This window comes from Dipteris shenzhenensis, chromosome 6, assembly GCF_047967505.1.
Source record: "Dipteris shenzhenensis isolate YYH24624 ecotype China chromosome 6, Dip_SZ_1.0, whole genome shotgun sequence".
In the NCBI taxonomy this organism is placed as follows: Eukaryota; Viridiplantae; Streptophyta; class Polypodiopsida; order Gleicheniales; family Dipteridaceae; genus Dipteris; species Dipteris shenzhenensis.
In genome coordinates, this window is record NC_141601.1 from 54,038,544 (window position 1) to 54,110,632 (window position 72,089).

The window sequence follows — 72,089 nt, forward strand, 5'->3', positions numbered from 1 at the left end:
GTGCTACCACTCTATGCATGTTTTTGGTCTCATGTTCAAGTTGGAATGTGTACTACAACTTGAAGACAAATTTTGCCAGATTCTGTTGAGCAATGCATAAGTTATGGGTCATGCAAGATACCTGTATACATAAAATTCCCTAAACCTCATCAAAAATGGCTACACCAAAGCAAACAATGACCCCAACATAGCACATGTGAAGCACCTCATCCTCCCTCAAATTTTTCTATCTAAGAGCTCATAAGCTATGGCTTTTTTCAACCATTGGATGTATACTAGATCCAATGGACCACATAATATCATTTATGAACATGGAGGAGCACCACTCCAAGTGGAAGATTTTTTGCATGGGTGCCAAAGATGTGATCTAAAGATGAAAACTTCTTCTCCATCATTTGATCTAATTTCCATTCAAGGGCACACATGAGGTGCCTACTCACGGCGGTGAGATCAAGTTCTCTACCAAGGGCTCACAAGCCATGCCTTTTCTAACCATAGGATGTAGTATATATCTCATGGGCCACAAAACAAGTAGTTATGGACATGGAGGCAACTGCTGAGACAGGTGTCTTTAGGGCATTCATTTTCAAGGTGGACATATGCTAGAAATGTGAGTCCCGCATAAATGCTCTCACAACTAACCTTGATTAGAACTTATGTGTGTGTGTTTAGATTTAATAGTCCCATCAATAAATGAGCCATACAAATATTCTATTATTTGGATAAAATGTTATACATGGGACAAGGACAAAAAAATTTAAGATATCTAAGTTCGGAATTGCAAAAATTTGGGAGTTTGCAAAAATTCCAACAAAATTGAGGATTTATAATAATATTGAGTTTGAAATAGGTGTCCAATCCATGAGGTAGACCAAGTTTCGAGGTCAAGGTCCACTTACTTGTCACCATCCCAACAAAACAATGTGTTAGAACATAATAGTTTTGTGTGGGAAGACAGGTAATGCATGTAAACCCCAACTTGTTATCACTTATGCCATGGAGCAAGACACCTATCAAGATTTGGAAATGATTAAAATGGGTTATCAAAACATTAATAATTAGGGAATGAGTTCAATTCTCCTTCTTTATAAAAGCAAACAAGGGGGGCATTCCACACTCTTGTAAATGAAAAGAAAATTATCGTAGATTATTGGAACTTATTGTACATGGGGGGTATTCCGTACCTACAGTGAGAAGCAATGAGGGGGTGGTCCACACCATCATGAGCTAATTGAATTAAAAGAGTTAAATGGGGGGGTAGTCCCCACCCTTCTTTGAAGGAACCAAAATTATTTTAAGAAAATGAAAAAATAAAATTTCATCAATAGCACAAAAAGAGAAAGAAATAAGCCTGGTGTAGTTAATTAGTGGGCCACAACATAATGTAGAGTATAACTCAATTGCCTATATATAAATAAAAAGGAAAAAAGGTTGGACATACTACCCTAAAAAGAATTCTTAAAATTACTAATAATGCAAGAAGACCTTAGTCTTAGTCCTATTTAATGTTTTTTTCCTTTTATTTTTTAAATAAATAAGCAACAAATCCATGCATGGAAGATTGTTATGTTAAAAAATTACCATTACGTCATTTACTTATTGTAGGTATTTAAAAGACACATTAAAACAAAAAAGCAAGTAAATTTATTTTAACTAAAACAAAATTAAAAGAGTATAAAGAAAAAATCAAGGGAAAATGTATTATTATGCAAAATTGGGGATACAACCATAAATGAGTACCAAATAAATGGAAAAGAAAAACGTCAAAGTTCATGCTACTAAAAGAATGAATTTGAAAGAGTGGAATTAAAAGTAACTCAAACTTTTGTATATGTGTGTGTGTGTGTGTGTGTGTGTGTGTGTGTGTGTGTGTGTGTGTGTGTGTGTGTATGTATGTATATATGTATATATGTGTGTGTATATATATATATATATACACACACACACACACATGTATATATATGTATATATGTAAATATGTATACATATATATACATATATACATATATATATATATATATATATACATACATATATATGTATGTATATGTATATATATATATATATACACATATATACAGAGGCTATTTTAAGCAATGAATACAAGAGAATCCATAAGAAATTTGGATCTGCTGTAAACTAGAAGTTTATGGATTAATCAACAGGCTATGACTTTTTGGTTTACAAAATTTGCATCCGACATAACATGTGAGAGTTATTGGCTGTGCAAAATAGCAAGAAGTTGCTACTGACAGAATTCTGCAAAAAAGTGAGTAGGATGCTATTTTCAGCAATGAATACAAGAGAATCCATAAGGAATTTGGATCTACTATAACTAGAAGTTTGTGGAGCAATCAATTGGCTATGACTTTTCTCTTTAATGTGTGTGTGTGTGTGTGTGTGTGTCTTTAAATTTAAAAAGTCTCATCATTGACTGAGTCATACAATTAAATCCATCCATAGGATAATTTGTTAAAAATAAGACCATGATAATCAAGACTTATATAGTGTGACAAGGATCATAAAAGACACAATAGAAATATCCAAAAATATTTTTAGCATCATGTAGGAAGATAAGTAATGCTTGTGTTTCCCACCTTGTTATCGCTTATACCAAAGAAACTTTAGAACAAAAAGATTCTAAATGTACACCAAAAAACATCAAAATGAATGCCATAAGTAAATAATTATTTCTCGCATTTCGCTTTTCGATATAAAAATGGTCTAGTACTATTTTTTTGTCCAATAGTTTGCATTTCCCTTCGTGCATCCTCCAACTTTTGAGAAATGTAGGCCATTTTGGTAGGGTCTGTGATTGCAGACATCATAGCGGTCCTACGGAATTTGTTTGAGCTCTTCCACGTACTTTCCTATCAAATTCAACTTCCAACTAAATCAAGGGGTTGTCCATCACAAGGGTAAACAAGATAAACAAAGGGGGTTAATTCATGATCAAGACTAAGAGACCACAAGATAAGTAAGAGGGGGGATAAAAAAGTAAATGAAATCAATGATGGGGAGTCATCCACAACCATGTGAAGGAAGGAAACAGTTAAACAATTTCCCTTTGCAACTAAGTGCAGTCCTTAAGCAAAATTAAAGGGGGTTAATTGTGTCAATGTAAAAAAACAAACTTAGGGGGGTACTTCGCTCCCATAAATGAGAGACTATTTTTAGAACTGGGTGGTATTCCGCACCCAAAAAACATTTAACACCATTGATACCCAATCATTATAAACATCAAAAGTATATTTTAAAACTTTTTGAATCAGGGGGGTATTCCACACCCATGTGCTATAAAAATGTATTAACCAATGCAATTAGTAATAGAAAGAGCATTAGTTTAAAAAAATTGAACAAAAACTTACAAGGGATCAATATCGCATAATTAAGGGCCACTCTAAGTATGTGCACAATTGTGTGTGTGGTGTTGCAAATTATTTCATGAATTAAAAGCTCATGTTTTAATAAAAAACATGCTAGAGGAGAACTAAAACAAATAGGGGAGGAAATGATAAACCAATTAACTTTTGAATAAAGAATAGTTTATTAGCACAAGGGAAAGGGAGGACAGGGTAAAAAATAAAAGGTTTAAAATAGAACAATAAATAAGCTTGGATACTTATAAAAAGGAAAACAAGAAGGTAGGTAGATAATTAAACTGTTAAAAAGCATGTATATAGCTTAAATAACTATCATACTTAAAAGAAAAGAAAATACATAATAATGGACACATTAAAAGAAACAGAAGGTACAATTAACTTGGCTAAATCAGAAATAAATGAGTACTAATTATAAGAATGCAATTAAGCCAATAAATTGAGAAGATTTACATATATAAGTTGAAATTAATCAAATATATTACGTAAAAGAAAATCACAAACCAATAGCTGTGCAGACACAACCACGACAAACAAGTTTGTAAGTCAGTATATAAATATCGATATATAATTACAGTAGGCAACCTAGAAGGAAGTTTTCCTTTTCTAAGCCCTAGTTAAGCCATGTGTTGTGATTATAAGAGTTGATGTTTATGAAGATCCAAGGGTTTGAAACATGCTTTCTAGCAAAGCAACCTTCTGTGAGCTCTCCTTAAGCCACATGTACAATTTTAGGCCCTTGATTTTAGATTGATCTAAAGGACTAAAACATGCCTTCCAAATTTGACCCAAAAGCATACTTTTTATTCATTCTTCCCGTAAATCTATTATATAAGGAGGAAAATGGAGGACTACCTCAACGGGAGCAAATTGAAAAGATACCCCTCACACTGGCGACCCTTCAAGCCATCCATAGAGAAAAAGAGCTCAAGGCCGAGGTAGTCTGGATGAAATGCCAGGCCATCGAAGAACCCAAGGCATATAATGCCAAAATCAGACAATATAGGTAGCTGGCCTTGCTAAAGGCAACACTCGAACACCCATGCCTAGCTAATGAGGGTTTGAGCTTACACATCCAAGCACTTGTGGACCCAAGAGCCGCGGACCCGGGAGCGAGCCACAATTTCACCTCCCACGATGTATTGGAGAAGCTATAGGTACCCCTAAACCTCACTGTGGCTTCAATACATGCTATCAACGGTCAACTGTTAAGTACATTAGGATATGTGGACTCGAGACAATTTGCTAGGCAATAGAGATCCGCTTTTACATTCTCCCCACATAAGCGACTGATGAGCAAATGATATTGGGAAGGACTTGGTGTTGCATCGTGAATTGCCAAATCGACTGGAGGGCCAAAACAACATCCCTCATGAATGGGGGAAGGACTCTGATAATTTTGCTTTGTGAACCTTGTCCTGCACCCCCTACAATACCACCATCGGCCAGGGGCAATGAAGTTCTAAGTGAAGGTGAATCTAAAGCCCTAGCCACCTCTAACACTCTGGATCCCACCCTCAAAAGAAAGTCCGATCTAGGAAGGAACATGGACACAACCGCAGCGGCGGTCGGGTAACATTGCAAGTTACTCCGCCGAATTGCATGTTTTTTTTCTTGAGTAATTGTTGGACAAAGCTCACGACCGTGCTACTGAAACTCCAATTGGATAATATATATAGTGAGGATTCAGGTCCAATTTGGAGTTACTTCTTGCTTACCTTAACCTAGTTTTTTGGTGAACTACATATATGATATATGCATGCTGCACAGAATTCACAGCAGCAAACACAAAATATTAGTGGACCTGCAATGTCCTCTAGCAGTGGTTCACATACTTTGCCATGGACAGGCAGACTGAGATCAGGAGAATCTCCTCAAAGCAATGCAGATAGTGGCATGCACGTATCACGAAAAGGAAAAGAGAAGGTAGATCAGCCCATTTTTGATGTGAATGTAGGTCACTCTCATGTGGATGGTGAATCCAGTGGCTCAAAATAGAGCATTGATGATGAGTTGGGTATTCCTTCTATTGTTACACCTGGAGTAAGGAAGACCAGGGATGTTTTGAGAGCACCTAAAAGTGAGCCTGATTTGTGCAGGTCTACCAGAGCTAGGTATCTTGTAGATAGGCTGAAATATGATGGATTTACAGCCATTCACTATGCCTATATGGTCAAAGTGATACAGGAAACAAAACCCACTTCTTTTGAGCAAGCCATGGGAAAAGAAAAATGGGAGAAAGCCATGGATGAAGAAATGGATGCCTTGGAAGAAAATGCTACATGGGAATTGGTGCCTTTGCCTAAAGACAAGAGTGCAACTGGTTGTAAGTGGGTTTATAAGGTGAAGCATAATGCAGATGGTCCTGTGAACAGATACAAGGCAAGATTAGTTGTCAAGGGGTATGCACAAACATATGGCATTGATTATGAAGAAACATTCAATCCGGTTGCAAGGATGGCAACTGTAAGAGCAGTCATTGCTATGGCTGCATCAAAGGGATGGTCTTTACATCAGATGGATGTAAAGAATGCCTTCTTGCATGGTGATTTGCAAGAAGAGGTCTTTATGGAGTAGCCACCAGGTTATGTTCATGCTGTTCATCCTGAGTTTGTTTGCAGGTTGAAGAAAGCCTTGTATGCACCTAGATCATGGTCTGACAAGATAGGATAGTATCTTGTCACTATTGGCTTTTAGATTTCCAAGGCAGATTTCTCACTTTATGTGAGAAAAACAGAGAAAGGTATTATGCTGCTTGTCATTTATGTTGATGATTTGATCATCACAGGTGATAGTGATGAAGATATCCTTCATGTGAAAATGCTATTGAAGCAGAAGTTTGAGATGAAGGATTTGGGAGAGCTGCGTTATTTCTTGGGCATTGAGTTGATTAGATCACCAAGTGGGATACAACTCTTGCAGAGGCAATATGGATTGGACATGTTGTCTAAATATGGGATGACAGGTTGTAAGCCTATTTCAGTTCCTTTGGAGCAGAATGTGAAGCTGAGCGCAGATGCAGGTGAGCTTCTGGAAGACCCTACTATGTACATATGCATAGTAGGAAGTTTGATTTATATGACTATTACCAGGCCAGATTTGAGCTATGCTATTGGATTGGTAAGTCAGTTTATGCAGGCTACAGGAAACCGCATTTGGATGCGGCTAGATGCATACTCAGCTATGTGAAGTCCACATTGCAGTATGGACTATTTTATGAGGCTGGGGTTTAGATACAGTTGCATGGATACACTGATGCTGATTGGGCTGGTAGTATTTCTGATAGACGATCTACCAGTGGAGATGTGTTCTCTTTTGGGAGTGCTGCAGTCACTTGGAGCAGCAAAAAACAGCCTACAGTTGCTTTGTCGAGCAGAGAGGCCGAGTATTGGGGTGCAGCAATGGCTGCATGTGAGGTAGCTTGGTTGCATAAGCTACTCTATGATATGCATCAGTCTACAAATGGGCAGTTGTCATTTATTATGACAACATGAGCAGTATACACTTGGCAAATATCATGCTAGAACAAAGCACATTGAGGTGCATTATCACTATGTGCAGGAGAAGGTTTTATTAGGTCTTATTGAACTAGTTTATGTTAGCACAGAGGATCAGGTAGCTGACATATTCACGAAGGCATTGGGTGTAGAGAAGTTGCGTAAGTTCAGAGACCTGCTTGGTGTGCAGGAATTGGGATTGAGCTCGAGGGGGAGTGTTGAGATATCGAGCTCCACTCGTGATATGCTAGGGTGACCATTGTGCATTTATATCACTGACTTGTTAGCTGCAGATGCGGTTGGTACACCGCCCATGAATAATAGCTGGATGACAGCTATCCTTATGTACTCTAGTTCGTGGCTCAGTTAGTATGCCACCTTAGTTAGCTGAGTTTAGTTTGAGACCCACATATAGGGTTCTTCTATTTCTTTGTACAAGAGTTCTTTTGGCTTTCACAACTAAGAAGAGGAAAACTGTTTTCAGCCTCCACCTTTGTGTGTATTCCCCCATTATGTATGTGAGAAAGCCACAAGTGAGACTCCTTCCTTCTCTCCCACTATCTTCACAAGAGGGAGGAAGGAGGAGGAAGGAGAAGGAGATGGGAGGAGGACAAGGAAGGAGGAGGAGGAGGAGGGAGGATGAGGAGGAGGGGGGAGGAGGAGATGGAGGAGAAGGATGAGGGAGGAGGAGGAGGAGAAGGGAGGAAGAGGGAGGAAGGAGGAGGAGGGAGTACAAGGGTAGAGAGTGCAAGGGTAAGGGCATGCTAGAACATAATAGTGTAAGAGAGCATGGACGCAATGGAGATCAATCGCATGAACACAATAGTGAGCTTGAATACTGAACCCCAAAGACTGGTAGCTTCATTCTATTGAGAGATATTTATACATGTTTACACAATCCATATAGGTACCTCCGTGGTGGGACCTCTTTTGTAGGAGACCTTTTGGACAGGAGTCCCTCACTTTTGGGGGGGACTTTTTGAGTCTCTACACAAAGTGGGGAGACCTTTTGGGTCTCTACACAAAGTGGAGGGACCTCCGAAAGTGTAGGCTTTTAGTCTTTCTCTCTCTAGATTTAGTATTTCTCTCTCTAGATCTTGATTTTGCAAGTATGATTGGATCTTTTCTAGAGAGGATTTTGGCTATCATCCCTTAAGATTTATCATACCATCTTTTAAGCTCAAGATATTACAAGCGGAGCTTTGCCGCCGCTACTCTACACACACAATGCTCTCATAGTTGTTGTTCTAGACTACACTTCTGGCCCTTGTTGCCACAGGGCTAACAACTCCCCTAGACCGATTTGATACCCCTCCTCGGGTTATGGTTGGGTCTGCAGATGATGTTGTGATGTGGTTGTCTTTACCCAATGAGTATGGTAAAGATGGCGATGGTGATAGATGGAGCGAGCTTCTCGTCGATCTTTTCCTTGTAATCCACAAACACCGTAGATTGCTTGCTTAGTTTTTAAGAAGCCAGTGTCAACCATTTCTTCAAACAAACACACATAATGCCCTTGAGGATATATGTCTCTTTGAAAGAGGCGACTTGTTGCTTGAGCATCTATCTGTTGATTTGGATTGAAGCTGAGGTTGGGCAAATGGTCGTCAATGGGTGAGGGACACCTCCAAGATGACTGGTAAGGCTTCACTGTACCTTGCACTTTCCTTGAGTGTTTTGTCATAACTACTTTGCATAATTGATGCATGTCTGTCCAAGGCTCTAATGAGTGTTTCCTGGCTTGTCCATTTGGTTTTAGAGTTTCTATTGATTAATGGCCAATTGCGATGAGCATCTGCATTATCTACATCATGATGATTGGCATCCCACCAGTAGCAACGGGGCACTGCATCAAATGTGGGATGCATGCAAAAGGAAGATGGAGCCTGTATGTATTCAAGGAGGTACTTTTCATTGAGCAGCTTTGGTCTACACCAAGCAGGCTATGGCTCCAATTTCATGCTAATGTCTGGAGTGATTTGTGCTTGGCGGATACTCATTGAAATTTTGGAGAGGTTTCATCCTCCTCTTAATTGCATGTTTGGGTATTGCCTCCAAAAATCACATATGGGATTACCAGGCATGGGAATCCTATATGTATCTTGTTGCAACTCCCTTATGGATGAGAAAAAAAATTAGGTGTAACTGAAGGGGATTTTAGGGTTCAAAAGGGAAACAGGGATGTGAGAGCTAACTAAGAGTTCCAAGGTTCAGAGTGGGTTGCAGGGTTTAGGAGGAGTCCAAGGTTGAGGAGTGGAGAGCTAGTCTCCTTCGCGGATTCGAGAGGTAAGGGTTGAGAAGGAGGGAGGAGGAGGAGGAGGGAGGAGGAGGAGAAGGGAGGAGGAGGAGGAGAGGAGAAGGAGGGAGGAAGGAGGAGGAGGAGGAGGGAGGAGGAGGAGAAGGGAGGAGGAGAAGGAGGCGGGAAGAAGGAGGAGGAGGGGGGAGGAGGAGGAGGGAGGAGGAGATGGAGGAGGAGGAGGGAGGAAGAGGTAGGAAGGAGGAGGAGTAGGGAGTACGAGGGTAGAGAGTGCAAGGGTAAGGGCATGCTAGAACATGATAGTGTAAGAGAACATGGACGCAATGGAGATCAATCAGATGAACAGAATAGTGAGCTTGAACACTGAACCCCAAAGAGTCAGAGCTTCATTCCATTGAGAGATATTTATACATGTTGGTCTCTACACAATCCGTAGGTACCTCCGTGGTGGGACCTCTTTTGTAGGCCTTTTGAGCAGGAGTCCCTCCACTTTTGGGGGAACTTTTGGGTCTCTACACAAAGTGGAGGGACCTTCGAAAGTATAGGCTTTTAGTATTTCTCTCTCTAGATTTAGTCTTTCTCTCTCTAGATCCTGATTTTGCAAGTATGATTGGATCTTTTTTAGAGAGGATTTTGGCTATCCTCATCCCATAAGATTTATCATACCATCTTTTAGGCTCAAGATATTACAAGCGAAGCTTTGCCATCGCTACTTTACACACACAATGCTCTCATAGTTGTTGTCCTAGACTACACTTCTAGCCCTTGTTGCCACAGGGTTAACAGTATGGTTTCGTGGCCACACATAGGAAGAGATTGGCAGGTCACTCTACTACAACTTCATTGCGTGCCTTGCTATTGTCATCTATCATGGTGGCACATATCTGTGTCGATGGCTTCATTGATGGAGTGCAGTAATAGTGCTTGTGTAGCTGGGTGTGGGCTACCTATGGCTTTGTGAAAGCGCCACCCATGAAGGCATCTATTGTTCATTGGTCATTGTGGTGCTATTGGCTAGCCTTTTATTTGCAACCCTTACCTTGGAGTTGTTGCTATGTGTGCATCTATTTTGCGGGTCGCTTAGCTAGCCTAGTCATGGTCGCTTGGGTTGCTGTGCGTTATGCTACTAGTTGCCAATTTGTTGGCATGTCTTTTGCTTTGTGCTTGACCAATTGGGTCATTTGAGCCTTGGTTGTGTTGTAGGAATTGTTGGCTCAGCTTGGCAGTTGGGCTTTGAAAGTTAGGTCATTGCTAAGAGTCACCTCTGATGCCAGTGCAAGTCGCTTGTATGAAATGCTATGCTTAGAGGGGTGCTTGATTGTTGAAGTAGACAAGTTGATTGGATAAAGTTGCCATAGGAGTCACCACCTTAATTCTTTAGAGTTGCATGGGTGTCGTTGTGTTGCTCTATTGCTTACTGATTGTAGTCCATGGTTTAGTTGGTGTCCTAAGTATCTTGCCAATAGATCAAAAGAATAGGCCATAAGCTCATGTTAAGGCATAAAAAACCCTTCGATTATGCATCCTTGTGGGGATACCTTGAGGTGTGAGTAGTTGTAACCAAGCCCTGTGTGGATATGCCATTTGGGAACCACATCGCACGCAAAATCTACTCTTGTTCCACAGATCTGTGGATAACTCATTGTTGGAATACAATCAATCAGACATTCAGATGCAGTCTCTCTTTTCACATATGTCTTTTCCTTGTTTTCTCTGAGGATTCATGTCTACATCTGCAGTATTGTTGAGTATGCTCTTGCTACATCTGGATTCCACATAGTCTATTTTCCTTGTAGTGTTTTCTATGTATTTCATGTAGAGGCACTACACTGCGACCACAAAACTCATCGCAATCCTTCATGTGAAGTGTTTCTGGGGAATCATGTTGAACCATCAGTAGCACACAACATGTGATTTCACAGAACACATAACCCATTCCTTTTGAGGTCCTATCCAAACTTCAATGCCTATGGTGTCAGAGCCATCGTGCACAGTTGGCAAAGCTTCATCTAGTGCAAATAGATCCTCTCCATTTCGGATATGGGGAAGTTACTTTGATGCACAAACTCAAGCGCGTCATTCATGCTATCCGCAATAACACTTGATCCTTTTCATTTATGTTAGGGTTTGATTACTTGCCGGAAGAAGTGAAGAATGAAGTGATTCTTGAATTTGACCCTAAGGTGAATGAATTGTGGGAACACAATCTCCCAATAAGAATTGATTCCATACTTGAGTTCAAAGATCTTCAATTTGAAGTGAAGAGATCATCAATTCTAGGAGCAGGTTATGGCTTGTTAATACATAGAGTTGTAGAAGCAAGAAAAGAGGTTTTGGTGTACAATGGTCCAAAGTATGGTTATGATGCTTGGCTTACTCTATGCACTCAATTTCCAAGGTTTAAGAGCTATAAACTCCTTGAAGATCCAAAAGTAAATAGGCAATGCACCATGGGAGATGTGTTGTATGGGAATGTAGTTGGATACATCAATAGCTCTATCAATTGTTATGATAGGGCAAATGTTATATATGTATATGACCCTAATGTACAACCTTAGATTGAGGATAAAGGAGCATCTAATGTTTTGGATACAGTAACAAGTACTGACATGTTTCGGTACATTGTTGTACAATCCCTTAGGGATATCCATGCAGGAGAAGAGTTGTATTGTGAGTACAAGTTTTAAAATATTTTATTTGCATAGTAATCCCAAAGATATTGGAATTTATACTTTAAGATTGAATATCAAGGGTGTTTCTTTACACCACCTTTCTCTTGAGAGAATTTACAAAGTTTGCATGCACATTGCTTGGATTCACAATCATGCATAAATATTGTATAAACATATTTGGATTCATAATGCACTAAAATTATTAATTAAACACAAATATATATGAATTTCACCATTCATTTCCTTCAAAATCAAACAAAATGCCTTCAATTTTTGGGAATTGGGATTTTTCCAAAATTACTAATACAGTGTTACATTGTCTAATGCTTTCCACTTTTAAGGTTCTCAAATCAGGTTCAACAGGCAGTTAATCGATTTTTCCCATGATTGAACAAAAGCTTTGTGCCTTTGAGCTCCCTGTGGACATTGTATTTAGAATATTTATTGATTTTATTAAGAGGTGTGTGTCTTTGAATAGCTTCATAGTCCCCATGTAGACCCATGCTTGGGAGAAGAGATTTGAACCTTGCACACATGATGTCGCTCTCTCTTTCGTATTCGTGTTCTATACGTAAACAATGTGCAAATAAAGAAACTTATCAATGATTCGCATCTCGACATGCAATACATAAAAATATATTCTTTGTAAAGGGAAGTTTAAAATTGAATCCCATTTTTCATCAATTTCATCTTTGTTGGGTGCAGCATCCTAGCAGCTCATACACTATTGCTCCAGTACATCCATTTGTTAGCATCATCATCTACCATATCACCCATTACATCTTTACTATTTCCAAAGTATTAATATTTTTATATTTGATTCCCTTCCCCTTTCCCTCTCTTTTGTCATGTACTTGTGCTAGTACTCATTTGAACTTGTTGTGTATGTTGCATTTGCACTCAATTCCAATCAAAAGATAGACTTGAGCTGTTTAAGGTCTCCTGGCCTGTGCCAAAGGATCTAAATCTTTCAACTCAAAGCAACTCTCCTTTGGTTTGGGCATCTATGACACTTGAAATCTGAGATCTATCAAAGACCCATTTCAAGTACAATGTGTCTCTTAGGAATTCAAATGTGTATCTTAGGAATTCAAATGCATTAAGCCACTAGATGTGGCTTTCTGATTGAACATTAAAATCTTCTCCAACTTTGTTATTTTTGGCATGTTCAAAGGATTTGTTCACCAAAGTAGTATTCACCTCTCCAACTTGTGGCCTTTCACAACCTCACACTCATATTTAACAATATTATCTTTTCACAATCTAAAGAATTACAAGATTTAATTTATTAGAAAAGACCTTTAAGAAATTGCAGCTCAAGTAAACAAGAGAAATTTCACTTACCCCATGCTTTCATGTTATAATACTCTACTATTACACCTTGGACCTTGCATACATCCAAAAAGACATTGTCACACTCCATTTATTCAAAGATGCTTGGTTGCCCGCTTGGTAGCTTGTCCACTTTCCTTTTGGTGTCTCAGCTTTTTGTCTTGTTTGTGCCTTTCAGCATCATGCTTTTTTATATGTGTATAAATCCACTTGATAAATCCTGTACAAAAATTAAAAAAAAATTCTTTGCATTTCTAACATGTACTGGGTCTTGGCAACAATGGATTCTTTACACCTTGACCTTGAAGTGGATTTACAAAGACATGATATACAAATAAGTACCCTTGTCTACTAATGTGAGCAACATAACATGTATGGCCAACTTCTTATGGGTCTATAATGGTTCCTAAATTAGTTGCAACCTCTTGCAATATTACATGTCGCAATGCATGCAAATGGGGATCCCTAAGAATGAAAAAGAATTCTCTCTTCTTAACTATACTCTTTACTGCTTAAAGTTTGTCAGATGTTTTTTTCCAAACACAACCTCCTTCATAAACTTCTTGCAAAATTCATGATGATACCATTAGAAAAATACACAATTACATGATTGTATGTAATCCTTCTCAATTACAAAATAGTCCAAAGATACATATTGTGTAGCTTGCACCCTATGCTTTGTTGCTCCACCACCATATGCCAAGCTCTCCCTTGATTGCATAGCCTTGATCCTATGCTTGTAACCAAGAGGGGTTCTTTTTATTTTCTCTAATCTCCTAGTTAATTTAGCAAGTTGTTGCTAGAGGAACCAAGTCTCTTCAACAACTTTGTCTTGTCATCAAGTAATATTGTGATTGCCTCTTGTGACCTTTCTTTTGCAATTTTCAGAATTAGCAAGTGTTTTTGTTCTTGGGTTAGTTGTTCATGGAGATTATGCATGGTATCTTTAAGCCTTATACATTTTGGGAATGGGAACCACCTAGGGGTGTAAAGAGGGGTTCATCTAGCAATAGGGATGTACGATAGTGTCGTTTGGGAGACAGATTGGTCCTACATAAAGAGACTTCAAGTTTTGCTTCTCGCTCAAATGGCCACAACAAACCATCAATCCCACATCAGATCATAGTAGCAAACTTTAGGGGCAACTTGATGCAATCTTCTAGGTTCTACCCATCTAGCAAAGTTTAGGGCTACCCATCTACAACTTGATGCAGTCTTCTAGGTTCTCACTTATCTCCATAGGGTCAAGGACACTGGTACCATGACATTCGAATGACGTAGACTACCAAGGCTAGCCCTGACTTCATTTTTGGCATTGGACGTGAAGGGAGATCAGAGGAGCTACTATGCTTGGATACACAAACGGTTTGCAAGCTTGGGACTACAGATGGACAGATTGCCACCTTTCAGTATAGCCTTGAGGCTCCATCCATTCGACTCGCCTATTATGGGTCATCAAGAGGATCTCATATAGCTCCACACTTGTTGAGCTTTCAATGAAATGCAACTTCTACAGAGATGGCTGCCTATGGATTTCGTCGGAGGGGTTCATCGAACCACTAGGCTACACCCAAATTCATATTCTGCATGCACTGAGGATCTTGATCGATCAATTCAAAGAATGTTCACACAATCCACAGGTTGAGACATGTGAGCAGAGGGCATCCCACGTTGGAGACGGATTTGCACTTTAGGTGATATTCAGAAGACCAAGACAGAGGATCACTATACATTCAGATACTATGAGATCCATGAACAACACCGCTACCCTTTCAAAAGCTCTTTTGGCCCACTCAGAAGTTCCTGGCACATCCAAATCAAGAGTGTATACCGACTAAGCACGATCACAAATTTTTCCTCAATCTAGGGACAAGAGAGGACCAGACGTAGCAAAAAGCCAACTGGAGTGAGGATAGCACTTGTACAAGCCAAACGCCAACAACAATCTCACTGACTTTCTTCCTCGCCATTGACCCACACTCGATCTAGAGCCACTATCAGTTGAGCTCTTCTTGTCTCTCCTCACTCGTCCGATGGAGTTGGTCCCGCAGACAACATACACAGGTCTAGCCACTCGAATGGATGGCTGACCGAATGGTAGCAACCAAGGGATTCTCCTTGGTTAATTTTATCCCTTTTGGATTTCTCTCGCAACAATATGCGGCCAAGGGATTCTCCTGGGTGTGTTTTCCCCCTTTTGGGTTTCTCTCACAATGATAGGCAACCAAGGGTTTCTCTCTCTGGGCACAGTGATCAAGCCGACAATTGCGAGCCACACCAACTAGCCCAAACCTTTAGAAAACCAAAAAAAAAAAGTCAGAGAACTTTCGCGAATGTCGAATGGTGGATCAAGGCTATGATGGAGAGGAGGTTTCTTTTATACATTTTTGTGTGACCTCACCGTGCAGAATTTTGAGATTTACTGTGGCAAAAGCATTATGCCTTTACTGTGCTATAAAGCCAGAACACCATGCAGTAAAATATATAACGTGTAGGAATTATATATACTATGCATTAATTTTTAGATATACCAATGTTTTTGCTATACCACAATATTTACCAATGAACCAGTTGCCTTCACTTGGTTTCAAAAATGCAACTTTTTCGTTTTAAACGTTTTTGTCTCAAATTTGAACAATGAAATCGTCATTGTATAATTTTAAAAATCCTTTAAAAGACCTTGCATGTTTCTTTCATCCACTTAATGAGCAACCTTGAGCTCTCCTTCCATTAAAAGAGCAGCAGCGGGAGTGAGGAAAAGCGAGAGAAGAACCAATCTCCTTGTAGCTTTTATTCTTTACTTTTAAAAGTAAACAGAAATCAATAATTCAATGAAATCAATCCTCATGGAACAGACTTTCACTGCTTACATGGCTATTAGCATGACTATTTGAGCCCTATTTTGACAATTTTCCCTCGGATTTTCTAAGGTCACCCTTGCATCTTCTATGCTGGGAGTTCATGACCAATTCGCAGCTGCAGACTCTTAAGAGTGTTCATAAATCCCTCAAACTTGGACAAAGAGCATTAAGACTCCCCTTGTAATACCCTCCTATTGCCATTGTTGGGGGCAGAAAATGTAGGCTGGGAACAAAAGTTCCTTCATCTCTTCCATGATTCAAGTGCAAGGTTATTTCAAACTTCAAACATGTCGATCATTCACGACTCCGTAAACTAAGAACAATCTTCAAGCTTCTCTTCATGTTTAGCATTCATGGGCTTCTTCACAAGTTCTCTCATGTTTTTAACTGTCCCAAAATTTTATCATTTCCTGCTCACAAGGAGAGGTCAAATTATAAACAAATGCATTACGTCCAAAAGACTTTAGCTCAACCACATCCAAACTCGTTATAAATCCAAAATTCTACTGGGACTGTGTCATTAGGATAACCAATAACCACCCTAAAAATCCAATTAATGTTGCCTATCTGTCTTTGCCGAGTCTCAAGATTGCCAAGAGACAGCCATGTAATGCAACATATACAATGAGCAATGCTCACTCCATGCATATTAGTTGCAAATGGGGACGTAAGAGATCTATGACAATATTGCAAGCAGAAATAATGAGAGAACAGGTACGGACACCATTATTTATTCATGATTCCCACCAGTTTTTCTATTTGGAAGTCTGCCTGCATCATTTTCAGAAAGATCAACCACGAGACAGGTCAAATATAAATAATCGAGAACACATTGACCTCAGTCAAACATAAGAAGCGCCCAATTTCCCCTACTCACAGGTACCACACAAATTTGAAAGGTGTAAGGAGGGTTGTTATATATTTGGACAGAGAACAACGGTTCATGGCAAGGTATCTACCTTGACACAAGAGGTTGATTTTTATAATCGAAATCTTGATCTTAGATGATTTTGCATGTCAATTGCTCATTGTAATGTGTTCAACCAATACTTGTCTATCTGATTTGAAAATTACATATTTTTACTGCTTGAAGATCTCATAATCGTACAAATTCTGCTTCAAGCCAGCTATTTTGTACCCACTATTTCAGAAGGGTATACAATATCACACTTGCAACTATGGAATGCAGCCAATGAGCAGCATACCCAAGGTCCAGCGAGAATCCAATGCAGAGGTTTCTTTGTCAAGATAAGGAATAGGATACCTTCGTCATACCCTTTTTAACTCGAACTTGCGACACCTACCAATACCATTAGAATACATGAAAGGAACCACTGGGCGTTACAAAAAGCTTAAACAAACTACAGATTCTGTCATGCATAATGTAAACCACATATAATAGCATCCCTATGCACATCAGCACAAATAAGTCGGATTACATGTAATCAGAAGTCTTAACAACTGGTGACTCTCTTCTTTATTTCAGTCAGCTTCTGGTAAAAGGACCAAAAGTGCTTTTAAGTATTAAAAGAGCCAAAACAGGGAGGATTATAAAACTTCACTAACCTTGATATGCCCTATAACAGATATATCTGCAACATGAGTGCCTCCACAAGGACAACCAGGGTTTTCCCCTAGAGAGACGATTCGAGGGCTGCTATCCTATTAAAGCACATAAAACAGAGTCAATAATAAGTGGCAATACCTGACTGCATAACCCACGCAAAGACCTCTTCTCAAAGGGCTGAATGTTAATGGCAAGAAACTTAAGCAAATGCATCTAAAACTCTTTATGCAAATTCTAAACTAAAACAGAGAAACAAAAGCCAACAGATCAATGCAAAGAATCTGTAGAAAAGGATGCACAAAGCAAAAATGTGATGAGGTTTGGCAGTCTGAAATATTTGATTTAGTAAATCTCTATCATCTAACATGTTATATGGAAACCTGCATCCATGCAGAGTTCTGCGTTGTGATAATAATTATCTTAGAATCTACTACACAAAGAAAGAAACACTGTGCATGTATGCATATAGTGAGGTTTTCCACCTGTATCAACAAAGACAGACATTAGCCTTTGCTTGCGCCAATGACCCTGGTATAATTTTATTTTGCTAGCCCTTCAACTATAGTTAACAAGAATTATCAAATTAATTTCTGCTGTGCTCTGGGACCTAGCACCTAAAACACGACGACTAGGAAGGCTACTAGGGTTTGCTAGTCTTAGTACTTGAGCACAAATCTATAACTCACATGATCCTTCATGGTCACCCATCATGTCAATGCTTGGTGACATAAAACTATCTCAAAGTAGTCCACTGATATAAAACTGGCTGAGTAATGAGGAATTCCAAAACCAGATAAGGGCTATGGGTAGTGCCTTCTTTCTAGAAATGGGTCCCTGATTAGTATCAGACCATCTTGGGGTTACCGAGATGGGCACATCCTACATCCCATAGTCACATGAAAACCCATTTCATCCTGTCAAAACCTTGAAACGACCAAACAAACGAAACGTTTCAAAATAGGATGAAACAGTCAATGAAAACTCTGTTTCGCCCAAATCAAAATAGACATTTTGGCCCCGTTCTTTCTAGAATCCATATGCTTTTAAGTTTTAACTTCATCTATATTAAATGGTCTAAAGTTGAAACTTGAGACATTTCGCCCAAATCAAAATACACCTTTTTGCCCTGTTTTTCTAAAATTCATATGCTTTTAAGTCTTCACTCCATAAATATTAAATGGTCTAAAGTTGAAACTTGAGAAAGGAGAATGAAAAATAAATTTGAAGAATGTGTTGTGTTTTGAATTTCCATTTTAGGTTTCTTGACTTGTATTTATCTTTTTCCCTCTAAACTTGAATATAATATATCTCATGTGCCCCTATCCCTGTATATATTCAAGGCAATTTCAAAACCTATCCGAACGTGAGAAAGGAGATTGAAAGCTTGAATTTAAATAAATTTGAAGAATGTGTTTGTGTTTTGAATTTCTTTTTAGGTCTCTTGACTTGTATCACTCTTCATTCACTCTAAACTTGAATATAACATATCTTATTTGCCCCTATCCTTGTATATACTAAGTACCAAATCGAAACCTATCCGTTTCGTCCGAAAAGACGAAACGTATCAAAACGACGAGACGACAAAATAGACTAGACGAAACATTTCTTGTGACTATGATACATCCACAAAAGAGATGGGCACTATGTGTACCAAGTGATTCACAAAAGATATAGAAATAGAACATTTTTTTGGTTCAACCAAGTGCTTTCTATAGCAAAAATTGAACAGAATTGGAAGAGGTAAGAACTCAAGACTTGCTGTCCAAAAAAAACAGAAAAACTGAAGGACCTTCCTTGTCCTAGTGGCTGCAAGAACCTTGAGGGTTGCCGCCCCCCTTTCCCTCTGCACACAATGCTTGTCCAGGTATCCTTCGTGTTGATGCTGATGTAGATCAGCTCCTCGAGAGTCCTAGGGTGGCTGGCATATATCTAGTGATCTTAGCTGATCCTGATTCCTACACCACTTCCATACTCATCTTCTTCTCAAGAGAACCCACTTGGCTCTCATACCATGTGAGAAGTATCACTGTGCACACCTGCACATACAGCAGAAGAAAATATTGACTAAGAAATGATCACACACTTGCGCGTGCGTGAGAGAGAGAGAGAGAGAGAGAGAGAGAAGACAATGTGGATGGAGATGGAGAGGCACAAGACACAAAATGGAGGTCAATGAAAGTGGGCAGCCCTACGTCACTCCAATCGTGCTCTCGACGCAGTCCGATAGACCACCTAGAGCACATACTCTGCCTCTGACTCACTCATATAAGCTCACCACACCCCAAATCAGCGTCTCTTAGATCTGCATCTCTTGTAGTCTCCTGTTCATGCGGGATCGCGGGGCATTTTCAAAGGCCTTCTGAAAGTCTACAAAACATGTGCACACTTTCTGGTGTCTGGATCTCGCCTCCTCAATGATAGCTCTCAAAGTGAATATGTGATCTAAGGTAGAATGCTACCTCCAGAATCCTACCTGTCCTAGTGCCCGTTGCCCCCGAGTTTCTGTATGACTGTTGAGCTCCCTCTCTAGAACTGAGGCATAGATCTTGGCCAAAGTATGACCAATCATGAGGATGCAGTAGTTCCCAATCTTCATAGGGTCCCCGGCTTTGTGTATCGGTACAATAGTGGTGGTGCTCCAAGCGGGTGGGAAACCATGACAGACAGCTTGGTTGAACATGTGTGCTAGGACCGGAGCTAAAACCTCATGTCCATGCGCAAAGTGCTCAGTCTATAGACCCTCATGATCCCGTGCTTTCCGGTTGTGTAGTCAACGGAGTGCAGACTGCACATTCTATGTGGTAAACAAGTGACAAGTGGTGGGCTTGGGCATAGAGGACATGTCCAGTGGTGTCTGCATCTGGGCATCATAGAGGGAACATGCATACGTGTGCCACACGTCTGGGTCAGTGATGGGGATAGGTGGCTTTCCCTTCGATAGAAACCCCCATCCAGTGGTTGGGTTTCCTCCTCAAAACGATCTGACAATCTCATTCATCCTGTGTGTGAGAAAGGCCCGCCTCTTCCGACGTGTCAGTGGTCGAAAGATCCTCTGTGTCTCAGATGATGTCAAATGTCATAAGGTCTGCTCCCGTATGAGATGGGCTCTCGCCTCTCTACACTCAGTGTCAAAGGATGTTGAGGCATCTTCCCATCTCGGACTCACATGGATCGGGTCGTAGGAAAGGATCTAGTGGAAGTGTCCTGTACCACTGAGACAAGGGCGTCCGAGGTGTGTGCGAGGTCTATATCATCATCGAGTAGGGCCGGGAGCACCTTGGCTAAGTGCTTCACGTACACTGGGTCGAGGGCACGGTCAAAGTGGATTTGGACACATGTAGGCACGAGGGGGCTCTCCTAGTGGCTGGCATAGTAGCAGAGATATGGAAGGCCAGGTATGAGTGGTCGGCTCCGAGTGGGGACGGGGGTACAATGAGATCGTGTATCCGTGAGACAAAAGCTAGTGGGCCCAGTAGGTAGTCCACTGTACTTGACCCACCCCCATGTGGGAAACAAGTGAGTCCTCTAGATAATGGCCATCTCTAAAGACCATTATAGATGATCAAGTCAAGGACTGCCCCCAGCTGAAGTAGATGTCGTCCATATCATGTCACATGTGGGGCATCTACAGAGTGTCTCAGTATCCCTAGCTCAGCTGCATCTAGCTCTGGGACTATGTGGGAATCTCTGTCATCTGTGAAGTCAAGCAGACTCACCTGTCTATCTCCTGTCTGTGCATTGAATTCCCCTAGTAGGAGGGTGACTCCCTGCCTTAAGAACTCCGTGATGTCATCATGGATTGTCCCCATATGGGCTGTATCCCTCTACGGCAACCTCTCGTGAGGATGATATGTCTGGAGGAAAGTAGCATATCGCCATAAAGATAGGTCGGGCATCCGATAGCTGAACTCGTATCCACATGTGTCGTGCATGCTCCTCTTGTCATACCACAGAGATGAGTAGTCTCAGGCGTGATTAGAAAAGGACAGCTATCCCCCAGAGCCTTGTACTCCGTTATCTCTCCTCAACTCCCTCCTATGAGCTGACTCCCATGTGTATCCTATCACTTTGGGCAGCCCTCTCTCTGGGCTCTCGTGCATCTCAGTGTATAAGATCATATCCCAATCACTATATGTTTCCGAACCATAATGTACCATTACAATTTCATACTGCTATTTTCAGTCCCAGTGTGTGTGTCACCAAGCTGTAAATATTCTGAAGTCAAAGCATAAGTTGGCCATTTATTGAGTTCTTCATTTATTTTAATTATGTTCAAAGAGTTATTTTCATTTGGTCAAAGTCTTGACTTTGGTCAAAGAAACTTAACCTCGATCAAGTAAGCCTAACCTCGATTAGGGAGACTCGACTTCGGCCAAGATGGTTAACCACGCTTAACCAAGGAACCAAAGCGCTGACTTCAGTCAGAGAGTGTTGACTTCGGTCAACCTCATTAACCAAGGTGCGCCAACTTCGGTTGGAGAGACTTGGCCATAATTAAGGCACTCTGATTGATGGTCAAGCCCCTTAATTACCACCAAGAGGGTTGACCTCAATCAACCAAGAATTGTATTCTATAGAAAAGGCAAACTAGATGCTCAAGTACATCATGCAACAACAAAGGCTGTGACATATCCCCATTGTGGGTAAGCAAAATATGTTTTCCTCTAGTTTATGTTGTGATGTATGAGGCAAGAGGACTGAAAGAGAATCTATTGCGTGCTATGGTTTTGCAGCATTTTTTGAGCAAGATGAGATGGCAATGGCTTGCGATTCGGGGGCAATACATTTCCTTGGTGAAGCCTCGATGCTTCAACACGATGGTTTGTGACACATGTGTAGAAGGCACCAAATGGACCGAGCAGTAAGTGACAGCATCCATTTGCCTTCTCCTTCAGAGAATGTTCTAGAGGACATTGGCATGCAAACTGAGTGTGATTGGTAGGAGAATTACAGGAAGAGGGCATAAGGGAAGGCAAGAGGGCAAGGCATATGCATCTTGCAAATGCATCATGCAAATGCAAGGGCATATGCATCATGTATATGCAAGGGCATATGCATATGCTTATGCATAATAAACATTTGCATATGCATATGCTTAGGCAAGGGCAAGATTATCAGTGATAGGATAGGGGAATATATGCGTATCCATATGCATTTGCATATTGTCATCTTGCCCTTTATCTCATACCCCTTTCACCCCTCCCTTTCATGTACAGATGCTGTACCAACAGTTCTTATTTGCGACTGTGGTAAGGATTTCAAGAAAGCTTTCCATAAACGGTTTATTCCCAAGCAGTTTTGGGACCACGTCCTCCTTGGTTGGGAAAGTATGCATATGGAAGCACAAGATACAGTTAAGTCTTACGATCAGAAATTTTGGGACTCATATTTACGGGTTTCACCTTCCAAGGAAATTTCTGACAAGACTCAACTCAAGAAGTATCAGGCAGGACTCACTCCAAAGATATAGGCCCAAGTGAACACTAAGGATATCAAATATATTTCAGACCTTATGCATTCAGCCAATGTGGCTAATCTTATATAAATGCAAGATCCTACTACTATGCCTTCACTACAGGCAGGGAATTACCCCCTGAGAGACTTGAAGATCATGGCATAGAGCTCATTCCTGGCAGTGAGCCACCTAATAGGCCCCCATGCAAAGTTAGTGCAATTCGACGAGAGGAGATTATGGCTCAGGTGTAGGACTTGTTGTCCAAGGGGATGATTCAGCCCAGTTCTTCTCCTTTTCGCTCCCTTGTACTGCTTGTACAGAAGAAAGATGGTTCATTCCATATGTGCGTCGATTATCGCGCGCTAAACAAAATGACCATCAAGAATGGATTTCCTATTCTACGCATTGATGATGTGCTGGATCAGTTAAATGGGGCTTTAGTTTTCAGCAGAAGAATGGCCAGAGCTAAAGACTGTGCATGAAGTCCATAGTTTCCTAGGCATGTGTTCTTACCACAGAAGATTTATCAGGCATTTTGCGGACATAGCCGCTCCAGTCCACGATCTTACTAAGAAAAATGCAGCTTTCAAATGAGGAATTTCACAAAAGACAACATTCACCACATTCAAAGAGAGGCTGACCGCAGAACAAATCTTGATAGTTCCATATTTGTATCAGCCATTCGATGTGGATTGTGATGCTTGTGGGGAATGTGTTGGGGCTGCATTGCATCAGAATGGTCATGTAAGTGGCCTATGAGAGCAGGAGACTCCCGGATGCAGAGAGATATCTAGGAATCTATGAGAAAGAGTTGCTGGCAGTATTTCATGCCATCCATACTTGGAAGCATTATCTTTTGGGTACAGATTTTACAATTAAAACAGATCACCAAAGTCTAAGATACTTTTTGGCTTAGATAAAACTCTCCGAGAAGCATATGAAATGGGCAAACATGCTGTCAATGTATCATTTTCAGATTGTCCATACTCTGGGAGTTAGGAACAAAGTGGCACATGCCTTGTCTCGAAGACCCCAGGTGAACAATGTGACTATTGCTTATCATCGAGATCTAAAAGACATGAGGGAGCAATATGCTAATGATGCAGATTTTGGTGAGATTTTACAGCAAGTGCAAGAGGGGCAGTCTACCAGTCACTACTCCCTAAAAGATGGGTATCTAATGAAAGATGACTGCCTATGCATCAGCCCGGAGATGAAGAAAAAGATTCTGGAGGAATGCCATGCACCTCCCTATGCTGGGCATAGAGGAATTACGGCAACTCAAGCACTAGAGAGGTATTTCTTTTGGCCAGGGATGCAGAAAGATATACATCAATTTGTCATAGAATGCCTTGCTTGTCAGAAAGTAAAATATGATAGACGGAAGGCACCTGGTCTACTTATGCCTCTTCCCGTGCCTCAAGCACCGTGGGACAGTATTGCAATGGACTTCGTTTTTTATTTGCCAAGATCAAAGTTAGGGAATGATGGGATCTGGACTATATCATTGATAGATTCTATTCTGGAGAGCTTTATTTGATAATATGGGGACGAATCTCAATTTTTTTTCTTCCTTTCATCCCCAAACAGATGGTCAAAGTGAGGTAGCAATTCTACAACGTTGGATATGCTGAAATGCTACGTGGGTGACCAAGGTTCAGACTGAGAAAAGTACCTACCATTGGTGGAGTTTGCTTACAATAATACAGTTCACAGCTCCACAGGGAAAGCCCCTTTTGACGTCATCTATGGGAAGGTGATTCTGCCACCTATCCTAAGGACCAAATATGAAATATTTGCAGCATATCAGTTTGTTAGAGACCTCCAGACAGCTTTCAGCCAAGTCCGGACAGCAATTGAAAGGTCTCCAGAAAAGCATAAGAGAGCTGTAGATAAGCCTAGGAGACAATTAGATCTCAAGGAAGTTGGGGCTGTTGTGCGCTTTGTGACCATGTCCTTCCATTCCAATATCTTAGCTTCCCCTTTGCTGATTTGTTGCGTAAGTTCAGCATGTGTGCCTTGCATTGTTTCTTGCATGGCTGCAATCACCTTCTTGAGAGTGGCATTCTCAGTTTTCAACTCTTCCATTGCTTTGCCGGTGCCTTCCGGGGGTCACTTTCATATCCCTCATTTGCTGTACTTCAACCTTCAACCCATTTACTCTATCTTGGAGCTTGCTTTTTTCAGTTATCCATTCAGCCTTTTCCTTTTCCCATTCCTCTTTTTTGGTCTTCTCTTTTCTCCACTCTTGCATTTTCCCTCCATGTTTTTTAACCTCAGCTAGTGTCTTGAGTACACGTGCCTTCTCCGCAAGAAGGGCTACATTTGTAGACTCTAAATCGTCAATTTTGTCGATCAATGCAAGACATATCTTCTGGAGGCTAGTGAGGACACTAGATGTAGTATTTGGAATTGTTCCTGCTGTGTACGCTGTCATGGCATTTTCAAGCTCGTCTCCCCCAAATATCCTCGACACATGCTCGTGTAGGCATTGTGCAAAATCCGTATTTTGTCCCTGTTTGTTGAAGAATTGTAAAAGAGCAGAAATGAAGGAATTCCTCACATATTTACGGTCCCGAATGAACTTCATGCATGCTGATAACTCTTCCCTTTTCCTTCTTTGTCTTTTCAGTATTGCATTTTCTGTTGGGATCACTTCTTCTGTACTTTCTTGATCTGAAATTGTCTTTTCTTGATCCTTTGCAGGCCAAGAGCTCGTTTGAACAGAAATAGGGTGCTAGAGTCGAGGTATAGGGGCTAGAAATAGCCTCTTGAGCTGATGATGGGCCTAGAGCATCCCAACCCAGCTACCCGGGATGGTAGACTAGGTATGGGGGGGCCTAGGTGCCCTTGTAGCTTACGCAAATGGCGCAGCAGGTGGCGGGGGTACGAGAGAGAGAGAGAGAGAGAGAGAGTTTATTAAAAGTCTTCGAAAGGCTGAAGGACGTATGAGACAAAAGAACTCGATACAATGGGTTGAAAGGGTGGAGACTCTCGGCAAGCGTCAACACCCATGACATACAAAAAAACCACAATCATAAAGGTACCAATACACAAAGAGAAATATTTGAGCTCATGGAGAAGATGGAGGCTCATGGAGAAGATGGAGGCCGGTAGCACTGTGATGATCATCTGGAAGCTGATGGAGAGGTCAAGCCTACGAGAGGGTCGGCGGTGTATAAGGCCACCGTGGCATAAAGCATGTGATAGAGGGCTCATGGCTATTGGTATGTGTGGTCCGTTGTGGTCTCCTAGCTATGTCCTTGCAAGACGGACAACTGCGACTATCACTTCTATCGACCATGCTCTGATCAAGTGAGCATATAAGGAAGGTCCCCTAGTCTAATCTATGTGTCAACCCTTTGGCAAGTCTACCTTGTCTCTCGCTCTCGTCCGCGGAGCCTCCGTCTCCTTGAGCTTTGCTGGTCAATGCTGTCTAGCTAGAAAAACTCAGTGATCATGCTCAAAGTGCAGCCTAGCTGTACGCAATAATTTCACCTTTGTGTTCTGAGCAAATGCTCGCAGTGTTGGACAGCCTCATGGATGAAAGTCGACAAGTAGCTATGTTCTAGGTAGGACAAGAGACTAGACAGGGATCCGAAATTGTCCTTGCACAGGTAGTGATAGCGATCTTGGATCTCATAGTATACGGGGCATTGACGCATGGTTTTTTTATTCTCAATTTTGTACTAGGCAGTGGAAAATCACAAGAATCTAGGAGGTAATTCGACAAATATTGAAGAGATAGGTGATTTTGAAAGGTGCTAGAGTGTGCTATCGTGTTTGGGAAGGGCTAAGAATGGAAAAGGAAAAGAAGGATAGGCGCTCACCTCTATTGGAGGCATGGAGGCAAGATAAAGCAGGCAGATATGGAAAAAGCAAGTAGTGTCTTCCAAAAAAATAGCAGTTACTATTTTCATCATAGCTTTTGATTCCAAACTCCGATTGAGGAGCTCTTTTTTTTGTTGGAAAGCTGTAATTGAGATCTACAACTTTCTAGAAGAAGTCGAGATCTGAATCCATAGTACATTAGGTCGAAAAACTGATTTATGCAGTGCTACCGAGCTTTTCGTGGAAGGCATCTGTTTTCGGAAAAGCTGGCGCCAAACTATTGTTGGAGGAGCCTTCCGAGTGAAGTATACCCTGTGTGGAGTAGAAGCCAAGCTATTGGCTGTTCCTAGCCCCCTATGCATTTATAAACTAAGCCTTGGGACTGCCCTTGTACTCATGACGTCGCCTAGCCTTGATCCGTCGTGCTCATGTTCCCTCCTAGCCTTGTATCACTCAATTTTGAGCATGTTTTGCTGCTCCACCCTTGTATTTCCTTGCTTCTATGCATATTATATCAATCTCATGCTACTTCTCCACGCGCTCTCTTCTATTCTTTTGTAGATGACGCATAGATCTTGCATCCCCTTGCTTCTTTTTTGAGCCCCAACACCAAGGTGTCTCTCCTTTCTATGGGAGTTTCTTTGTCATTCAACGCACAGAAGGTGGTCACGTTCTCTAGGCAGATCTGACCATCCTCCCCTTCTTCTCCCAAAAACAATGGGATACTGATGAGGAAGATTTTGAAGAAGCCACAAAAAAGAAGAGAGCAGTTATGTATGTTGGAAGATTTTATTGCCCTTTACGAAAGTATGTGGGCATGTACTTGTGTGCCATAATGCACACACACTAAGGGAAATTCGTGCAGCACCTCAACTATAGCTCAAAAGACTCTCGCCATACATGAGCCAAATCTCCCGCATAATATGTGACACTAATCAACTCCATAAAACAACCACCACAACAAAAAGAACACTTGCTCCTTGAATCGACACAACCTTTTCAAAGGACAACCCAACTCTTCTTCTCACACAACAAGAGAGAACCTCACACCTCTGCCTACACCGATGGAAAGCACGAGCATGCATCAACGCCCAACCACCGTGTGACACAAACACAACTTTCATGGAGCTCATGTGCATGACTCAACATAAACATACAACTACTCGGAATGATCTTGATTTGTTGGAAGCCACCTTCAAGACACGGTATTACAGAAGCAGAGGAAGCTGGAGGATAATATGGAGTATAAGGCCGAGTTCATCAAATTGTGGAAGAGGTGGTTGTGAGCTTTGGCTAACCCTAGAGATGCAGTGGATTTTCTAAAGGACACATTCATAGCAGGATTGCATCCCTTGTTGAAAGAAAAAGTAGAAGAATTCAAACCAAAGAGCTTCGAGCAGGCGGAGGATAGGGCATTGTTGGAAAAGTCACCTACCCATCTGTAAACCCGTATATGGGGAGAGCATGGGGGGGTAGACTTGGGGATTATGTGGCTGACACATGGACAGCACATAGGCTGCCATGTGGGCAGCACACAAGACAAGTATCTGGCAGTCTTGGAGGTCCCTAGGTGGACAAAGGCTGTACAGAACTGCCACGTAGCAGACAGGAGCATCATAGGGCAAGTAGGTACAGGTCTAGGGGCCGGAAGGTTTTATGCCAACAGCAAGGGAGCCTGCAGGGATTGTAGGGATAGCAGCGCCTGTGTACGGGCTGCTGAAGACAGCAGTACGTACATGTACAGATGGCTGGAGCTGTTTGTACGGAGCTGTACCAGAGGTTGCAGCGGCTGGACAGGGCCTGAAAAGGGGTGGAACAGCAGGGCGGAGATGGCGGCTGTTTTGCAGAGGATTTGAGGCCAGGCATGGGCTTGGAACGACCCTGACTAGGGTCAAAGGAAGCCTGGGCCAGTGGCTGCCTGCCACATGGCCAGGCAGGCCCAGAGTCGGCTGGTCAAACCCAGCTAACCTTGGGTTGGCTAGAGCCAACCAGGTCGTCCCCTACAGACCCTTGGGTCAGCCTGTTTGGTCGGCTATTTTGCGGGGGCTACCAGGCCCTATAAAAGAAGCCCATTGGGGGCTCACTCATCCAGTGGAGAAACATCTGAGAGCAGTTTGGAGCAGCAGAACAGCAAGCCTTGGGGGATCTGCTACAGACATAGCTCAGAGGGAGTCTTCACTCTTGGCTTTCTTCCAGGGCAGCAAGGTGTACGGATCAAAGGAGCATTCACTGCCTCCCAGGTGGCTGGACAATGTCAGGCAGGAGGCATTGCCTCATGTAGCTCAATCCTATGAATGCTCTGTCCATGTATGTAGGCTAGGGAGACCTCGTCAAAGTGGAAGGCATAGCCTCCCTCTGTCAGCCAGCCTCCCATGCCCCAAGTGCAGTCCTAATGGATCCTCTACATCCAAGCCACAATCCGTAGGGATCCCAAACAAATCCTCTGAGCACTAGGGCAGCTCCATAAGCAATGCAGGATCGTCTCTAGAACTCTGTCCATGCAGCGGTGGCATCGACCATCCACCCACATCTGCTCCAACCATGGGCCTGTGGGTAAAACCCCATGCGCATGTAACAGGGAGAAAGCCTCACTCACTCTCTCTCCTACTCACTACTATCTGAACTGAAAGAATGATGCACTCAAAATACAAGTGGAACCATGGAGTGAGTGTGAGAATCAAAGGGGGAGAATATAGCAGGCCTCCAAAGAGCGAGAGTAAGTACTGAACAACGTCTGGCCCAGAGGGCTGGGACTGAATACAACTGTAAAGAAACAAGTATGGTATGAAGGGAGAACCCTCACTACAAAAGAGAGAGCTAAAGACTGCTGTACCGGACTGAACCGGATAACGACTAACTGAAGGAGGGCTGGAAGAGGCTGCTGGGCTGCTACAGACTCTCCTGCCCTGATCCTAATCCCTAGAGCTGCTGCTGCTGAGGCTAGAACACTACAAGACTTGGAATAAGAATGAGGCCAATGGGCTGGCCTTATATAGGCTTCTAGGGAAGATTCACCAACCTGGTTGGCTGGTCAATGCTGACCATTGACCACGTCAATCAAAAGTCAATGCGACGCCTTTTTGACCAAAAAGTAAAACATGTGCTTTTCTTACCTAGGCTGTGTCCATGCACCTGCGAACAAGAGTAGCGACCGGCTCAACTCCCACCTTCTGCGCCCACTACATCATAAAAGAAAAGTCAGCCTAGAGCACCTCTGGAAACTGCTGAACATCCAATGCTGCTGTGTCGGATGAATCTTCACATCAGGTGGCAACCAGATCACACCTATTGCTAACCCTAAGCCCGGTCTCTCTAAAGTGAACCCCAGCTGGAAGAAGGCCGATGAGCCATGCGCGAGCCAAAAGTCCAACCCGTACGGCCCCATCCACTCGTCCATCATGCGAGACAGCTGCTCCTCTATCATGTCATCGAGCATCTCCGACATCCACTTCTCCTCTCTTGTGGAGGCAAACTCTATGCCCCAAAAGGGATGGGTGTGGGATCCGACCACACTGAATGATCCCCTTTGCGGGGTTGCAGAATCAGAGCTGTCAACTCGAGAGGCATGGGGTAGGAATCTGGAATATGAAGGTGGTTCCATTGCCCCAAACGCTAGAACTCCCTTGGCAGGGAAGTCCAGATCGAAGCTTCGGTTCTGGAACCTGCGACGGGGATCTGCTGCTCCCTGCTTCTTGCCGTGAGGCAAGGGTCCTCTGAGGGGAGACTCCCGCCTGTTGCTCCGGGAGTGGGGATGAGCTAGAGGCCGGTGCCTTGCCCTTGCCCAAAGGCTGCGAGGCACAGGAGCCACGGGAGGATGAGGGAGTGGATGGCCATTCTGTAGGAAGTGGAGCAGAGGGGATAACAAGAGTGACAACCTCGAAGGGGGCGAGAGGTGAAGGAGGGGGGGAGTGGAGGGGGGAGTAGAGGGGGGATCCGGAGGACGACGGGAGGAGGGAGACAGGGAGAAGGATCCGGAGGGGTAGAGGACAAGGGCACGGAGGCTTCACCGAAGATGAGGGAGGCGTCTACTGCTGTGTCGAGGCTTGGTGGGCTGAAGAGCCTCCTCCATCTCCTGAGAGCGTCCCTTTAAGGGAGCCTCTACCATCAACACATCCGGTACCTGCTGCATCTGGCTACCCGGATGCACAGTGCTCGAGGGGTCTACTGCAAAAGCGGAAACCCCCTCTGTCTACTGGGGGGTCCGACCTGTAGATGAGTCCGTGGACTGCTCCTCCTAGGGGGAGAGAGCTGATTCTCACTCCACCCGCTCTCTTACCATGCGGTCTGGCTCATCGTTTCCAATTCTTCTAGGTCCGTTTGCCCATGGTGTCTATGACTCCTACTGCTGCTGTCTAGAAGATCTATGTGCCCTTCCCTCCTCAATCTCTCTCTGTTGACTCTGCCTACCTTTTTTTTTGGGGGGGGGAGTTGTGTCTATCCTCTAGGGCAGTCTAGGACTAGGTGCCCCAGCTGTCGACAGCGTAGGCAATGCCCTAGAAGCCCAGAGGTCTCCAACCTCTGCCGAAGTGTGCCCCCATCCAGGTCTCGAAACTAGTCTGAGATTGGGAACCCCATCGTCTACTACTACTAAAGCCGTTGTAGCCACTGGGGACTCCAACACTGTGCCGAAAAACCCCCTATGGAAGGAAGGATGGACCTATACTCCATGGGGAGCCCGGGGAAGCAAAGCGGCACCAAGAAGCGGATGACATGATGTGTCATGTCCATATCCTTCACCATAAAGCCATGGTACCAAGGAATAAGGTAGACCAAGTGTGGACCCAAGAAAATCGGACTCTGCTCCACGAGGGCCTGTGAGGTGGCTGGAAAGCTAAGTTGAGAGAGAAATACTCCCCTCCCATAGATAGTGACTTCTTGAATGTGGTCACCCTCTAGCGCTAAGCTTGCCTGAAGCCACTCCCAAATCTGCCTCCTCGAGGGTGTCATACCGATGATCCGTCTTACCACTGCTCTATCGAAGTGGGTGCCAAACCTGCTGCTTGTCTGAGGGGGAGAGACAAATCTTCACATCTTTGGGAGTCAAGGATGCTGCCGTGAGAGCTCCTCTGGCCAGACCAAGTGGTCACCGTTAAGACTCTGCTCCCCAAAAAACAAACACTAACACTCTACTGCACACGAAGAGGAAGGAAAAACCAAGGAGAGAGAGCTTGCCAATGAGCTACAAGCTGCGTTGGCTGCAAGTGCAGGCCAAAAAGAAAAGGCCTGGCGAACCCCTCTCTCGATCTTGAAGTGCTCGACCCCAAACAGCCGCCACTTGCAAATGGAAAGAACCTGCTGCGCACTTTCTCCACCCAAGATCGCTCACGGGGCTGCCACAGCGTCAAATAGCCTCCAGAGGACCGCTCCTGATCACATACCAGTCTGGACAGGCGAAGGGGGGCTGAGAGCCGCCCTCTCCTATCAAAATGGCCACCAAGTGAGTGTGGGGAGCTGATAGCTCCTCCACACCACCGCCTACTGCTGGCTGGCCAGCATGCAGCAAGTGTGCTGCTCAGGGCTTGGAGGTACGCGCGGGCTGAGCGGCCCAGTCCAGAGACCCAATGCGGGAAACCAATGAGGGCTGACAGGAAACCTATGTGGCTAATACATCCAATCAGGGAGGGCACAAGGCAGCTCCCAAGAAGTGCATAAAGCAACTTTGAGTCATTACAAGGTACCTACATACTAGTCTGAAAAACAAGACAATAAATGGCCAAACATCACTTTAAGACTGAGGGTCTTTTGGTTTTGATTGAAACTCCTTGATGAGGGCCACAGCTTCATGATATACTGCCCATTTTCCATCCTTCTGACTTTGGCTAATTCAGTCGTGTGAGTTCTTCGGTTATCCAATCTTGGTCCCTTTCATCTTGTAGGATTGGCATAGACGCTTCCGTGTGCTGAGTGTAATTACGGCATGCCCTTCAAAGTGGTGAATATTAGTTGTGGAATTTCTTCCATCTTCGTCATCCTCTGGCCATTCAATGTTGCCCTGATTTGTGCTAGAGAATCGCTGAACCAGCCTTCAAGAAGTCCTCCTATTCTGATATCCATTGCATTGTTGTGTGTGGCTTTGCTCTCTTTAAGCTCAGCCTGAAAGTCAGTTTTACTTAACTTTTTTCTCATCTCTACAATCACTTCTTCATTGTTTGCCCTTCCGTGTTAACAAGATCCTTGATTGTAGAGACCGATTAGGGGGTGGAGGAGAAGCCTTCCAGATCTGCATTATCTCAATTTTTACCGCTTGCTTCCTGGGCGTTTCAAGGACCTGGATTCATGCTACCAAAGCTGCCATCTGCAACGTTATTTCTCACACTTCTTGCTGTAGATAGAAAATCTGCTCTTGGAGCCCAAAAATGGGCCACCATTGGTGGGGAAGGTGTCACGGCAGCAACTGTAGAGTATAGGATTTTGCCGGCTGGGTTGAGGCTCCGGTTGCTCCAACTTGGCCATGTGTCTGATTCTCTTGACTGTGACCAGTTTGTAGGTGCGTTGCTGCAACCAACCTCCTTGATGCATCAATAGGAACCCCCCCCGGCTGGCCAGCTGGTGGGGTGGAGAGAGATATGGGCCTGGGAACCTCCTCCGTCTAGGCTATGAGGCCTCTTGAACTAGCACTGTGATCATGGCCTCTGCTGTCTCTATCCTCAGGACCTCATCCTCCTTGTGGCAGGAGGCAGCAATGAATGTCTGTAAAATATCTGTTTGTGAGATATACCCGACTTAAAATAGGTGGCAGGCAGCCTTTATATCTCGTCATATCTGAGATGAAAACCACCAAGCATACTCTGGTATCTTACAAAAAAGATAGGTCATTCCGCCGATCATGTAGTAGGAAATACACCTATAGTTCTCCATCTGGATCTCCAGCACCTCACTTAAGAGACAGATTCTCCAGTCTGGAGGGATAATCATCCCATGTCCCAACCATGTGATGAACACTGACCCAACCCAAAGCAATCCCCAGTGCATGTCGTGAGTGGATTTGATGAATGAAAGACTCTCATATCATGGTAGGTTCAGGAGCGGAGGAGATTGCCTGCAGCAAAAGACTCCCTCACAAATGCAATGATGAAAGATGAGCTTAGATATTTAGTTGACTGCTCTTCATTTAGTGTTGTATTGCCCCCCTTATATATTCTCCCACGATGCAGAATAGATATATATATATATATACCTTCATAAAGATAAGAATATATTCAATTGAAAGGATCTAAAGTAAATACCTTCGTAAGACCAGAATATATTCAGCAAAGGGCACCTAGTACCATTTTAGTGTGTCTTTCCAAAAAAAGGGCTGGTACACCAGCACTTGTAGATCATCCTGAGTTGAGAATTAAAAGCACAAGGGTTTGAGACGAAAGCAAAGAAGGTTTTGCACGCTTTTGAGACAGTTGAAAAGCTGACCTTGGAGATGTAAGCAGGAAGCTGCCCGCCACATATTACTGCAGCTTCTTCATATGGAACTACCACAGCCTTCACCTGGCCCAATCATACCGCAATTGAGTAACTCCACAGAATGACAATTACAGATCTAACTCGCACACACTTTAGAATTCAAATGTGTTACTTATTATAAGGATTCCATATTTAGGCACAACAATAGTAATTCAATCTAAAGAATATGAAGCTTTGTGCAAGCATGCATGCACACAAAGCCTAGTTAACACATATAAAATTCTGGGATCAATGCAGATATTTCATGATATTTTATTTCAGAAAAGGACATGCAAGAACCTTGGTTGGGAAAAGTAAAATACTTATTTGGGCCCAATGCATGCATATTACATGTTTAAAAAGCATGATCCTTCCACATGTTTCTAGACCATAACAAGGGGGGAGAAAAAATATTTCCCCAAGCCGTTGGTGCTTTATAAAGTCCTAGTCACTTTTGTGACAAACACATAGACTTGCCATATGCAGCATTTTTTATACAGGTAAATCCAGCTGAGCACATTAGTTGAAAGGTAGTTCTACTTGATGGAGATCTTTAGTGATATATAAAATACTTGCCAAATGACAAAACAGGAGACCATTTGCAGGTTGGAAGAACGGAAGCCTGCCAAAGAATGCTTGCTGTCTAGACGAGAATGTCAAAGACAGTTTTGTCTATCTTTTCGTATTGGCACAATTCGTAACCAGAACTGCTTTTCTAGCTTTCTTGCACTCAGCATCAAGCCATTTGTTGCACAGGAATTGCCATTCTCCTGCTCCTCTTCCGGTAATCTAAAAGCATGCCGTCACACTGCTCATGATATCTCCATGAAACTTCCTATTTCTTGCTTCTTGATTGACATGGTTGGCATATTCTTCCCTTTTGCTGTGGCCAATTTAATGACTGTTGCAAACACTATTGTCCCTCTTGAACCAATTCTTACCCCATGGCCGAGCTCAACCTTCAAAAGTCCAAAGGTTGGATTCCAGTTTAATACTTATGAGCTCCCATGCCTTCAATCTTATCATCCCACTTTCTTGCGCTACCACATGATTTAATCACATCTCACACCTTGCTAGGTCACAGCTAAGCTCAGTAATATGTTTGACTCTGAATCAACAAGTCCATGACAAGATGCAAAGATCGCTCAAGCATCCACCAAGTATCAATAGAACGATGAAAATGTATCTTTAAAAGATCTTCAACTTTCAGCAATCACACATTCAACCATAGAAAACTTGCTGAAATATCCAAATTTTATTGCTGAAATATCCAAATTTTAAACCAATTTTTGTGTAGCTTTGAAGTTTCATGAAAGCCCTAAGAAATCTAGATTTACTGCAGCTACATGTAAGACTTCTCTTTACTTCAAAGCCATTTTACCAACCTTCCATGAGCTTTGGAGAAAGCTACTAAGTGAGCTGCTGCTCCGATAGATTCAAGTTGAATTTTGAATGATTTAGAGGCAGTTATACCAATCATCAAGTCTTTTAACTCCTCAAAGAGTGTAATCCAATGTTGATTGAGACTTTTGACTTTACTGCGCTTTATATTGAAATAAGTTTGGAAGATCGGAAGTACAAGTAGCAAAGCTTGTTTCACAAGTTTTCGACTACAGATCTAAAAAGTACAGATGCAAAGGCTGAAATCTAAAACCCAAGACCTTGATTTGAAAAGAAAAGTGCACAATGGTTGTGGATGCTAAAGATGTCATTTCTTGCTTTAACTTCTTCTTCATCGTTTGTTTATATTGACTTAATACACCTTTTAGAGGATCGTGCTGCCCTTGTCACCCGCTCACTACACGAGTCTGCCCTTCACGCTTTCCCACACACCACCCGCCCACCACTCCTTGGTTCACCTAGCGGGGATGTACGGCAGTCCATGTTGGGGACCAGACTTGTCGGATACAGAGTGGGCCCATGTGGAGCGGCTACAGGTTCTCATGTTATCATGGATGATTCATGGTAACTCACCAGATCATTCAGGCTGAGTTTGGGTCACCCCCTTTACAGCTAGATGCTGCATTTCAAGTCATCACATATCTATACTGAGTCAGAAATATCGGGATTACACCTCTGGGCGTAGCAGGCTACCATGGATAGCTCTATCCTCTTCTATGGCACTTGCAGTAGGAGGGGCCCAGAGATGTTGGTATGCACGTACAGAGAGATGGTTTGAGCGACTGGGGCTCCACATGGATAGACTACCTCCCTTCCAGTACAGCATGGACGCTCCGTTTTCTCCCCTCCTAACACAGGAGGTCAACCAGGTTATTCGTGATGATCTCTTACAGCTACACACATTTCGGACCTGGTTGGGACCGAGTGAACTCCCAGTGAAGCTTAGCTTCTACAGAGATCACTTCTTACATATCACAGCAGAGGGTTTCATTGACCCACCAGAATACACGCAGATTCACCTTCTTGGGCAGTTCCGGGTCTCTTCACACAGACTTCGTGTCGAGAGCGCAGCTTCTATAGGAACCACTGCTTATGGATCTCAAAGGAGGCTTCATTGACCCATTAAGATATACACGGATCCACCTCCCCCACTCCTTCAAGATATCAATCAAGCGGTTTGGTGTCTCATCACACCGACTCGCATTGAGAGTGGGCGGGCTAAGGGCATACCTAGAGAGGGTCCCATCTATACCTTATGTGATCGGCAAGAGATTGAGTCAAAGGAGCACTTTGCTTCAAATGCCATGTATGCTATGAGATCCAAGGTCAATATCATTGTCTCTTCACAAATTTCAAACACCTATCCAGTTTCTTGTCTTACCCAGATCAAAGATGGTAGGCGACTTTCATTCATTAGCCCGTCCGACACCACCTACTCAAGACACATAGGCGAGATCAAGATGCAAAACTAAACTCCACTCAAAGCATGATCATTGGGTTTTTTCAGCTAGATAGCACTTTCCAAGCATGCCTAGAGGAGACAGTGGAGCTGACGACTAGACTCGCCAGCAAGTTGACGCGTAGAGCCTTCCCTCCATGTTCACCAAATCGGAGGCACAACCAATGGGGGTGACAATGGCACTTGTCCGCCCACAGGGCCAAAGCTAGGAGACAACAGTGGACCACACACATTGATCATCGAGAGCGCCCTATCACAGGTTTTATGTCACAAGGGGCTTTTATAGGAAGGAGAAGAGGTCAGGTAGGGGGGCTCAATGGGTTGGCCAATTCGTCCCCTCCCAGTCGACTATTTTTGGAAGGGCCTTGTGCCATATAAAAGGGGGCCTTAGGGCCTCCATTAGGATCATCTGGTAAGGCTAAGGGAGAGATCTCTAATATTCCGTAAATCAATATACCCACACTCAATTGGCAAAAGAAGTAGCCTCAAGCTTCCACATCACATTGCGATATTAGAAACCACTTCTAGTTGCACACTAGGACATGCTTTGGTTCCCTGTCTTGCGTAGAATACCTAGACAATTGGAGCATTCGGCTCCCTTTCAAGTATAATGGAGACTTGCACATCAATGTGCAATATTAGGCAATTGAAGGCATAAATTGCTTTGATTTGGTTAACACTAACAAAAAGATGCCAAGGTGACACCTTACGTTTTAATAGTCTATAAGGCTTGAGCCCCCGGTCTATGCCAACTCCCTAAGCAATTAACAAGGAATTATGCCTATGACCTAAAGACCATAATCCACACACCTATTCAAACATTACAATATAAAATTAGTTCCTTAGAAAAAGCATCCCCTTTCTTTTTTTTAAAGATCTTTTTTTTTCATATTTTCATTGACATACATATCTCTGAGTTGTCCTTTGTGTTGGAATGCTCACCTCCCCATCTGTAAGCCCCCATATGAGGAGAGAATGGGGGAGGTGGACCTAGAGATATATAGACTGCCACATGGGAAGAGAATGGGGCTGCCACATGGCCAGCGTGGACAGCACAAATGCATTAGAAAGAGACCTTGTGCAGGAGAGATGGCGGGGGCCTGTAGCCCTGGATCTGGCCTGGCCAGACAGAACTTCAGACCAGGCATACGGCCTGCAACAGGGCCCTGTGAAGGGCACGATGACATCAGCAGAGTACGGCCCCACTGTACGGGGCTGTACGGAGGCTTACTGGATAGAGGACAGGGCTGCTGGTGTCCTCGCTGAAGGCGGGATCTGCAGTGGCCAAAGGCGCCTGCATGGCAGGGTCTTTGGGCCTTGTATGGAGGCTGCAACAGGCCTGACAACAGGCGGTATCAGCAGGGTCGATAGGCGCCTGCATAGGAGACTTGGAGCCGCAGGTACAAGGCCTACGACAGGCCTGGAACGGGGCCAGCAGGTGGACAGAGTGCCTAGGACCATGTCGGGCTGCCATGTGGCCAGGCGGGTCTGAAGAACAGCCCCCAACCAGGTCGGTTTACAGACTGGGAGGCGGCAGTCTGGTCGGCCCAAATACCCTACCAGGTCGGTTGGTTCAAGGGCCTTGTGCCCTATAAAAGGAGAGGCCCCTTGGCCTCATTTGATATCTTCAGGAGCAGCAAAAGACAAGCAGTCAGGAGCAGCAGGAGACCTACTCTTGGAGCCCATTCCCGGAGGACCAGGAGAGAAGGAAGAGCTGCAGACTGAGCTTGGAGGGCTGCCTACCTAGGCTAACACTCAGGGCAGCAAGGTTGAGAAGAAAACTCTGGACAGAGAGTCTACATACGCTTGAGGTGGAGCACGCGGGCTCAGAGATCTAGAAGTGCTTGACATCTAGTAGAACCTTTTGGTATTGTATCCTATCCTACTTGTGGACAGACGGAAATATAAAGTGTTGCTTCTATATTTGTCTCTTAGCATTGTCTATTTACTGGCTTGCACATTTATGCACATTAAGTTAAAGAAGTTTGTGATTCCACACCCCACACCACACTGTGTGAGCTCCTGGGCAATACTATCAGTCTTCCGCTGTGCGTACCCTCTGTTGGGTCATTTCTAACATGGTATCAGAGCCCAAGTAGGAGGCTCACAGGTGTGGGAGCTTGAAGGCAGGACCTTGCTGAAGGACGACCCTGATTCAAAAGCTCTTGGGAATCGACTTCCACGACTAGAGGACAGTGCCCTTGCGAGAAGGAGGGTGACTCAGGTTCAATCAAGTGCATTCAAAGTTCTGGTGTACTGAAGATTGAGTTTGGTTGACTTTGCTGTGTGGTTAAGCAACAGAGATGTCAACTTCTACAGCCTCTTCAGCCCCTGCTCTCCCTTCCTCCTCCCCCAATTTCTTTCATTCACTATCCCTAACTTTGGAGAGTCTGGGAAACTGGACGGGACCAACTACCCGATCTGGAAGGTGAAGATCCGGAGTCATTTAGTGGCTCCGAAGCTATGGAAATTGACAACAGGAGTGGAGGTGAAGCCAGAGGACAAGGTGGACAGATAGGGGAAGATACTCATGGCAGTAGACAAAGATCCAGATGGCCGAGACGTCAGTAGTAGAGGCGTGGGTCACTCTGAAGGATCTGTACGAGACAGACAACACCTCCCGGATTTTGCTTCTTCAGCATTAGCTCTACAATCTTGATATGGAAGAGGGATGATGACGGTCACGGGTTGACCCAGAGAAATACACAAAGCTTGTTGCGAGCCACCCCTACGCAAGTGTTTCGAAATTTACCTCAAATTTTCCAACGTCGACTTAACCCAATTCATGCAAAATCTGTGCAAACCAAGATTTTTTTCATGAGGGATTTAGGGTTTATTTACCCAAGGGCTTATGATGAAAGGATTGCACCTGTGGCAATCATTCCTAGAAAGGATGGCTGTGTGCGGGTTCTTGTGGACTATCATGAGCTAAACGCTAAAATAAAGAATGATAACTTCTTATTGTCAAGAAGATCTCTTCTAGATATTGGAATTAAGCATCCAACTACCCAGTGGGGTAGTGTACGACATAGAAAGAGAAACAAATTCCTAGACGGATGGAGTTGATGCCTCAACTCACCGTGACTACTCCAGTCACATCAACTACAACAGCAGAGCTAACACCAGCAGACCCTGTATTAGTGAGAGCATTGGAGATCCGAGATGCAGAGGCCTTGGCTATCATTGTGGGTACCACGGTGGATGCTGTGCTTCCTCACATACAGATGGTGAACACTTATTTCGAGGCTTGGACAACATTATGGGACATGTATGAGCTCAATAACGAGGCGAGAATCTTGGACCTCGAGACAAAGTTGTATGGCATGAGCATGGATGAAGGGGCATCAGTACAAGAACACATCACCAAGATCAAGGTGGTGCGGGATCAGCTGGCGGCAGTTGGTCAAAGGACAAGCTCAACCAGTATGGAAAGGCCATTGCTAGGAATGCTCCCTCGAAGCTATAGTAGTTATGTTACTACGATGATTGCAAGGCAGAGGGCGACGCCAGTGACTTTTGAGGAGCTGGTTTCATTGCTACTGCAACAAGAAGCTCGGGGAAAGAAGTAATGATAAAGCCCAAGTAGTTTAGGACAGGAGCAAAGGCAAGGGCAAGGGTAAGCCTGACAAAGGCAAGCCCAAGAAAGACAAATCCGAAGACGGAGCAGACTCTTCAGATGAAGAGAACCAGAAGAAGAGAAAGAAAGAGAAGAGATGCTTCTATTGTGATGAGGCAAGGCATTTTGTGAAGGACAGCAAAAAGAAAAAGGCTGATTAGAAGAAGACTAGGGCCACGTCAGAGTCAGAGGAGTCATCTCACTTGGTGATCAAAGATGAAATTTTCTTGGTAGCATCTCCCAATATTAGGTATACGGACCCCGGTGTTATTGTCAAGATGTTCGACATTGAGAGATGGTCAGAAGAGTCGTCAGAATCTTTTGTGAAGGTGATGGATAGTGATGAGCGCTTGGAGCCATCTGAGTGCTTGGCTGGTGTTGTTGACACAAAGTGGGGATTCTTCAACAGGACCTGAGGACTTAGGGTCAAACGGAGGTTGTGAGTTAGAAGGGGACAACACAGAACCACACATGGAGCTTTACATTTTACAATCCATATAATCTAGATTTATGCCTGGGATATAATTTCTCAGGTATGCTATTTGGTTGCAGACCTAGCCAGGAGGAGGCTGGAGTGCTTGAGCTCGAAGGCGGGTTCGTGACTATCAGGTGCTACCAAGGATGGACTTGTGTACCGGACTGGTATGCTGAAGTAGAACCGGACCTAGTGGAGCAAGAGCCACTAGATGAAAAGCCAAGAAACTATGACGACACCAAAGTGATCCAGAGGAGCTACTGGAGCATCTTCATCGATGGATTGGGATCGGGCCAATGTGGGTTGGTGAGAAGGGGTGTTGGATTAGGGTTGGTCATCTCCCCACCTATGCACCCCCAAATGAGGAGTGCATCGGGGGGGTGGACCATAGGATAATAGAAAGGTTCATGGGACTGCCACATGGGCAGCACATGGGCTGCCACATGGGCAGCAAAGACAGAGAGGAAGTACCTCACAGATCAGGGCCAACATGGTGGGAAGAAATGGTACGGCAGTGCCACATGGCTGTTTATGGATGGAGAGGACAGGACTGCGCAGGGAAACCAGTAAGCAAAGATTGCACAAGGTGATGATGTCAGCCAGGGCATGGGATCAGTACGGACAGGTGTACAGACTGTTTGGAGCTGTTCCCGAGGTTCCAAGAGCCCGCCGCCGCAGGAGGCGGAACAGTATCAAGAAGAGGCATAGAAGCATCGCGGCAGTTATGGGCCATATAGGCCTGTTTGGGGGTCAGTTTAGGGCTGGTCAAGCCTGGACCAGTGGCAGCCTGCCACATGGCCAGGCTGGGCCAGCCAGCCCTCAAAAGGAGTGCCACCACAAGGGGGTTTGATAGGCAAGAGAAGAAATTGGGTAGGGGGGCTGATTGGGTCAGCCAATTCTCGCCCCCTACCAGTCGGCTATTTTGGAAGGGCCTTGTGCCCTATAAAAGGGGGCCTTGGGGCCTCCATTAGGATCACTTTGAGCAACCATTCAAGGAGCAGAAAGGAGCAGCAGTGGACCTTCCTTGACTGTCTCAAGCTCAGGCCAAACAAGGTGGGTGATAAAGGGCATCCTTGTTTGACCCCAATCGTAGTCAGAATCTCATTTGTCCATCCAACGCCTGTCCGAACCTTGCTTGAGACTCTCATAAAGTGCCATAACTGCCCAGATGACCTCCTGATCATAACCCAAGTCATGCACGCGCCTGATGAGGCAAGCTCTGGGAACGGTGCCAAAGGCTTTGCGGAAATCCACAAAGCAACAATAAACCCTCTGTCTCCGTGCTCTCGCCTCCTCAATGATACATCTGAGCGTGAGAATGTGATCCATGATCCCATGTGTTAGAAATGACCCAACAGATAGTACGCACAACGGAAGACTGATAGTATTGCCCAGGAGCTCACACAGTGTGGTGTGGGGTGTGGAATCACAAACTTCTTAAACTTATGTGCATAGATGTGCAATCCAGTAAATAGACAATGCTCAGAGACAAATATAGAAGCAACACTTTATATTTCCATCCGTCCACAAAGTAGGACAGGATACAATACCAAAAGGTTCTCCTACTGCATGTCAAGCACTTCTAGATCTCTGAGACCCCGTGCTTCACCTCAAGCATATGTAGACTCTCTGTCCACAGTGTTCTTCTCAACCTTGTTGCCCTGAGTGTCAGCCTAGGTAGGCAGCCCTCCAAGCTCAGTCTGCAGCTCTTCCTTCTCTCCAGGTCCTCCGCGAATAGGCTCCAAGAGTAGGTCTCCTGCTGCTCCTGATGACTGCTTGTCTCTTGCTGCTCCAGAAGATGTGAAATGAGGCCAAGGGGCCTTTCCTTTTATAGGCCCCCAAGTGGGCTGGCAAAAACCGACCAGCCTGCCCACTCTGGCCAACCAGTCTGTGGCTATTAGGGCTCACAAACCGGGGCCTTTTTGACCCACTCTTCTAGGGCCTTGGCCCTCCAATCAAGGCAAGGGCCCAGCCCTATATAAAGGCAGGTCCCTGCCTCATAGCAGCCTCCTTTGCTGCTCCACCAGGCCTCATCCAGCCCCGTACAGCCTTGTACCCTGCTCCGTACACTTGCTGATGTCAGTGCCACCTGTCCCAGGTCTGCACAGCCTTGTACCCTGCTCCGTACGCTTGCTGATGTCAGCACCACCTGTGCGCCTCTATTCGGGGCCTGTTCCAGCCCGTACAGACAGTCCTTGAAGCGCCTCTGCCAGGCTGCTGTGCTGCCCACATGACAGCTAATGTACTGCCCATGTGGCAGCCCCCTCCCTTACCTTTTCTTTTGGGCACATGCCCTAGGTCTCCCTCCCCCATGCTCTCCTCATATGGGGGCTTACAGATGGGGAGGTGACCTTTCCAACACCCCCTCTCACCGACACATCTCGGCCCAATGCCAACACGTCGATGACGATGCTCCAGTAACTCCCTGGTCGTAGTCCTCTGGAACATTTCAGTGTCGAAATCTTTTCTTGGCTTTTCATCCAGTGGCTCTTGCTCCACCAGGTCTAGTTCCGCTTCCGCACACCATCCTGGTACACAGGTCCATCTTTGGTAGCACCTCCTGGCACCACCATCTTCAGTCACGTGCCCACCTTCGAACTACGATCTTCCAGTTGTCCCCCTCATAATGAGTGAACAACCTGGAGTCTTCCAGGTACCATGCTCTGAGGGTCTGTCTCAACCCGTCCTTACTGTGGCAAGGTCTACAGCCAATGAATATCTCCAAATAACCTGGACCATGAACTCTCACTGAGCTCTCAAGCAGGTACTCTTCTGGCTTCAATACTCTTTGTCCATCACCTTCCAGCAATCTGCATCCGAGATTTGAAGAAGCACCCACACTTCCCCATCTGCCTTCAAAGAAGGCCAATTCCTTCCAATCTCGCATTACCTAAGACAAATGAAGAGCAAAGTCTCTCCACAGCATGCTATAAAGGCTCAAATGCAAAACATCAAGTACATACCAAACCGTCATACTGCCTGTGTGCTTGCTCTGAAAGCAAACCCTGCACCTCGACGAGGTACCCACCAATAGCCTGTGTAATCCTGTACTGTCCCCTTCTGAGGTACAGCATCCATCTAAACATGAGACCCCAGGGCACTCCATGGAATCCACTCTCGTGTCAGAGTCAACAGCAGCGCTCCTGGAAGGTACCAAGCACTCCATGCTGTCCTTCACCTTCACAAACGCATCTGACTCCTCGTCGACTCACATCTCAATGTGAGACATCCATATTGTGGTTTCTAGGTCAACATATCTGACGTCGGTAACACATGGAGATGTCACCGAGAACAACTCTTCGATTACCACATTTGCTTTAGCCTTTGTATCTCCCTCTGAATCTGAGTCGGTCTCCTTTCTTTTGTTTTTCTGTTCCGCCTTCTTTTTGCAGTCCTTCGTAAAATGTCTAGGCGTGTCGCAATAGAAACACTTCTTCTTCTGCTTTCTCTTAGAAGTGTCTTCGTCATCAGAGTCGTCTTTCTTGGATTTGCCACCGTTAGGCTTGCCCTGTCCTTTGCCAACGTAATCCTTCACCAACAGCGCCTTGTCGTCCTTGTCGTTGTTGTAGAGCTTCTCCCTAGCTTCCTCCTGTAGCAAGTAATGGACCCAACTCCTCAAAAGTCAGAGGTTTGGTCTGGGTAGCCTCCTCAGTACCAGAGTGGATATGTACCAAATCTCCCTCTTCCATATCAAGATTGTAGAGCTGACTTCCATATCAGGTAGTTTGTCCCATCCAGTTTCTCGGACTCTCCTAAGTTAGGGATAGTGAATGAAAGAAAACTGGGGGAGGAGGAAGGGAGAGCAGGGGCTGAAGAGGCTGTAGAGATCGACATCTCTACTGCTTAATCACACAGCAAAGTCAACCAAACTCAATCTTCAGTAGACCAAAACTCTAAACGCACCTAACTGAACCTGAGTCACCCTCCTTCTCGCAAGGACACTGTCCTCCAGTCGTGGAAGTCAATTCCCAAGAGCTTCTGAATCAAGGTCGTCCTTCAGCAAGATCCCTGCCTTTAGGCTCCCACACCTGTGAGCCTCCTACTTGGGCTCTGATACCATGTTAGAAATGACCCAACAAAGGGTACACACAACAGAAGACTGATAGTATTGCCCAGGAGCTCACACAGTGTGGTGTGGGGTGTGGAATCACAAACTTCTTAAACTTATGTGCATAGATGTGCAAGCCAGTCAATAGACAATGCTCAGAGACAAATATAGAAGCAACACTTCGGTGTAAAGTCTTACACTCATCATTGTACCAATTGTTGCAAGCGGCGGTCCCCAATGGTGGTGGGCAGGTAGAGCGAGTAGTGTGAGGAAAGGCATGAAGTGAGGTGCTCGGAGTATGCAACCTTGGATATAGGCAGTAATAGGCCTAGCTAACATGTGCTGAGCGCATGTTTCAAAGATGGAGACAATTAAGTATCGCCTAGGGAACTGATAGAGTTGGAAGATTTGACCTATAGTCCATATGCACCTCCAAAGGTTCTAGACACAAGACAAAAGCAACTCAAGAATAGAATAATTACTTGCACGGATAGATAGACCTGATGAAGATTCAACTTGGAAGAGAGTTGTTTCCCCAGCTTTATTTCCGAGGACATATATATTTGGAGGAAGAAAGAATGTTACATCCTACCTAACCCAAGTTAGTGACTCACCTATGGGTAAGTGAGACCTAGGAGGTCGAATGAGTTGGTTAAGTTCAAATCAATGTTGCAACCTCTGTAATACTTGAATTGATTGTCACATCCCTAGCTAACCCAGGTTAGTGAGAGACTACCTATGTGTCAAGGGAGAAGTAATGAGTGGGTGCAACCTTTGTAATACTTGAAACATTCAGACTTTCCAAAAAAGTGTTTCTGGCAACAAATCTACGAAAGGAGACAAAGGCCTTGCAAATGTTCACCGCACCGCCCATCGAGACTAGCCGGTTAGCCTCGGCCTCTAAAGCAGATCGTTTCGAAGCCAAGTCCTCGGCTGGAATAATACCCTTATACTCCACAAAGGGCCTGGTCAATAAATTTAGTAACCACGTATTAATTATGACGTAATTAGTGGTGTGCGAATGAAAATGAGATGTAACTCGAGTGAAAACTCTACCCGTCGGGAAAATGGTGTCCTTTTCCAGCCTCGAATGATGCTAAACCCACATTGCGCATGCAGATGTCCAGTAGATGACCTGCTGAGTGTAGCCTGAAGAAGCACCCACTCCTTCAAGTCAATTCAACTGGAAGAAAGCATAGAATTCCCTGTCAAGCGCACATTTTGTCGTTGCAAGGCATCAATTCAGTTCGTGGCACCTAGCATTGAGCTTTCTCCGATCTTCGTCAACAAGAAGACGGATCTTTTGCCCTTCGTGAAATGCGTAAGTCCCATCCGTATTCTCGTTGAAGACCCCGTAATGGTACACCTGGCAACATGGTCTATAAGACCACCAAACATCGAGAACAAGATTGTCCCCGCTCCAACCTAATCAACATAATGAATCTACTTACTAGCCCGTCCTTCAATCGAACATCGTCCACGCGAAACTTGAGCTGATCGTTTAAGTCCGAGATCCACCCGTGGTCCGCAGGTTGGCCTCCACCTTGAGGATAAAAGATGGTGCGATCCAATATCAACGCTATTCTGTCGTTCTCCTGAAAGGCAAGGTTGGCAACTTTGTGTGATTCGAAAGCCAAAGTAAACTGTCGGGAGATGATGCAAGGTGAAACCAAATTGCAATGGCAGGGCCGTTACCACGAAGGATGCAAGGAAGGTTGCTTGGGATTGCAACTGCCACATATCATCGAAGTAAGCCAAGGCAGTGGGGGGGAGAGTGATAGTCATGGAGGAGGAGGAAGGATTCAAGGAGCTGAAGTTCAAGTTCAAAAGAGTGCGAGGAGGTGGTAATGCGTGGGATTGGCCCAAAGTTGAACCGGAAGAAGGCAGGAAAGCTGAGCCTCGACGGAACTTGGAATACAACACTTGATTTTTCTAACCAATCCCTCTAGGCCACAAGGCACTCCCCTCCTCACGCACAAGCAAAATGAGAATAGAAAGGCGTGAATTTGAGAATGTGCAAAATGTGAATAGAATGGAGTGAATCGAAGCATGAGCATGGGTTGAGTGTCCAAACTTGATTGGGATGACACCTTTTTCAAAACACAAACAAGAGTGCGTATATGCACAAAAGCACTGCTTCGGCTTATGAGGCTCTATCAATTAAGTATTATCCTCACTGATAGCTCTCTATATTTCAAAGTTCCTTTTTTGTCATGGAGCACATAACTACAATCTTAAACTGAAACTTGGATCCTACCATTTAATGAAACTATCATAAAGAGAAAAAAAAAGAACGAAAAAAAATATAAACATGAGACACGACACAAGGTCCATCAAGACTCGATCGTCCCTGCAAATGTCAAGGGTAATGTTTTATTATTGCCTTGGTAATGTGCAAAGATTTGCGCCTTTTGAGAATTGAAGCCCAACAAATACATGAATAAGACTGCGCTCACAAGAGCTCATAACTCAGCCTTGGTTGCAACCTAAATAATGTTGCGTCATGGACTACAAGCATATGAAATGTCATCCTTCAATCTTGCATCCCATGTGGCATCTCTACTACTGATTTTGAATCTTATTTGCATTAAGAACATGCATCAAAAGAGAGAAATGTTGTAAGAATTCAGGCTAAAGCAACATCGATAATATTAGAGTCCAATAGTAAGTACTTTATTGTATCGAATAAACAATCATCGGGGCTGTGTTGATAATGCAGGACAGCGTCAATTGAGTGTTGGTTTTCAACACTAGGTGCGAGATTTGGGTTTGTAGTTGCTACGAGAATTACAACATCATCATCAGATTGAGTTGTCGTTTCAACAATTGGCTCAAAGCGGTAAGGGTGTATAGAACTGTCATCATACAAGATCCATAATGGGGTCGATACGTTTTCATTGCCACACTGGTTGCAGATGACCACACTTGAATTAGTCTTAAAAAGAACTTTGAAAGCCATGCAATGGCAAATCTATCTCCCCGAAGACCACCGCATGATATTTGAACACTCGTTCGTGTAAGGTATTCGTCGTGTGCTTTAACTCCATGTTGTTCACACATGAAGTTCAAATCCAAATATGTGTTGAAACAGTTTACTGCGTGCTGGTCATTGTTGTGCAAGTTTGAAATTAAATTTTGGATTGTTATAGTCTGTAGTTATTCAGAGATCATCCCGTTTTTCAACAAGTACGCGACTACCTAAAATAAACAATCGCTTGGTGTGTAACCATAATGCATGACACAGCTTAAGTTCTGTTTGTACAAGATGTTATCAATTGATTTGTTTGGGTCAATTGTTGTTGTTTTGAACGCCAGGCTCAGGGCTACCTTTACAGTTTAAAATGAATCACTTTGATGTCCTTCTAGAAGCTGTGCATAGCTTAGTAAAGAGAACAGAAAATAACTAAAACAATGAAGGTTTTATAAATGATATCTCCTAGACTAGTGGTTTTATGCAAAGTATTGATGGCAACTTTCCTTTTGTTTTGCTTTATTTGACTTTTTTTCCCTTTTACAGTCTCGGTAACAATGATCTTTTCACAAATAGGCATAAGCCTGTTAGGAAGGGATAAAGCTCATTTGGCAGGCATAAAGCCAGTTAGGCAGGCATAACGCTCGTTTGGCTAGCATAAAGCCCTTTCAACAAGCAAACATCATTTTTCAGGAGAATCGACTTTTCTGGCAAATGGCTTTTTTTTATAAAGGCGAACCATCTTTTCAAACAAACCGCTTTTTGCATTGCAAATTTTTTCATTTTTTCCAAGCAACGGCTTCAGTCGCATACTCATCGTCAACTTCTGAATTCTGCAAGGCACATTCATCTTCAAGATCTGTGATTGGTACATAGGAAACTAGTACATGTCATCACTTAGGAGTATTCAAAAGTGCACTTAACCATACATTTACAATGACAATTAAATCTCATGCATTATCTAAGGAAACCCGTTCAAAAATATCTTGAAGCAGATGGTACCAAAACACTCTCGATAACATAATATTTAATGAAAGAGAATGGGCACATTCATTGACCAGCTTTTTGCGAATCCCATGTGCCATTTGAGCAAACCCTTACAAGGATACCCCAAAGCAAATGGGATACACAAAAGCCTACTACAACAAAAACATTCCACGATTCTTTTTTTTTCTTATTGTCTTAAAAATTATCTTTAGAAAAAATGAATATACAACTAGAAAAATTATATATATATTTTAAAAAACTATCTAACCTCATACACAAGCCAATCATGCAACGTGTCAATCTACCTACTTGCGGAGGTCCAATAGTATGAAAAGCCTCAAAAAAGCTTTGAGAGACAAGACAAACAGGGTGCTGCAAGGAGCCCGAATGCGAGAAGCTACTAGCACAAAGTCCTTGAGCAGTAAGGTCATGAACAACAAGAGCTTGAAGCATCTTGGTGTGAAGTGAGAGCCTTAAGAATCTTGCGTAGGATTGTTTTCTCTGTTGACGCCAACTATTAGAACAAATTCTGTAGCCTAGTTTCGTGTAGACAATGGGTGGAATTTTGCGCAACTAAAAACTACTACTGATCGTTCCAATTACTAAGACTCCTACCACCTGTCTATCTTGTAGTCTTGGTATCTTCCTAGATCTAGGCCCCCTCCAACGGGGCTATAAATCAATTACAGGTTGAGATCTCCTACAAACAATCTATCCAAGCCTTGATTCCATTAGTGTGCCTCCAAGCCTTGCCTCCATACGCTTGCTTCCAGGTTGTAATTGTTTCACCAAAGTAGCGCAAGAAGTTTCAACTCTATCATCTCAAACTCCTTCATGACACTTAACCCACCTGATCATCTCTTCGTGATCACCGGTGATGTTTAAATTATCTACATAGAGGATAATCATCATCCATCTTAAATAGAGGTTAAGGTTTTCTTTCTTTGGACTACCAATCTCTCAAAAGTTATTGTCAATGTATTGGTACATCTCTACACCTATATATATCCTTGCAGAAGTGAAAATATCTGCCAATATATATTACATAGATATTGTCGTTGGTCACTGCCCCACCTTTGAGGCCCCAGATGAGGCAAGAGGAAAAGGGTTCAATTGGATAGGAGATGGGAGCACATGCACTGAGTTCAAGCTATTCATAAGCTAGTAGAGCTGCCAAAAAGGCAGCAATTTTATGTCTACCTCTAGGCCGGTTTGGGATCGGTTGACCCTAGATCATGGCGGACCAGTTGGCCAACCTAGTTGGTTAGTTAACCTAGTCAGGTCTGCTTGGACCTGATCAGATCAAGGCCCTAGTCGGTGTCATGGCAATCAGGTAAGTCAGGGGGTTTCCAACCTCTTCATGCCTATATATAGGGCCAAGCATCCCATAGATAGAACCTTGTAAGAACCCTACTGGTGTTTGTAGCTCTTTTGTGAGCATTCTTTCCCACGTTTCGTGGACATATTGCATTGATGTATTTGTCCAGTGTCTTTATGCACTTGAGTGATTTGCTACACATCTATCTTAAGATGATTGAGACGTCTTCCTTCCTAAGGCTAGAAACGATCCAATTTTAGGAATTGGGGATGAAGATTGTTAAGACAGGTAGTAAGCATGCGCCTATTTGACAAAGCTAGATTTATGCTTTCCAGCACCTAGACACCAATTGGATGAAAGAATAAAAAACTCACAGGTCAACATAGCTAAAAAATTTGCTTATATATCCACTCTTACAAGTTGTGGATGAAAATAAGACAACAAATGGCACATTGACAGGTGACAACTGACAAGATAACTGTGTTACTATTGGTCTCACCACTTGGATGAATGTTCAAAATTTTGCACCTAAAGGGTACCACAAATTACCCATCGTATATATAGATTCAATCTTATAGGATATCTATTGGGGGATATAGATATAGTTTCAGTGTTACAGATTGAGAGTAACAATTGACAAGATAATTATGACACACACTTGTATAAAAGTTCTCACAAAATTTCAAAAACATGATCATCATCCTGGAACAAGTTACAATAGACTATCTACAGAGTGACAATGATAGTTATCAAGATATGCATACCTAGATTCATCCAGAAACATGCATAAACTCATCCTGAAAAAACAAAACAGACAATGCAATTTTAATCGTAGAAGTTTCACCCATAAAGTTGAAAATCAATAAACTCCATCACACATAGTAGGCATCATAAAAACATACGCCCTCTCATAGATACCACACTCCATCTAACCCATGCTCAACTCCCATGACATCCCCGTGTCCAAACTACTTGTACGTATGTTGAACCCATTTGTGCACTTTAAACATTTAGTTGAAACATATTCTGCTTGTAGATTTAAATATTTTATAGCTCTAGTCCAAAAGCAAATTTGTAGTGTCTATAATCTAGCAGGCCTATATATTCCCTCAATATCAAAGAGAAGAACAGAAGAAACCATTGCTTGCATTGAGTTTGAACATAAGCGAGTAAATATAAAACATCTTCCACTTTTTATTACTAGAAAATCATTGTGCTATCTCTCAAGTTGTGTTTATGTTATCAAGGCATGACCTTATATAATGAAAGCAAACTGCATGTGAGAGACACACTATCTTGGTTTTATAATGACCTAATTCTCCAGTGACAATAGAGACATAACGGTGGCTTTGGGGAATATTCCTATGACTCATACAGGTCCTCAAAAGCCAAAAGGTTATCATCTTCACCGTCATTATATTCATGATCGTCCAAATCTAACATAGGATTACATTTATACTTGTGCTGGAGTTTCCAACAATCCAGAGCTTGGCGAGCTCTGGAATAATAGTGTACAAAACCACATCCGAAACATCTCCTAAACTCATGTCTTCTAGATTCAAGGCGGCCACACTTTTGATGAGAGCAAAGGCGCAAGCTTGATGATGGACGATGTGTGTCAAACCAATCCACGATAAATTTATTTGAGATATGGAGCTTTGTAGGTGGAACATTGCAGCCAAAATCGTTCAAAAGAGAGTATCCCCCCCATTGAAGAAATTTAAACACAGAATTTTCGAGAGACAAGGCCTTTCCAATTAATGCTTCAGCAAATCTCACTATTATATGTTGAATGCTAGCTACTATGCCTCGACGGTCTTGCTTAATGTGGAGGCATCTAGCTCTGTTGCTATGAGCCAAGTGTGCATGATTACTATTAGTGAAGTAAATTACCAATCATTGGGCCTGCATGCTCATAGTAATAGAGTTCATGGTAATGAGTGATTAGAGGTGATTAGGCTTCGTCATTTACTTTTATGGTAATTATTGCCTGGTGGTGGTGGCTCTCATCAACCACATCTCATGACGGAATCACTTACACTACAGACAATAGAACACAACGCATCTGCATTTCTTCTTGTCCACGCGAGAATCTCATCCGCAGTTGGTACTATCTGTTGTGCTGCATTGGCTGGATTTGGTCTCGGAATCGGTTTCAGGTCCACCCCAGTAGCAGTATCCCAAAGCTCGTATGCGCTTAGGATGGTCTTCATATTGAACTTCCAGAGAGGATAGTTAGTGCCGTCCAACTTTCCGCTTTCGCCGAACGGTGGGATTCGCAGTCTTGCGGGCTAGGCCATCTCTCACAATCTGCTCGCAAACAGAAACACACTACCAAATCTCGTACATAAGAGAGAAAATAGATAGTATGGAGAATCAAAAATTTGATTACTGTAGAACTGATACAGTAGATGGCGATGTGTCCCAACTGTGCGCTCCTGTGAAAGAAGCTTTGATGGCATGCTGGAAACAGTAGAGGATGGAGGTTGGATGCTTAGGAATCAGGGTTGTTGTAGCCAGTAATAAAATGGGCTTCACGGGCTTGCTCTTATATAGCCACCACAAGTAGTCGGTTAGGCTCAATTGGGTGGCCGACCCAGTCCGTCCAAAACGGTCGATTGGGGGTCAGTCCCGAAATAGGCCACCGACCACATGATAGAATTGGTGCGCAAAATCGAGCAACTAACCTACGGCAGCCCAAAGCCATCCGAGATCATCTGAGGCTCCAAACGAGCCCCGGCTGCCCTGGGAAATGCTCCGTGTACCCTCAGTGCGGTTAGTCATGAGATGCCTTCCCGCACTTGCATGTAGCCTAGTTGGCAGTGTGCCAACTCCGTCCAGCCATCAAGAGATAAATGAGTACTAATTATAAGAATGCAATTAAGCCAATAAATTGAGAATATTTACATATATAAGTTGAAATTAATCAAATATATTACGTAAAAGAAAATCACAAACCAGTAGCTATGTAGACACAACCACGATAAACAAGTTTGTAAGTTAGTATTTAAAAATCTATATATAATTGCAGTAGGCAGCCTAGAAGAAGCACTACCAGAGAAAAATCCAAAAGATGTCAGCTAGTAGCAAAAGGTGTCAAGGAAGGATGCTTATATAGAATGCTAGCTACAGTACTAGATAAGCATGCCATGTCAGCTCAACCGCAACAGATGCCACTATCTGCAAAATGGCACAAGAGATATGGTCATGTCAACTTCAAGTACTTGATAGATCTCAGGAATCAGAATATGGCAATTGGGATTCCGAAGCTACAGTTTCTTGGAAAAGTTTGCGAAGCATGCTACTTCGGCAAACAAAAGCGAACCAAATTTGTTATAAGTACCTCTCGTGCATGAGGCATTCTTAACTTGATACATACAGATGTATGGGGTTATGCCCAGACCCGCAGCATCAATGGTTCACTTTACTACTTGGCTTTTATTGACGACTACATCAGATATTGTTGGGTCTACTTTCTGAAAGAGAAATCTGAAGTGTTTTCTAGATTTCAAGAATTCAAAGCCATGGTAGAAAACCAGACAGGCAGAAAGATCAAGGTCATGAGATCAGATAGAGGAGGTGAATACATGTCTTCAGCATTCATGAACTTTTGTAGAAATCACAGCATTCGAAGACAATTCACATGTGCAGATACTCCTCAGCAGAATGCAAGAGCTGAAAGGAAGAATGGGACTTTAGCAGACAGTGCTAGAGAATTCTTAGTAAAAAGCATCTTTCGAATCAGTATTGGGCAGAAGCAATAGCTACAGCAAACTATTTGCTTAATCGGCTTCCTATCGAACCGATATAGGATATGACTCCTTATAAAGCATTCATGGACACAAGCCACACATCGGGCATCTCCGCATATTTGGTTGCATAGCATATGCCCACATACATGATGATCATCACAGGAAATTGGATGTGAAGTCATGCAAATGCATCATGGTTGGCTACAGTGAAGAAAGGAAAGCATACAAATTGTATGATCCCATCAACCGCAAGGTCATTATCTCTAGAGATGTAATCTTTGATGAGGAATCAGAATGGAAAACCTCACCTACACAGGAGATAGAAGCATCGACTTCACAATCATCTACAGAACAGGTTGATGAAGAAGAGCAAGAATTTCCAGCAACACCCCAAGCATAGCCATAGCAGCTCAGACGGTCTACTAGGGAAAGCAGACCACCAGCCAGATTGACATATGCTCAGAAAGGCAAAGCAATTCAGGTTGAAACCACCAACTATGCTCTTATGACTACCATCATGGCTACAAAAGAGCCAGCGTACTTCAAAGACAGAGTAGACAAGCCAGAATGGCAAACTACTATGAATGAAGAAATGGATGCTTTGTATAAGAATAATACTTGGGAATTATGCGACCTTCCACCGGGAAAGAAGGCCATAGCAAACAAATGGGTATACAAAGTGAAGTACAATCCAGATGGCAGTATTCAAAGATACAAAGCCAGACTAGTTGCAAAAGGATTTGCACAACAATATGGTCAGGACTATGATGAGACTTACGCTCCAGTAGCAAAGATGGATTCCATATGGTTCTTGATATCACTAGTGACACTCAGCAAATGGAATGTGTATCAACTCGATGTCAAGAATGCATTTCTCAATGGTTATCTAGACGAGGAAGTCTACATGCAACAACCAATAGGTTATGTTGAACCAGGAAAGGAGAATAAGGTTTGCCATCTCAAGAAAAGTCTCTACGGCTTAAAGCAATCACCCAGAAGTTGGTACAGCAGAATTGACAAGTATTTTGTTGATTTGGGATACATGAAATCCAATGCAGATCATACTCTCTACTACAAAGTTTAAGGGGAAGACATTACTATTGCACTTTTGTACGTAGATGATCTGATTGTGACGAGAAGCAAGGATAGCTTCATCAGAAAACTGAAACAAGACTTATCTGCAGAGTTCAACATGAAATATCTTGGACTAATGCACTATTGTCTTGGGATTGAGATCTAGAGAGATTCAAATAGCACATTCATGAGTCAGCTCAAGTATGTTGACAGTCTCCTGAAGAAGTTTCATATGGCAGATTGCAAGATTACAGCCACTCCCATGGAACAGAGTTTAAAACTTACTAAAGATTCAGAAAAGCCTACAGTCAATGACAGATACTACAGGCAACTCATCGAATCTCTTATATATCTGACAATCACACGGCAGATATTTGTTATGCAAGAAGCTCACTAGTACAGTTTATGGCAAATCCAAAACAGTCTCATTGGAATGCAGCCAAAAGAATCTTGAGATACATCAGAGGTACAAGACAGTTTGGGATAGAATATAGAGGAAGTCATCCACGGTTGCATGGATATTGTGACAGTGACTATGCCAGAGATCATGAGACCAGGAGATCGACACAGGGATATGCATTTTTCCTTGGTCAAGGTGCTATATCATGGTTGTCAAACAAACAACCAACTGATTCTTTGTCTTTGATTGAAGCAGAATATAGAGCACTCACTACAGGTGCATGTGAGGCTATATGGCTCAGAAGACTATTGTCAAAAATAGATTACTTTGATGAGTCAAAGCCAACAACAATATACTGTGATAATCAATCGGCTCAAGCATTGGCCAAGGATCCAGTATATCACTCCAGGACAAAGCACATTGATTTTAGAGAGCACTTCATTAGAGAAAGAGTGTTACTTGGTGACATCACACTGCAGCATTATGATAGCAAAGAGAATGTTGCAAACATCTTTACCAAACCACTCGATAAAGAGCTATTCGAGAAACACCGACTAGCTCTTGGTTTGACGCACAGGAAGGACATTCCCATTAAAGGGGTGTGATGGAATGTAATGCTCAGTCCTTCTTCGATTCCCCCGAATCATCATCTTGAGGGAAGGCCTACTTCATGATGTTGATCTTGAGGGAAGGTGTTGAGAGTTCATGCTCAACATCATGTGATCATGTGTGCATAGCACCATCACGTGATCATATGTGCATAGCACTAACCTTATAGAGTGCTATAAAGAAAGGGGTTAGATCCCCTAACCCTAACCCTAACCCTAAATGGGTTTGTATATATTCTATTTTTTCAACTAAATCTAGTGTATAGTTAGTCATTTGTGGTGTGCTCTCTAGCTGTGCCCTCTCTCCTCATCTCCACTCTTCTCCTCTCCCCTCTTCATATTTTGTCATAATAAACAGAGATTAGCGTTTGCCTTCCCTACAAGCTAGCTTTCATCCCAGCGTTTTCAGTGTCCCTGTAGCTTCTTGTCACCATGATCACTATCAAGGACTTCTAAAGCATCCTCAGTGTTAGGGTGTCACTTTACACGGTGATGATCTTAACTTATGGATCTGTGAGATGGTGGAAGATCTTCACTCCAGTGCTTTGTTGCAGTTTTGACTATTCCTTTGTGAAAGGAAATAAACATCATCTACATTTGGTTGATACACAGTGGAGTGAAAGGAAAAAGTCACGCCTTCGCTACTCAAGTAGGTACATGCCCTTTGCTATAGTGTAGGGACAAATATTGACAAATCTCCTAGTTATATACAAACTAAGCTCGTCCTACCTATGGATCTCCTAGTTATATACAAACTAAGCTCGTCCTACCTATGGATCGCAACTATCTCACCTAGCCCTCTCTTCTTGCTTCAGCTGGGGGCATTTCATCCACGTCTGGAGTCTCATCCTCCACTCCATTTTCCCTCCCTATCATACCATAGATCTTTGCACTCAAATCATGTCCGTATTGTACCCTCTGCATTGGAGCTTCCACTTCCAAATCGTTGCACTCCCCCAGACTAGCCTCAAACACGTGGAGCTCTCCTTGCTTCTGTTTATGTTTTCAATCGCATGTTGGAAGAGGTTCATCTTGATTTGAGTCTAGCAACGGTAAATGCTCAAACTAGATATGGTAATAGCGGGGAAAGGAAGGATCATGATGCATGATGCTGTCGAGAGAAAAAAGGAAACGGCTCCCAAAGCCATGGTTGTAGAGTTTGCTAGCAGTTTCCCCTCTAACTGCACTAGAGAATGTCCGAACAAAGGGCTCATCCTAGACGAAACTATGAGGTTGAAAGAGCCTAACCTCCAACAAGACGATGATCCAAACACTCAGAATGCAGAGCCGCAAGCTCGTGCTTTTGTTCACGAAAGTTTTACAGCTCGCAGGTCATCAAAATGCTCACATACGTGAGCGATAAGCCACAAGGAAAACACAAAAATTGCCAACAAATTTTGTTCGACAGCACTATTTGGGAATGTCACTCCATGGCTCGCCCAATATAGCTTCAGAAGCCGGCAACCTTTCATGCTCTTTGAAAGCTCAGCACAGATGGTCACCAACATTGATTGCTCAAAAGTCGCAGATGCTAAATGCACGTTGATGGAACTTGCCATAAACAAATCGATGCTTGGAATGGAGAAATTGGAAGGGCCATTTGGGTTTGCTTGATCAAGATGAAGAGTTATTTTGTCTAGGTTCTCTAATAAGAGTCTTCTTGTATATGCCATAAGCTTGTCTTGCAATAGCTAGGGTCCTGTCCTCAGCTGATAGTCTTGTCTCTTGTAAAGGAAAAAATCCTCCATAGAGGTGACCGGTCTCAAATCGCTATTGTGTCAGGTCTTTATTCGGGTTCATGAAAAGTTATGCAAAGGAGTTCTGTGTCACTTGTCCCTTACTTTCACCTGTATAGGCTTTTCAAGTCAGTGGGTTGCAAAGCTTTCTATTATCTCACGTAATATTGCATGTGTGGGAAGTCACAGTGAAAGAGATACGAACATGCTTCAATATCTGATTATAGGCAAATCGATCAAGATTTCACCAAGGACTCCATTTGCCATGACACGCATGTTGTGCCCCAGCAACTCGTGGTTCCCCACTATATAGGAAATTTGGGTGCTTTTGATTTTTAGCACTAGCTCTCGTAGAGACAGTGCTTTGGGATTGAGTTGAGGGGAGTTTTGTGATTATTCCTAGTTTTTTTGTTTTTTGTTTAAATTCCTAACCTCTATTTTTGGATGGTTGTTGGCTTTCTAGCTTTTTTGACTTGTATGTGGTTTCTGACTTTTTTGGCTTGTATGTGCTTGCTTTTCTCATGAGTCATGTCTTGAGTCATAGAACTAAAGATTGAATTTCCCCAGGGCCCCTTTTGATGCGGATACATTTCTATTGCCTTCGTGATCGAATTGGGGGAGCTGCCTTGATAAAAAAGTAACCGTGGTGTCTCACACGACTGCTCTACACTCATTGGTCGTTGTGATTTGTTTTAATGGGAGTGAGGGCACAAGGAAAGATAAGGATTTAAGAGCAAGAGCTTAGTTGTGTGCCAAAGCAGCCGCTCTAGGACATGTAGATGCCATGCGTGAGTTTGGCCACTGTTTACAAGATAGATATGGAGTCAAGAAAAATGTTGCGGAAGGAAGGAGTTTTTTGCTGGAAGCAAATGCCAGAGAGGTGGCAGCTGCAATGGCTATTAAGCCTGGCACTTTTGTTGAGACTGCCTTTCACTTGGCTCATAGCAAATGGAGCTAGATGCCTCCGCATTAAGCAAGACCGTTGAGGCATAGTAGCTAGCATTCAACATACAATAGTGAGATTTGCTGAAGCATTAATTGGCATTCCTCTAAAATGCTATGTTTAAGTTTCTTCAATGGGGGGAATACTCTCTTTTGAGCGATTTTGGCTGTGCAATGTTCCACCTACAAAGCTTCATATCTCAACTAAATTTATTGTGGATTGGTTTGCCACACATTGTCCATCATCAGCTTGCGCCTTTGCTCTCATCAAAAGTGTGGCCGCCTTGATTCTAGGAGACATGACTTTAGGAGATGTTTCAGATGTGGTTTTGTACACTATTGTTCCAGAGCTTGCCAAGCTCTAGATTGGAAACTCCAGCACAAGTATAAATGTAATCCTATGTTAGATTTGGATGATCATGAAGATAATGACGGTGAAGATGATAACCTTTTCGCTTTTGAGGACCTGTATGAGTCATAGGAATATTCCCCAAAGCCACCGTTATGTCTCTATTGTCACTAGAGAATCGGGTCATTGTAAAACCAGGATAGTGTGTCTCTCACATGCGGTCTGCTTTCATTATATAAGGTCATGCCTTGATAACATAAACACAAATTGAGAGATAGCGCAGTGATTTTCTAGTAATAAAAAGTGGAAGATGATTTATATTTACTCGCTTATGTTCAAACTCAATGCAAGCAATGGTTTCTTCTATTCTTCTCTTTGATATTGAGGGAATATATAGGCCTGCTAGAATATAGACACTACAAATTTGCTTTTGGACTAGTGCTGTAAAATATTTGAATCTACAAGTAGAATATCAACTGAATGTTTAAAGTGCACAAATGGGTTCAACATAGGTGCAAGTAGTTTGGACACAGGGATGTCGTAGGAGTTGATCATGGGTTAGATGGAGTGTGGTATCTATGAAAGGGTGTATGTTTTTATGATGGCTACTATGTGTGATGGAGTTTATTGCCTTTCAATTTTATGGGTGAAACTTCTACGATTAAATTTGCATTGTTTGTTTTGTTTTTTCAGGATGAGTTTATGCATGTTGCTGGATGAATCTAGGTATGCATATCTTGATAACTATCATTGTCACTCTGTAGATAGTCTATTGTAACTTGTTCCAGGATGATGACCATGTTTTTGAAATTTTGTGAGAACTTTTACACAAGTGTGTGTCAGAATTATCTTGTCAATTGTTACTCTCAATCTGTAACACTGAAACTATATCTATATCCCCCAATAGATATCCTATAAGATTGAATCTATATATACAATGGGTAATTTGTGGTACCCTTTAGGTGCAAATTTTGAACATTCGTCCAAGTGGTGAGACGAATAGTAACACTGTTATCTTGTAAGTTGTTGTCACCTGTCAATGTGCCATTTGTTGTCTTATTTTCATCCACAACTTGTAAGAGTGGATATATAAGCAAAATAGCATTGATATTGGATCGCACCATCTTTTATCCTCATGGTGGAGGCCAACCTACGGACCACGGGTGGATCTCGGACTTCAATCCCGACATCGGTCCTATGCAATTCCAAGACCTCCGCCTCTACCTCTGCGTCTGCAATATCCATGAACATCACATCCTAAGGTATGAGGATATGCACACCACCCATTTTTAAAAATATCGTCGTACCTCACTCGCCTTACTCTACGATAGTTGAACCACTATGCAATCCTATAGACAGTCCTCACCACACACCTCCTCCAGCGTGACTGACCCGAGGACGGATCAACAACAAGAAAGGGGGCATGTTAATATCCACAAAGTACAGTCGTCACCGAATGCATGGTAATCGATGATTAGAGGTGATTAGGCTTCATGATCTACTTCAATAGACAAGCTTAAGGAGTTTGATCCCCAAATACCCCAAGGCCAATGATTGCAGGCAACATGCACATGGAAGGAGTACAGCTCAAACTCAGGGAGTTTGATCCCCAAATATACCAAGGTCATCGCTTTCGGGCAACGTGCAAAGATTCTAGGTTCCAACTAACACCCCAAGGCCAACGATTGCAGGCAACATGCACATTTCAGATCTACGTCAATGGAAATAGCCATGGAAAGAGTACAAAGCTCAGGGAGTTCGATCCCCAAATCACTTAAGTCTTGGAGGTGCGAGGCTAACACAAGCACTATTTGGGAGTCGGTTAAGAACACCTCCTAACACCAGGCTTTTGTCCCAAGCGCTCTAATATGGTTAACACAAGTGATATTTCCCCTAGTAGAAGGGAGAGATGGGAAGAATAGCAATATGCCTTGGCACCCTACATTCCCAAGAGCCTTTAGTTGTAAAAGAGAGGGAGAGTGCTAAAGGGAAAAGGGTTGGCCCTCCCTTCAAAAGGTGACATGTATAAAAGGCCAAAGTGTTAACTTTGGTCTTCATTGTTGTTTGCACAAGTTTGAATACAATCTCTCTCTTCTCTTCCAAGAGAGTGTTTTGGGTGTTCCCTTGTTTCCATTGTAGTGCCCTTGTGTTTGCCACTATATCCCCCTTCACTCTCCTCTTCCCTCCTTTCTCCTTCTCCTTCCCTTCTCCCCTCTCTTCTCCGCTCTCCCCAATTCCTCTTCCTCAACACATTGCAACAATCCGAAGGCCGCTTGAGTGACACTTGCAGATGGCTCGTGCCTTGCATTACTCTCACAAGGAGTAGCTTGGAGTGGAGGCTCCATCGACATCTCTTCAACATCCCCACAACATGTACGTCACCACCGAGACCCACACAATAATGCATGCCGATATGGTCCTTGCCCCTAGAGGGGACCCCTCAAGGGCCATATCATCAATTACATTTTCTAAAAGTTTAATTGTATTTTTGTAGATGTATCTCCATGCAACCACAAGGGTGTGTTGTTGGAGCTATTTTGGTCCTAAACCAAGGAAATTGTAGTCCTACTTTACTGGTATTTTAGTCCTTGTTGCAGTAAATCCTAAATGAGGGCAAAAGTATTTCGAGCCACCGGGGTGTGACTCGAGGCCCGGTGGTGCCATCCAGATAATCAGTTACAATTCATCGAGTGAAAATTGAGTAAAAGAGATTACAATGTACATCTACATCCAATAATAGGTTATATAAAAATTAACAACTTATGCTGAGCAAAAATTTAACAGAGGATCTTACATTTATAAAAACTCAACAATTGTTGAGAGCCTTAAAGGCCAAAAGATTACATCTAGCTACCATAACCGTTCAAAATAAAAGTTAACAACACTGCATAGTGAGAGCCTCAAATTGAACAAAAAGAGATTACATAAATGTAATAAAAAGTCAGCAAAAATTTAAGAGCCTTAGAGACTAAAACATTACATCCAACGAGTCAAAAGATCGTTGAGAGCCTTAGAGGCCAAAAGATTACATCCAACCATTGCTGAGTGGTTATGAGTCTCGTTGAGCAAGAGGAAATTTGTACAACTCAGTATTTCTGCTAGCCGAGCTTGTTGCATTAAAATTTTTTAGGGAGCCAATGGAGGAGACGATGGAGAGGCCGAAGACTGTGCACATTTCTAGGACTCAGATTATAGCCCCCCCTATAAAGAGGCCAGAGGTGAGCATGTCATCTAAGCAGATATGGGGGAATCGACAGTGGGAACGAAGGGTGTCCACTAGAGCTAGCATTTCTACTCCAAGTGAGTGCAATATCCACGGGATGTGGCTCTTCTCCCCACTCACATGTCACTTGATTGGCTACAACTGGCTCTACGTAAAGCCAAACGCAATGGAGAGACAATAAACGAGCGCGAGCGAGAGTTATCATCTGGATGTATGATGCATGTAAGTTTCTTACCTCTTGACGTAATTAAGTAATTATTTGTGGCAATATACGCTATAAAATAGATGCATCTTCATTGTTTTAATGATGCTCTTTCATAGTACAAAAAGTACAGCGCATTATGGTCATACGGTGCCGCAGCCTGGTTTTACCTACTCCAAGAATGCAATAAAGCAATGCAAGCCTCACATATGCAAACAGATGAAAAGCAAAGCAAGCCCCATCAATGATCAATTCTCCATCAATGATCAATGCTCCATCAATGATCAATGCCCCATCAATGATCAATCCTCCAATGATTAAAGCCCCATCAATGATCAATGCTCCAATGTGTAGCAATGCTCCAATGTGTAGAAATGCCAGTAGAAAAGAATGGAAATGTAACTAAAGATTGATTTGGCTTTGAGAGCCATTGCATATGGCTTTGGCTACTATATGCATACTAGGAGTAGGCAAAACTAGGCCGTGATGCCATGCTGCCTTGATCTTGAGGGGGGCGTACCAGCTGCTACTGTACCCTCTTAGGTGGCTTGTTTGTTGGACACCTCTTCCTCCCCTTGCAGATCTTCTACGAGGAACTTGGAAGGCATACAGATTGTCGCAAAGGGAGTGCTTTAAGACTCTGAGGGGCCAGTGGCCTATGGGATAGGGTGGGGACAGAGTCCCAACTTCGTTTTGAACTCGAAGAATTCGTGCTCAAGATCCATCGAAAAGAGTGATGGCAATTGAGTGATGAGGGAGTCGATGGACGAGGAAGAGCGGGAGGACATAAACATGATGTTTTGGATGGCAGTGGAAGAGGGCATGAGGTTGTGAGAATTTTGGAGAAATTTTGCAAGAGTTTGGGGGAAATTGCTATGGTGATGACCCGGCGAGATAAGGCTTATTTATAAAGATTTGGCATCCCCATGGTCGGCGGGATCTTTCTATGGCGACGGTCGGTAGGTTCAATCGATGGTGACATTCGTCGGCGTCCTTTAGCAATGACCAACAAGATATTTGATGGTGACGGTTGGTGGGATCCATGATCGCGACAGTCGGTTGGATCCTTCTTTGGCAATGGCCGACAGGATACTCAATGGCGATGGTCGGTGGGATCCGTGATCGCGACGATCAGTGGGATACTTCTATAGCGATGACTGGCGGGATCCTGACTATGTAGAGAAGTGAAAGAAAGAGAGGGGGGGGTGAAGGTGAGTGTGAGAGGGAGTGCGTGGAGTGCATTTGTGCGATGTGAGACTGATTGTGAGGTCACCATGCAAGATGGTGAACAAATGCAAAAATGGACGTACTGACCCTAATCACCTAGTGCTGACAGTGGATGTGTGTATGTGTGCATGTTTGGCAGTGACTTGTGGGCTGCGGGTGCATCAGGTGAGATGCCTACCGTACAGACTCACCTAGACCTGGACTTGATGATTATGAGGAATGCAGTATAGGCGGACGCCATGCAACTGTATAGTGTGTTAGAAGCCAAGTAGAGTAAGTGTCTAGCTTGTGTTTTACCGTGGACACCAGAGGCACATTAAGGACAAAAAACGAGATTTGGTAAAAGAAAGAAAACTCACCTCTTCACTTTTTGGTATTTCTCTTCCTCCTCTTTCTCCTTGTTTGTAGGCTTATGCTTGTCTCCTCAATACAATCCCTTTGAAAATTTGCTTCTCCAAATTCCGCCTTCCTCTAACTAGTTATCTGAAAAATGGTATGTTTCCTCTCTTTTGTAGGGCCAGTCCATGAAACATCGAGCGGAATTTTTTCAGGTAAGAAAGTGCTTCCTCTTTTTTCCTTTTGTTATTTCTGTTATTTGTATTGGCCTGCAGCTAACACCTTACTAGCGCAAATAAGGCACTAGCTACAGTGATGGTAGGAACCCTCTCTTCTCTTACTCCCTCTTCTTTCCCTCTTTTCCTCTTTTCCTCTCTCTTTCCCTCCTCTTTTACTCATATGCTCATGCATAACCATCAGCATATGCTTTCTCTCTTTTTCTCTTATGCATATGCTTTTCCTTCTCTTATGCTTATGCTCTTTTCCCCTCTTCCTTCTCTTCTTTTTGCCTTTCTTTTTTCCTCTTTTTTTGTCTTCTTTTCATAAGCATATGGAGGGTAGGAACCCTCTCTTCTCTTATCCCCGCTTCTTTCCCTCTTTTCCTCTTTTCCTCCCTCTTTCCCCCCTCTTTTCCTCATATGCTCATACATAAGCATCAGTGTATGCTTTCTCTCTTTTTCTCTTATGCATATGCTTTTCCTTCTCTTATGCTTATGCTCTTTTCCCCTCTTCCTTTTCCCTTCTTTCAATCTCTTCTTTTCCCCTCTTCCTTCTCTTCTTTTCCCCTCTCTTTTTTCCTCTCTTTTTGTCTTCTTTTCATAAGCATATGCATTTGCCTATGCTTATGCTCATATGCTTATGCTTATGCTTATGCATGAGCATAGGCTCATATGCATAAGCATAAGCATATGCATTCTCTCTTTTTCTCTTTTTTCCTCTCTTTTCTCTTCTTTTTTCCTCTCTTTTTCTCTTCTTTTCATAAGCATATGCATTCTTTTTTCCCCTCTTCCTTCTCTTCTTTTCCCCTCTCTTTTCCCCTCTCTTTTTCTCTTCTTTTCATAAGCATATGCATTTGCCTATGCTTATGCTTATGCTTATGCATGAGCGTATGCTCATATGCTCATACATAAGCATAAGCATATGCTTTCTCTCTTTTTCTCTTATGCATATGCTTTCCTTATCTTATGCTTATGGTCTTTTACCCTCTTCTTTTTCCCCTCTTTCAATCTCTTTTCCGCTCTTTCTTCTCTTCTTTTCACCTCTCTTTTTTCCTCTCTTTTACTCTTCTTTTCATAAGCATATGCATTTGCATATGCTTATGCTTATGCATGAGCATATGCTCATATGCTCATGCATAAGCATAAGCATAAGCATATGCTTTCTCTCTTTTTCTCTTATGCATATGCTTTTCCTTCTCTTATGTTTATGCTCTTTTCCCCTCTTCTTTTTCCTCTCTTTCCATCTCTTTTTTCGACTCTTCCTTCTGTTCTTTTCCCCTCTCTTTTTTCCTCTCTTTTTCTCTTCTTTTCATAAGCATATGCATTTGCCTATGCTCATGCTTATGCATGAGCATATGCTCATATGCTCATGCATAAGCATAAGCATATGCTTTCTCTTTTTCTCTTATACATATGCTTTTCCTTCTCTTATGCTTATGCTCTTTTCCCCTCTTCCTTCTCTTCTTTTTGCCTCTTCCTTGTCTCTTTTTCCCCTCTCTTTTTTCCTCTCTTTTTCTCTTATTTTCATAAGCATATGCATTTGCCTATGCTTATGCTTATGCATGAGCATATGCTCATGCATAAGCATCAGCATATGCATTCTCTCTTTTTCTCTTTTTTCCTCTCTTTTCTTATTTTCATCTCTCTTTTTTCCTTCTCTTTTCCCCTCAACTTTCCCTCATATGCTTTCTCTCGGCTTTCCCTCATATGCTTTCTCTTCTTTTCCCCTCTCTTTTTCTCTTCTCTTTTCCCCTCTTTCTTTCTCTTCTTTCTCTTCTTTTCCCCTCACTTATTTTCTCTCTTTCATCCTCTTTTCTCTTCTTTTCATAAGCATATGCATTTGCCTATGCTTATGCTTATTTCCATGTATGTTTTTATCGAAGCTATACTTTTATATTAATCTAAAATCTTGGCGAAAGTTTATCAAGCTATTTTTTTTAAATTTCACAATATTGACAAAATATAGTACTATTTCATATATTTTCTTTTGAATTTTTAAGTAAATATGTAAATCCCGGCAAAACTTTTAAAATTTTTGCACAAAAGTTTCAAATCTTGGTGAATGTTTCAAACTTTCATTTTATTAGGGCATATAAACTTTCGATGCTAATATAAAAGATTCACTTATTAACAAAACTAACCTTAAAAAATCATCCATGCTTATTTCCTTCTCCTTAGCCATATTCAGTTCCTTTTTCACATGCTTCTTAGCCATATTTGGTTCTTTTTTTTTCGAACAGATTCTAAATGGAACAACCATGCCCTCACCCATGGGTGTCCTCCCTAAACCCCAACCCGGTTCCCCACATCACACGGATTATAGACATAGCTTCTCTACTAGTTCATGTAAAAGAAAAGATTGTGCAAGAGAGCGATTGGGTGAAGTACAACGTGGGGGGGCATGCACTTGGGTGGGGTCCAAGCCAAAGGGTAGTGGAGTAGGGGCGACTGGGGAATGCATGAGACAACCTACGAGATCTTCATAGATTTTGGAGAGACCGCCACGACCGTTGGAGCACCAAATATGATTGTGTAAAGGACATAATGGATTGAGAGTACATTATCACTGAAGAACATGACCACATATTAGAAGAAGTGGAGGATGAGGTCCCCAGTGACCCGCCTAGCAGCTTGAAGGAGGAAAGTACCTCGGACAGTAATGCAGAGTAGTAGACCTCCTCCACCATTTTGGCATTTTTGGAGAATGTCTCTTTTGGAGACAAATTTTGCTTAAGCATACTTTTGGAGACATATATTTTTTATATACATACTTTTGGAGACATACATTTGGCGATATTTTTTATATATAAAAATCTTCTTGGATTCCACTTGTCTTTCATAAATATTTGTCATTTCAAAACTAGCTTTTCATAATTTTCTTAAGTAAATCATTGTCCTTTCATATTTATCCTTTATGCATTGATGTCATTTCATAATTTTCACAAGTGATTAATTGCTTTTTCATAATTTCTTGAGTTTGCATTTCATAAGTGTCTTAAGTAATTAATTGTCCATCTGCTTCTTACCCGCTCTTCTTTTTTTATTTTTTATTTTTTGTCTTCCTATTTGTGTCTATGTTTGTCCAATCCTCCCAAATTAGACATGGGATCATGTCGCACGTCCAACGAGCACGAAAACCCTCGTAGGAGACATCATGATCTCTACTCTCCAGATGACTTTGATTCCACTCAGGTGACACCTTAGGAGCCTACCCCTGTGACTACTCCTGGCCTGACTCCTCTCGGACCTAGCACTGCAACTACCCCTCGAGGAACTCCTTTGCTAGCAGCCCATGGCTTTGTCGGGGGTCCCAATGAGTTTGTCGCATAGATGACCGATGTGGAGGCAACGAGATTCTTCTCTCTACTATCCTAGAAGACCTTAGCTCTTCCCTCTCCTACATCGATGGCTGGATCTACTCGACAGCCATCCCCTCTAGCCCCTTCGACTGAGGGGTCATCACCTGGGCATACCCATCGTAAGAAAAGGAAGAGTAGGATGGGTCGCTTATGATGTGCTGACTTGGGAGATGTAGACAAGTTAGCACACTCACATCCCTACAGGTCTCCACTTGGTCATGAGACCCAGTACCAGTCAGGTCCCTTGCCCTCTCCCACTCCCTCTACTACTCCTCGCTCCGTAAGCACTCGTAGTAACACCCCTCACTCTGGCTCTACCACTCCCATGAGTCCTCCTTACCAGCCCGAGGACTTGTCCTATGAAATCACGGTGGCTGGAGAGATAATAGAAAATAAAAAGAGCTCACCAGTGATGGACACCATGAGGCGGTTGATGAGCCACCACTTCAAGAGTAGCATAGCTACTGACTGGTAGTACCAGGATGAAGAAAAGAAGAATGCAGTCATCGATGAATTGAAAAGAGAATACCCTAACCCCCCAAATTGGGAGTTCAATAACTCTTACATGAAAGAGCGTATGGGTGGGGTCTTGAAGCATTGTAGGTCAACCTTGCGTACTTCCATTGCAAAGGGGAAGGCTAAACCCAGCTGGGCAGACAAAGTTGACTGGAAGTTTTTCAAGAAACAGTACAGTGACCATCTTGAAATGTTCGAGGGTCAGAGGAGGGCTGCGAGGAGACGGTTGGACTCCGTAGGTACTTCGCACTTTGGTGCAAGTGGATACTTGGCATTCGAGGCAACCATGGTAAATCTACTTCTTCTCATTTAATTTATTGTTCTATTTGTTTTATTACATATTGCATGCACTTTATCTAACTCTCATAAATTGGACCCACAACATGCTGCGATGGGTCGCCTTCCGACAGACATAGAGGCGAGATGCGCATTCTGCATAGGAACAAAGCCTGGGTTCATTGAGATGGAGGCCATGGGAGCGACAGTCGATTGGGTTGAGGTGACTGCTCGCACGGTATAACTCTACTCCTACTTGTATCTCAATTTTTAATTTGTTTTATTCTTTAAGTTCCAATCTAATTTTCGATTAATATGGTTTCACCCTTAGAGTGCAAGCTCGAATGTCCCATCAGTGGAGGTGAGCGGTGATGACCAGGGATTAGGCTTACATGCCTTCGACAAGGGCCAGGGATCAGGTGTAGCTCACGAGGGCTAAGGATCAGGCCAGCTTGACCATGATGAGGACGAGGACGACGATTTGGATGAGCAGTAGTAGTAGTAGTATTAGTATTAGTAGTAGTTTGTATATACTTTGGCTTGTATGTGTTTCTGAATGTCGGCTCGTTTGAGCAATTTTGTATCACCCTTTTCAAAGGGTAATTTTGTAACAAACAATGTTGTATATCTTTGGCATGTATATGCTTCTATCGCTTGGCTCATTTGAGCGATTTTGTATCACCCTTTCACAAGGGAAATTTTGTAACAAACAACATTCTTTTGTAATTACTAAAAAAAAAACATTACTGGGGTAAAACAAGGCTTGATGTGGCCCTGTTTAGTTCCACTAATGTATTTTTTAGCTTCTGTTAATTGTCGCACTATAGCGACATTTACTAGTGTCACTATAAAGCGACGTTTACCAGTGTCGCTATATAGCGACACTTATATAGTGATCGTTCTTTTTCGATGCTAATAGCAATGTAAATATCGACCTTTGTGCCCGTCAAAAAAAAACTTTTAAGGTCAGTATTTCCGTCAGAAAATGGGCCTCCCTATTGTGTTGCTATGGCTTTCTTTCACTACGCAAGCGACATTTCAGCCCTGGCTTTGTGGACATCTCAAACTGCCCTTGCATACTCATCATTGGAGTGGTCGAAGCAATCTCCTCATACATTCATCCTTGGTATAACATAAAAGGACACTTTTAGGTGGATGAATTGTGCAAAACATGAAGGCATGTAAAGATTTGAGGGGATTTGACAAGATTGAACTTGGAGATGACAAGCTCTCCTATTCAGATGAAGAGCTCAAACATCGAACTTGAAGATCTCAAGACCTGATTATGCATCATCACTATGTCAAACAAGTTGACATTTCCATGCAGAGTTTTCCAGTTTTCACACATACTTTGCACTATATCATGCACCAAACATAGCACCTATACTTTGCATTGTACTATGAACAAGTGCTTGTATTACGCCTTTGTACTATCCACATGCAATTTGCACTGTATCATCCAACATTACACTATATCATTCAAATTGTCCTAAGGCCATCCTTTGTATATATATTTTCACATAGATATATATATAGTGGCTCGTGTTTTTCCCTTATACTCCCCAAGGGTTTTTTCATTTGTAGCTAGAGGGCCTAGTTTAAGTGGGGGTGTTAGAGCTATATATAGCTTGCCCTAACTCAGCCTAGTCCTCAACTACATATATGCCTATGATCTATGGATATAATCACTTCCGTGGGAGCAACTCTTATGTCTGTGTCTCTCCTCTTTCTCTTCCTCTCAATAGAACCCTGGCCTAAAATGCGCATTTTCATCACTAATCATATCCATGCACGTGCAATCTGCCAAGCCACTAAGTCCAATCCAACTAGACCTCAAGGATTTCTTCAAAGTATTTCTATCGACCAGCCCTTTGAGTTAGTAGCATGGGATGTCACATGCCCTTTCCCAGAGTCAGTGTTTGGAAACAAATATATAATCATTCTAATAGAGTATTTAACAAAGTGGTGTGAAGCAGCTGCTCTTGCCCGAAAGCAATCCTCTTATATCAAGGTTCAAATTTCAAGTCTCAAGTGATGCAGATTTTAGCAAGGTGCCTGGGTGTTCAGCTTTCTTTCTCTAGCCCTCATCATCACCAAACGGTTGGATTGACAGAACAGCTGGTGAAGAGAATGAAGCAAATGATCAAAGTGTATGTCAATCCGAGTCACAATAATTGGGACCACGGTGCAAGCATCGACCCGAATCAGTCCCTTTCGAGCTCTGTATGGACGAGATACTCATTTCCCTCCCATGCTACCGGAACTACAAATTGAAGGCAAATTCAAAGACGCTATAGATTGGTACAACCACTTGAAAGAGATTCAACCTTTCTCCAATCAGTGATCCTAAATATTCTGCAACTGGCACAAGCAAGGCAACAGCGATCGACTGTACAATGAAGGCCGCGAAGACGTCTGCTACAATGAAGGGGACCTGGTTTCAGTCTATTATCCAGTACGTCGTAAGGGCCTGTGCGAAAGTTTTATGCACAATTGGATCGGCCCCTACAAGATAGTGCAACGCATCCGTGAATACACCTACAAGCTCCAGCGATTATCCAACCAGAAAATTACTTGCGCTCATGTGAACCGGATTAAGCCGTTCATACTTCCAAAGTAGGAGGGGTGGCGGGGGGGTGTGACGAGTAGTAACACGTGGAGGCCCATGTGGCCTGACGAGTGAGGTGGCCTAAAGGTGACGTGGCCTGATGGTTGTAACTGGCGCTAAGGCAATTGCCTGAAGCGATGGAAATAAAGGGACGAAAGCAGGCCGTTTAGAGGCAGGCTGTTTTGGTTCTTTCTTGCGCCTCTCTTGTCGTCTTGATCATTTCACAATGTAATGTAAAAATATTGGCAAGCATTGAAAGCTTAATTTCTAGAGCTTTTACATAGCTATGAATATGGGATGTAAGAGGACGCACTTAGCTTCAAAATAGTTCTCTAAATGATATCGTCAACTTGAATTTTTTTCTTCAATCTTAAGTGCAATGGCTAGCTGGAAAGGAATTCAAATTCACTCCAAAGCAGGGTATAAAGCCAAACATTATGCGCTGAAGTTGCCTGCTATGTAGTTATTTACTATACGCTAAAGGAGTCATGCATCTATAGTCATGTATTTTCAACAACATAACGCATGGATTTTAGTATGGAAGATGCACAGGCATATAGCAGTGTCAACATGTATTAGGAGGCAAAAGAAGATAGCTGTTTTCTTTGAATTAAAACTAGTAAACAATGGCGTGCGGCAGCGACTGTATGGTGAGTAGTACACTAGACTAAACTGTCACATTACTTTGGACGACTACTA

The 72,089-nt window shown here is 43.0% G+C and overlaps 1 protein-coding gene and 1 pseudogene across 1 annotated transcript; one reads left to right on the forward strand and one right to left on the reverse strand.

Annotated features, from left to right (window-relative positions):
* Positions 1–16,904: 16,904 nt before the first annotated feature.
* LOC147901353 (threonyl and alanyl tRNA synthetase second additional domain-containing protein) lies at positions 16,905–47,271 on the reverse strand. The gene is made up of 8 exons (XM_087376003.1): positions 46,984–47,271; positions 46,740–46,883; positions 46,545–46,654; positions 46,345–46,437; positions 46,151–46,253; positions 34,260–34,334; positions 17,566–17,661; positions 16,905–17,299 (listed from the first exon to the last, which is right to left on the reverse strand). Exons 1-8 carry the CDS (start codon positions 47,071–47,073, stop codon positions 17,243–17,245), a joined length of 768 nt encoding a protein of 255 aa, XP_087232129.1. The 5' UTR covers positions 47,074–47,271; the 3' UTR covers positions 16,905–17,242.
* Positions 47,272–57,469: 10,198 nt separating this feature from the next.
* On the forward strand, positions 57,470–59,557 carry LOC147901354 (F-box protein At1g67340 pseudogene; annotated as a pseudogene).
* The last annotated feature ends 12,532 nt before the right edge of the window (positions 59,558–72,089 follow it).

What these genes read in the sequence shown, in the direction of transcription:
- LOC147901353 (XM_087376003.1), bottom strand. Translation starts at nt 47,073, where the DNA reads ATGACTATCACTCTCCCCCCCACTGCCTTGGCTTACTTCGATGATATG. An exon ending in TTCGATTGAAGGACGGGCTA is followed by an intron (nt 46,655 to 46,739) that starts GTAAGTAGATTC and finishes CCATGTTGCCAG; the next exon opens with GTGTACCATTACGGGGTCTT. An exon ending in GGACACCATTTTCCCGACGG is followed by an intron (nt 46,254 to 46,344) that starts GTAGAGTTTTCA and finishes TTTATTGACCAG; the next exon opens with GCCCTTTGTGGAGTATAAGG.